Source organism: Uloborus diversus, chromosome 9 (assembly GCF_026930045.1).
Source record: "Uloborus diversus isolate 005 chromosome 9, Udiv.v.3.1, whole genome shotgun sequence".
Taxonomy (NCBI): Eukaryota; Metazoa; Arthropoda; class Arachnida; order Araneae; family Uloboridae; genus Uloborus; species Uloborus diversus.
Genome location: NC_072739.1, coordinates 98,368,331 through 98,440,419, shown reverse-complemented (window position 1 = coordinate 98,440,419; position 72,089 = coordinate 98,368,331). Strand labels below are relative to the sequence as shown.

Here is a 72,089-nt window from a genome sequence, read left to right as displayed (position 1 = left end):
GAATTTTTTATACAACCCGAAATTTTACTTTCGTTGAGTTTAGGAGTTGATTCAATGCAAGCATTCAAACCACATGATTTGGAAAATAAAAATAAAAAAAATGCTTTTAATTGTCGTTTACAAATGAGGCAGTGAGAAGCAAAGGGATGTAAGTGGACATTTTCAAGTTTTGAGTAAAACGCGTTTAAAGGGGCATCCTAGGTAGGCTTTCATTGAATTTTTTTCTAACTCATGCTGTATAGCAGCAACTACCAGGGCTACTAGTACCATCTCTTGCCCCAAGACAGAGGAGAGGTTCACCTACCACGTGTATTGGTTATCTCCAAATTTTTAATTTTGCCACTTACATCCCTTTGCTTCTTACTGCCTGAAATGATTTCACACTTTATGGGGAGTGGGTTTGCTAAATTGTGACAGTTTGTGGCAATAGAGAGGGAGGGGTAACAAAAAGTGCAACATCTTAATTTGGTTGCAAAAAAAAAACAAAAAAAAAACATTTTTACGTGACACATGACGATGGGAAAGGATTGGCAAAATGAAGTGTCACATTTTTCAAAAAAAGGTTAAGTATCTTGGGAGCTTTCCACAAATGACATCACGCTTTGGAAAGGGAGGAGGTTCGTGAAATTGTGACAGCTACTGACAAGGCGGAGGGAGGGGGTAACAAGATATGTGACATCACGCATTTTTTTTTATTAGAATAGGTAAATTAAAAATAGCATAATATGTGACAAAAAGGGGGGAAGGGTATGATGAAGTGTAACACTGAAATGTAATACATTGTGACAAAGGGGGAAGGGGAGACAAAAAAGTTGAAAAAAATGTGTGACATTATTTATGGACACACACACACACACACACACACAAACACACAGCCCCTTGAAAAAAGTGCAAAATCATTTATATACAGCCTCTTAACCAGTGTGTATGTTCGATAAAAAAAAATAAGTACAAGCAACTCCAACATGACATCAACTGAATTTACTGTTAAAGTTGAGGTTAAGAGTTAAAATTAAATGATCCATCCTAAAATGTGAAATAAAAGAGTTTTTTGTTTTCACGAACGTAGCTTCTTTTCCGTAAAATGATAGGAGACTTTCCTAGCATTCAAAGCAGTCGAAATACAGGGTGTCCGAGAAAGATCCGTACAACTTCAAAAATTTATTGAAAAAGAAACAATAGGGTTGCAGCGAAACTAATTAGTACATTAGATAGAATAACTCAAAAAGTTTTTTTCTGCAGTATGTTTCTGACCATATATGGCGCTACATGTCACGCAAAGGAATATTAAAGCATTTTAGCTATTTCAATGGCGGATCGAGTGAAGAAAGCTCAATGTGTTGATGCGTGGTTTATCGAAACAAAATCCTATAAGCAAACACAACGGAACAAAACATCCAAACAGCTGTAGTTACTATTGATGTTAGTAGTTAGTTTAGTGTAGCATGCTGAAGTGTAGCAAGCGTAGTTAGTTAGTGTAGCATGCTGAAACTGTCGTGGATGGAGTTGGATTATCGTCTTGATATTGTTCGTGCTACGAAAGGGTCTCATAACTTAAGTTATAGGGGAAAAAAAACTTTTTGAGTTATTCTATCTAATGTACTAATTAGTTTCGCTGTAACCCTATTGTTTATTTTTCAATAAATATTTGAAGTTGTACGAATCTTTCTCGGACACCCTATACTTTAATTGAGTCTCATAGGTTTTATACCATTTTTAACCACTGCAAATATAGCGTCCTGCTTCCGTATTTTTGAATCTAAATATATGAACTTTTAAAGGAAAAAAGATTAGTTAGAATATCAGGAGATAACTTAGGACAAAAATCAAACACATGCAACAAAATAAGATCTATCAAAGCTGACAGTTACTAAATTCAACAGATAATAAGCTTTATAAACAGTTTTCTACGAAAGAAAAACATTATTATTATCGTTACCGTGCAGTTTAAGTCATTATTGTTAATTTGTGTCCAGGAATTTTCTCGATGATGGAGCAAGTCTTGAACAATTTGAAGTTAAATCTAGGGAACTTATATGATGCAAATGGAAAAAATCTTTGTGAATAATATCAACATGATCTAATTAATGCAACCCTAATCTAGTAATCAAACACATCAAATTTTATGAAATTTTAAAAGAAAGATCTTTGAACAATATTAAAACATTAATTGTAAGAACAGTCTTTATAAAGATTAACCATAACCAAAATCAAAGCTATTTTACGGAAAATAGACAAGATGTATCATAAAAGTTTTTGTTGAAGAGTTTGCCTAGCTAGGAAGATAAAAAGGAACTCTCTTCAGAAAGTACCCCGAAAAGCTGTATTGTGTGTGTCTAGGAAGTATCTCGAGTGATGACTGAGGTGAGAAAAAAATTTACATATCCAGTTAATTAAGGGAATTCCAAAATGCTTGAACAATCAGAAGTTCATTATACAGTCACTTCAATAATTAAAGACTTAATTTACTGATAATAATATTTTTCGTTTTTACAGTTACGAATAGAGGTTAATACTTCGATTTTCGCGAACCTGTCTTAATCGCGCAATTTTAATCTCGAGAGGTATTTTTCGTGGTGGCCTTTTCAACTTTCGGTTCTGTTCATGTAAAGTACGCGAAGTTTTCAGCTCGCGATATCACTGATATCTCTATTTTCGCGAAAATGAGTGCTTTTACAGTACGCAATACTGTAAAAGTACTTATTTTAGCTCGTCATAATTGCGAATATTTAAGCGACATATTTTTTCGCTGTTGATTTTTCAACTTTCAGTTCTGTTATAAAAAATTCGCGACATTTTTGCTAACGAAAATAAATGCTTTACAGTACAGTCTCTCCACGGATGATATGGAATTCGCAACTCCAATTAACTATAGGGGGCTGCGCTATAATATAACTAACTATAGGGGGGTAACGCTGCAGCCACTGTCTAATGGCGGATGAAAAAGTTAAAACAAACAAATGCTGTAACTTATAACTTGCTTCGACGCTTAGTGAATGACAGTAACATTTCATCGTGTTTGTGGGAAGCTTTCTTTTCTATTCTTCTGAAATTACATTATATCATAAACTGTTTGAAGCATGTAATTTACCCCAAAGAAAACACGAGGAATGGAATGTTTTACCTTTTTCGTTAGTATTGTTAATCACCGCAAGGTAGCGTATTCGATCGCTGGAGTTGCAAATTGGTAAACTTCCAGTTAAAACGAGTCTATCTTGCCGAGAGAGAAAAATATAAAAAAATCATACGCATTCTTAGCCAATTTCATGTGGCTCTGCCTAATTTAAAGGCTTGACTCAGTAGCGTAACTAGGGGTTGGCAGGAGTAGCTCTCACCAGGGGCGCAGCAGTCTGAGGGTCGGCATTTCAACTTACTTAAAAAAAAATTTTAAAGAGTTTTTTTTTTTTGTTATAGAATTTCAAAAAATGCTTTAAAAAATTAAAAAAAAAAAAAACTTGCACGAAAAAGAGCTAGAGATACATACATAACCTCTACTGAGAAGGAACATCATTGAAAACAATTCTAAAAAAGAAATAAGAAAAAAAATTACAGTGCTGCCTCATATTTGTCAAATCAACTAATCAAAATGTTCCAAAAAAAAAAAAAATTTCTTTTGACTTCCCATGTGGGCGACCCTGGGGGGGGGGGCGCAATTTCTTTAGTTCGCCAGGTCCGCTAGACCCCATTGTTACGCTACTGGGCTGACACACATCTGCAAAAGCAAGTATCACTGAAAACTAATAGATGCGTCCATTTTCGCCTGTGAATCGGATGTTTGCCTTTCCATCTCATCGGTGGTCAGACTGTAAAGTTACTGCATTTTTGTTACTACACTGTTACATTCCCACTTACCTCGTGGTGATAAGAAGGCTTGACGTAATGGGTCACATGTGGTTTCGAGTAGGATTTGTGCGCATAAACTACGGGTGCGTGGTGCAGAAGGGGTTTTCTATACCCATGTGACACATGAGCGGCAGGATGGTAACCATAAGCAGCTCCTCCAAGATGTGTCTTGTACCCGGAGTGGTAATGAGAAAGAGTTGCCATGGATACTGCAGAGCAGTACAAAGTTACGAGGATTATTGCCTGAAAAAAAAGGTGCAATTTAGAAACAAAATAATGCTGTTAAAATGACAGAAATAGCAATTTGAATTGCTGAGACGTGTTTCGGGGTTACAAGGAGGCTTTTCATCAATGCAATAGAAAAAAGATCAAGATTGAGAAATATGTCTGGTAGGTAGCGGAGAGTAGATGCAAATTTATTGGAAGCCACTATTTTTTGTGGTCGCCTTTTTGTGTGTGTGTGTTCATCGGAAAAGAAACTAAAAAAATTAAGTTAGTTAATCTGTAAATTGCTATAAAAAATAAAAATTATTAGTTGACGCAAAAGCAAATACGATTAATAAACGGCATTAATATTCATTAATTGATTGATGAAAAAGTGCGGTTGAGAAAAATAGCGACCGGGTGGTAAAACTTTTTAGTCGCAACTTAATTTTAGTCACAACAGGACGAATGGCGACTACCAGTCATGATCTTTACAATACTATAAGCCTATGGATGAAAAGACATACGACTAAAGCGAAGAAGCGGAACATTAAATATTTTACACAGTAAAACTAAAAGATTATTCTAAGTACCAATTAAAAATAATAATTTGAACCTTGAACTGATTGTATCAATAGGAGCTCGTATCAGGTTAAGAATAAAAGTTTTCTCACAGGTACGAGGTAAAATAAAAATAAAAGCAAGATAATAAGACGATAAAAACAACGGGAGATTTTCATTTATATATTATTATTTAATTATTGATTCATTTATTTATTTGCATTATATTTTTGACTAATTTATTTATTTATACGTGTTCAAAGAAAAATAGTTTGGTCATTTGTTTATCTCATTAATAGTCAAAAGAAGTTCTGTACTGATGATTAGCGGGGGGAAAATCAACATCCAATCCGAATATCTGACATGCAGACAGCTAGTGGAAGACAGGGGTACATCAAACCTTGAAAAATCATAAATTAACTCCGATCTCAAAGCAAGTTTTTGTAAAATTGTGTACAATCAAGTAATATTATTTCAGCCCTTCAAAACAAATATCAATATTAAGAATTTATGATATTTTCTTTTAATTCAGAAAATATGAGATTAGAATAATTGTCATGGGAAAAAAATAAAAGTTTGCCATTCTTAAACGGAACGACATACAATTTTTTAAGAGTTTTTTTTAATATGGAATCAAAAAAAAAAATTAATCGGCAATGTTTTTAATATAATTCCATGGAGCAGCACAAGACTTTTAAGAGCACGTAAGATCGTAAAACAAATGAAAACGCCCTAAAATATTGCTAAAAAGCTCTCTGTTGTCCTTATAATAGTGTTTTGAAAGAAAAAATTAATGTTTTTAGTCTACGATAAAATGCTCCAAGTTAAAAGATTGAATAAAATTTGACAAATCATAAGTATGCACATGAAAATAAACAACATATTTTTTCAATTATGCCCATACATTTTCCCTTCTAGTCAAAACTTTAGATCTTCTGGTCAATATTATAATATTATACAGTGACCCTCAATCCCTCAAATGAGAATTAACATGATAGAAAGCAGACGATCACTCCGTGACTCAATATTAAATCAAAAGATAATAAATAATACATTGGATAACACAATTTTCAATGCCAAAAAAAGCACAATATTTGATTTTTAAAAAAATGTCCGACCTGAAACAATAATAAGGAAAAGGTACAATGATTTTTAACGGATGGAAGAATTACTTCGTTCATATAAATTCTTTAAATGAAAAATAATCAAAAATTCTTTGTACTAAAATAAGAGTAAAATTCTTTGGTTTTTATTGTCGTGAGTAGAAAAATAACACTTCAACAGTTGTAATCCCATTTATAAGATATGGATGTCCCGTAGGGGACCATCAGTGGCACAGACTGGTCACTGAAATCTTAAGGAATGCTGGTTTTAAATGTTTTTTTTTTTAAATCATATTTCGGTGGTATCGTCCTTAGGGTACAAGGCACCCCTGCATAAGAAATTTATTAACGTTGAAAATGTAAAAATCTCATAATAATTTTTAATTTGTTTCTTATGAAAATATATAACCATATTTTTAATATTTATCTGAATTACTCAGAAACTACTGTATACTGCTACGACATCACTCAGATATTGCGATCACAGAGTATCTAATTTGATTTTAATTATTAACAGTTTGACATTTTTGCATTTTTTCTGCAAATCAAATACACTATTTCATATATTCATACTGATTAAAAATATTTCTTGAATACCATCTCATAATTTAAACACACTTTTCATTTCATTTCATCCTCTTCTATCGAATAAATAATAACTGCATCCATAATATATGAATATAAATAGAGGTGCAAAACATACTAAACAGTTCATTAATAAAAAGATTTTTTAAGTTTGCGAAACGTTTTTATTTTTTAATTTTTTGCATTGTAAAGACAAGATGAGTTTGAACAAAATGCACTTTCAGTACAATTGCATTTGATATTATTGGTAATACAGTCAATGTAAAAGAATTGAAAATAATAACTTTTAGTTGCGAAATATTTTGTTAAGCTAAAAAAATATTTAATTCAAGACGTGAAAAAGAGAGAGAGAGAGAAGGGAGAGGGGAAGGAAGAGATAGAAAGAAAAGAGAAGAAATAGGAAAATGAATAGAATACTTTGTCTCAAAATAGAAGTAAACCGTGCATGAAACTGTTTCTGAAAATTGTTACCTTGACAACAAACCCTAAATCGATTGATACAATCAATGAGCCATTGTTATTGATAAAATTATGTCGTAAATACAGTGAAAAAGCCTAAAAATGCATCATTTGTTATTAAAGGAAAGTTTATTTTGATATACATTAGGATTGAATTGAAAATTATGAACTTCTCTTTACATTGGAATGAGATTTCACAGTTTCAACTCTAAATTAGAGATAAGAATAAACACAAAAAGAAGAAATCGTTTTTTGTTTGTTTTTTTAAATCTCTTTAGCATAGCTACTATTAGGAAAACACGGAAAGCTTATAAACACAATATCAAGCTTGATAATTTTTCCGTTTCAAATAAGCATTCAAGTTAAAGAAAGTTATTACGAAGCATTCGAAATTTTTAAGTTCCAGAAATTATTTCTGCTACATTTCCGACAAAGAAACGAATAAAGATAGTTGAAACGTGATTACAATCACAGCACGTCCAATAAAAACTAAATATTTTTGAAAAAAGCTTAGTTTTTCATTAAGGTCTTACCAAGTACTTGTTCATCTTCGACACTGGACAGAGTTAAAATGACTTGAAAGTGAAATTTCGATCAAATATATGAAAGACTTTATAGTACTGGAAATAGGTCAATGCCAACAAGTTAGCCACCCAACAACACTTGTAGAGGAACGTACAGACGTTGTATAATAATGAACCTCACGGGTTTCCATGAGGCATTTTCCTCACGAAGTATCCAAAAAGATATCTTCAGAACCTGCCCGTTAATAACAGTGATTTGGTTGGTCCATCCGCCGTTTGACCTTCGGAAGAAGTTGCGGTGTCTTGAAGTTCCTCTTGGGTGTAAAAAATGAAGATTGAAGGTCAATACATCAAGTGGTATCTGATGAAGTTTGAAAGGTGTGTCTAGGTAGTGTAATAATGTTGATCCGAGTTTGATTTTGCTTTTGTTTTCTTTCATGAGGTAGAGTAGAGTGCAATCAACATCAACATCATTTGAAGATAAAACTACTGTAAACTCGTACGTGATACGTGCATTTCGTTCCTTTTGAGGCATAAACGTTCCTTATGGAATTTAACCTTTTCGTTTCACAATGATCACACTGGGCAATCAATGTTGATCAAACGATGGCTGATAGCATAGACCTATCTGCCAGGTTAACGGCAGTGTTTGCAGAAATGAGTTTTCGAGATATTTGAAGAAACGAACAATGCTAACAATAGGAAAATGTTGGAATTGAACGCTTTTTTTCGTGTTTTTTTTCTGTGGAAATAAATAAGCAAGCTTGTACAATAAAGCTTGTACAAAAAATGTAGGTGAAAATATTACAAAACCAATGGTATAGGGTCGCCCAAGCAAAAGTGCTCCAATCATGGGGTTGCCGTTGCTCAAAGTTTCAATATTGACAATCTGATTCGCGACCCGAAAATGTAGGCAACTTTTCTTAAAAGCGTTTTATTTCCATCTTTTACTCTTCATTTATGATAACAATTTTCGGAAACTCGATGAGGGTAAATTACTTCCTTTTAGGCACCTTTCTATCCCTGGCAACCCTGATTAATTCACATGAAAGAGGTAGAAATTCTTACTTTCACGTTTTATTTACAAATTTTACTCTTGTATCTATGGTAACAATTTTAGGAAACTTGATGAGGATAGGTCAAGCCTAGTGGGATCTTAGACTATTATTCTAATCGACGGTGTTAGAATTCATGACAGAGCAGAGCGGCAGTGCTTTTTGAGGAAGAAATTTGTTATTAGGAATTAGGGGGAGTTGTTACTAATAAGGAGAACTTAAAAGCTTGTCGTTACGAAGGAATTATCACACTTGTTAATTTGTTATGGTTAAACTAAAAATCTGAACTATTGTAAAATTTTGTGAGCTATATACAAGTCTTTAATGTAGCGATTTAAAAAAGCGTTCTTTAAGTATGAAGAGCAACGAAAGAGAGGGTAGTTTCTTCAACTCAAGATTAACTACTAGATGGTGTCATTTTCTTGCTATAATATGACCAAAAAGAATCTTTTTTTGACAATTCAAAATGGTATTTATACCGATTATATGAATTCAGTCTCAACTGGTTTAAGTATTACATTTATCGATGTATGGAAACTTTTAACTGCAGCGAAAAAAAAATCATTTTTACTTAACATTTAATTTTTTCTGAAGAAGGAATTAGACGAGAAAAAACACTTAACAGGTGATTAGAAAAAGAGTGTATTTTTTAAAACTTGAATTTTTATTTCATTTAAAATTCCGCTTTGGTGATCTCAATTGGGACAAAAATATCTGGTTTCTTTTCTGGCACGTTTTCTCCGTTTAAAGTGTCTTTCAGTCAACCATAAGGAATTTGCAAAATTCCTCGTCTTTCCACCAGTTCCGAGCCTAAGTGAGATTATTTATTCTGTACAAAATTTTTGTATGGTCATCACTGGAGATATCCAGTAATGAACCCTCACACAATTGTTATAATGATATGGAGGATTCACTATATGGTCCGATATCAAAATTATATTCTGCTGAGAGTCACTTACTCTTCTTTTACATAATAGCGAAGAATGGGAAAGAAACATTTGTATTGCGCAAATCGCTGCAGAAATGCAAACAACATTAGATCGCTTATTTTTAATGATTAAAGAACAAATAATAAAATATGATCTTGAACTGATTTTACAATGAAGATAGCACAGAGGAAAAGCTAAATAAAATTTTTTGTTCGAGTTGAGTTCAAGATGGCAACGCTATAGACTAAAATTTGTAGGGAAGGATTTATAGGCGAAAAACACTGAAAACGACATTTCTTCCCTGTGCACTTCAAATTGGAATCTCCCATGTAGTGCATCCATTAGAAGTAAAGAAAAATAAAAAGTAAAAAAATATAAAAAAAACAAAAGAAAGCCGGGTAAATTTGTGGATTAGTGAGAGGAATTATACTGAGTGAATAACAATTCAAGAAGTAGGTCGTAAATATGGATGTCGTCCAAAAAAGTCTAGAAACACACCTTCAAATATTTTTAAAGCAAGATGAAACAATAAATAGATTGATAGCGAATTGCAGAAAAAAAGATTTCACACACGTCGCAAACATAAGTGGCTACTTCAGGCCTGGAAATCTCAGCATGCCCACATCGGCGTATGCGTATAACACATTTAACCATAATTTCTGGACTCCTGTAATTTCAGAGAACTTACAATGAATTTCAGAAATATTTTAAACAGTAAAATATGCTCTGACAATCAAACAATATGTATGTATAACTAGCAAAAGTACCCGGGGTTGCCTGGGTCGGTAATAATTGTGAGAAACAATCGCTACTTTCTTTCGTTTTCTGTTTTAACTGAAAGAATTCAAAACACACCGCTTTGACGTGATTAAAAATCGAGTTTCTTCTTTACCCATAAAAGTAAAATATCAATAAGTATAAAGAACGAACGAATATTCATTTAGAAAAGAAAGCACGAATTTAATCATATAAAAATTTGAAGAATTTCCAAAATATGAACTAACAAAAACAAAGATCACTAAAAAAAAGTGTGCTTTATTTAATTAAATAGTACACACACACACACACACACACAAAGAACAGAAAAAAAGCTCTCTATGTTTCCCTAAGTGTGCAAAAAGTAGAGTTTCCAAATGTTTAAATGACTTTAAATTCATGTTCGCTCCGGAGAAGCCTTGATTCAAACTTTCACTATAATTACTATTAATATTGATGTTGTAAGGCAACGAATTTTTGTAACAATGGGTTTTGTATTTGATCATCTAATGGGGAAATTACACGAAATTTACTGTTCTCCATCATAACTTTTTAAACTAAGTTTTTTAGATATAAATTATAGCGTATTGCTTATGTTACTTCCTGATAATGTAGCTATCTGTGGTGAAAAAATGGTTAAAATCCGTCCTGTAGTTTTGAAGTTTACCCCGTACATACACACATACAGAAGTAGCCATTTATGTATATAGAGGAGGATAAAAATCCTAGTCATGTTTGCTCCAGAGAAGCCTTGATTCAAAATTTTCATTATGATTACTTTTAATATTGCTGTTGTTAGGCAACGAATTTTCGTAACAATGGGTTTTATATTTGATCCTTTAATGGGGAAATTACATCATAATTTTTTTAAACTAAGTTTTTGAGGAATAAATTATAGCCTAAGTTGTTTTATGATAATGTAGTTATCTATGGTGAAAAAATGGTTAAAAGTCGTCCAGTAGTTTTGAAGTTTACCCCGGACATAAATACAGAAGTAGCCATTTATGTATATAGATATACATTTATAACAATTATTGTTGTAGAGAGTTGGATAGATAGATTGATTTAACTAAAAATAAATCATCATTCATAGGATTCTAATTGGAGGATCTTTTTGAGAATACATTCTCGCTGCTTGACTTCCTGAATATTTCTGGGTTTTTGGAAAAGATCTAGTACTGGTAGAGGTGGAGGTAATGCCACCACCACCACTAAAACTTAAGGAAAAATAATATATATATTGATGATTATATATATATATATATATGTATTTTGAAACATTCACGTCCTGTACTAATGATATCGTAACTATTTTCAGGGATTGTAGGCAGTGGTTTATCATGAACGTTTCTAGCTGAAACAACCGCAAGAAAAAATGGTAACAATTAATTAGTCATGTACTACAATCGTGGAAAGTAGTCAGAAAAGGAAACTTTTGGCCTTATAATTGGTACCCAAACACATGGCAGATGATTTTCTAAATATAATAACATTGTAGCATTCATTTCTTCCTTTTCTTTGTTGATTTTCCATCACTGTTCAAAAGAACGATATAAATGAGTTCGGAACGACTTTTCACGTTATGAAAAAAGTAAAAACTCGCAATTAGTTTCTTGCTGCGAAGAATTTCTTGGAAAAGGCAAACAACTAGAAGAAAAACTTAAGAAAAAAAATGAAATTTGTTAGAGGAAATGAGAGTTTAATGCCAGAGGTCAGAAACGATGAAGGATTTTTTTTTCTTTTTTTAAAAAAAGTAATTATCACAAGTAGGCAACAGGAGTTTCTATCTAGATTGGGTTGGGCTGTCATTTACTTCCTGTGTATTGAAATTGAAATCATCGCATTTCAAAACATTCCTTTCAAATGAATGCAGCAGCATAAGTTGTTTATTTGTTGAATTGAATGAGATAAACCTTGAAATAAAGTTTCATTTCTTTATTGAGTTCAAAACCACGCTTTATTTTGAGTAAAATCTGTGTCTCTACAAATAATACTGAGCGTGTGTGTATATATGGTAGAAACTCGATTAACCGACATAATCGGGCACAAACCGCCTTCGGAAAATCAACAATTCTGGACAGAAGAGGGTATACAAACTTAAAAACAGCTGTCAGGAGAACGGTAAAATTTCAACACTGGATTTTAACATGGGAACATTTGCAAACTAAAACAAAAAATGATGTTTTTAATTACGTAACCATTTATAATTATACATAGCAAATTTGTTGAATAAGAGTCACACCAAGTCACAAAATTTACAATACAAGCTTAATGAGGTATAATATAGTAAACTTCAATCAGTATTGTGATATTAAAGCTACAGTTGACTTTGTGATTTTCTTCTTTATTTTAAAACATACATGTAAATACGCTGTAAAAAAAAAAAATTAGATTTGTTTTTTTTTTTTTTTGAATTCAGGGTCCTTTTTAAAAGTAGTATAATTGACTGTGTTCCCAACATTTACTAAATAAAACGCAAGGAAACCGATGTCGGTTAAACAAGATTCCGGTTAAAAGAGTTTCAGATAACTGAGGTTAGTGAGTGTAATGCATGCTTGTTTTGTGTACATGGTACAAGAGATTCAACAAGATGCATTATGTCAGAGTTTATTTTGGGGATTTTTTGCTGGGAAAAGGGCTTTTAAGAAGGCATTTACGTACTGAATAGAAGAAAACCAGGGCAGCTCTTATCAGAACAACTCGATATGCATAACACATTATGTGACCATACGTCCCGTTTTGAACGGATCTATCACATTTTCATGTAACTTGCCCCGTTGTCTGCCCTCATTTAGTTGCGGGACGCTGAAATGTCCCATTTTCGGAAATGACAGAACTGGATGACTGGGAAAGTTTCAACTGAAAGTCTTTGAGTGAAACTGTTTAAGCATTTTTATGCCTCAAATATGAATCATGCGAACTTTCACATAATTATTGAATATAGGTGAATGTGGGGCAAAGTGAAATGGTGAAATAATTACTCTGCTTTTAGCGCCACCTATCTAGTAATATTTTAACTATATAGTAGCACATGTAATCTGTTCCAATCAGTAAAAACATATAGCCGAAGAATAAAGCATATGATAATACAGGCGGTTATCAAAAATTGATACTCATATTACAATATTTTGTTGCAAGTAAAAAATTACTTTTGTTATTATAAAATGATAAAGTTCTAGTTTTTAACATCTTAAGTATTAATTGAGACCTTCTAATACTCTGAAATATTTATTTAGTTAATATTAAGCTTATTTGTATTTTAAATATTTTCTACAATCAATCAAGTACATGCAGGGCAAAGTGGAAAGGGCAAAATTAAATAGTTTATTTTGTTTACAAGCTCATTCATTTACTAAATCACTTAAGTATTCATTTATTAATTCATTCATTTACATTCCTCCGTTTAGTAATTCACTGATTTATTCATTCATTCACTTATTTTCTTATTCATTCACTATTTTACTTGTTCATTTATTTTTCTTCACATATTAATTAATTAACTAATTTAATTTTCAGCTTATTACCTCAGTATCTTTTCATTTACCCATTAAACCTTTTATTTACTAATTCATTTGATCAAAAATATTTTCTATAATTGAGTAGAAAATATTTCATTAGAAAAATATTTCATTTTTCACTTTGCCCTATTTCCACTTTTTTTTGAAGGCGCAAATTTACTGCCAAAAATAAAAAATAGTGTTTCAATGTAAGTTTTAGAAAATAATAGAATGTTTTTTCTTTACTGTAGTTTTCAAAATAAATTTCCAATTCGTTCATTTTCAAAAAGCTCGGTCATTTTAACCATTTCACTTTTTGCCCCACATTCTCCTACATATTTTATGTTTGACCGGCTCTAATGCGCCGCTAGCGAAGATATTCTTACTTATGAATAAGTTGTGAACAAAGACTAAAGTAAAGCGCAGTTGCAAATTGCAGTTCTTAGATCAATGTTTATCGTAAAAGTAAATTACATGAAATCCCTTACGAGAAGAAATTGTCAATCTTGTTTCAAATCATTACCAAATGTAAAGCATTAAAAAGTGTAGCTCTACATCAATTCTTGTTTAAGAGTTTTGTTTTACTCTTTTTTGTACTAAGCACAAACTAAAAAATATGTCTTTTTTTTAATCACATCCAAGTGACTAAACTTGTTGAACATCCTGATTTGAGATGATCACCTTAGTTATAGAGCATGTCAAAACCTGAGCCTATACTAACACAACTCGTAATCCTGCAATATATATCTATCCTCTCTTTATCTCTCTCTATCTATCTATCTATCTATCTCCCTCTCCTTCTGTGTGTGTGGACGTCTGTGTGTGTGGACGTCTATGTGTGTGTGGACGTCTATGTGTGTGTGGACGTCTCTGTGTGTGCGTGTGTGTAGACATCTCTGTGTGTGTCTGTTTCGAGGGTGGACGTGTGTGTGAGGTTCTTTTTTTCTGTTTTAAAGAATGCAACTTATGCATGCTGAAGATTAATAATTTCTCGTTGTCGGTGCACAAAAGCGGTTATTAAAATAGTTTTATTGAAGTCTTTCTTATTCGGGAGAAACTATCTGGATTGCTTCTAGATTAGGGGCGCCCCGATGGGAGATCACTGTGACCTTCCGAAAATTTCCTCATTTGGTAAAATTTGTCTGACGATTCGCCAAGATTTGGAGTTCCATTTTACAAAATTATCATCTTTCGGCACAATTTGGAGTTTCATTCGGTAAATGGGGTTGTTTCCTTCAATCAAAAGTAGTACTTTTTGTCACTGAAATTGATAAAATAAGCCAAAAAAAAAAAAACATGGACTCAGAAAATACTTTCATTTTCCCAACAGTTATTTTTTAATTAATTTTTTGAAAAATGTCCGATTCTTCAAAAAAGGCGTGGTCTTTATGACGTCACAAATGATGAACTATGGCGCATCTTTCTACTACGTTTCCACGTTATGATAATTAAGCGGCGCATTAAAATTTTGCTCTACGCTTGCTATCAACCATATCGTTGCCAATACACGTGAGTAAAGATGCGAATTAAGTATTTTGTTCTGTAAATGGTACTGTTTGACCACGGATTGTAAGGAATTGGCAAACATCCAGTTAAGGCGACTCCATCTGAATGAGGGGGAAAAGTAAAAATTTTATGCGCGTATTCCGCTTATTTGAATGAGACTCTGTTTAATTTAGAGGCTAACATACATCTGCAAAATTTGACATCCCTAAAAACTAATAGATGCTTCCATTTCCGCGTGTAAACCGGATGTTTGTCTTTCCATACAATCCGTGGTTAGACAGTAACATTGAATGGCATTGCATCATTTGTGATGTCACACGACAGAAGTGTAAACAATGAAAGCGCGCCGATTTAAGTAACTTTTTAAAAATATTAAACTTAAACAAATTACTTAAAAAATGGTGATCCTATGTTCTTCAGAAAAAAATACTTTAAAAATTTTAGAAACGACCCCATTGAGAATTTCCGCCCTCCCAAAAATTTAAGTTCGGAGCGCTCCGGTTCTAGATACAAACCAATGCTGATCTTTATCAAACTAGCAATGCAATCACGTATTTTTGTGCTTCAATTAATTCTCTCGAACAGATAAAAAATGCTTACGAATGACCAAAAATTTCATAATCTCATTTTGCTTCTTCAAAGTAGGTCAAGTCTGCTTCGCTTATAAGATGATACAGTTCCTCCCCCCCCCCACCTCCCGTTCCCCACTTAATAAAAACTCTCGGTGGAGAAGAAAAATCAAGATCTTACAAATAAATGTGGTTACGCTGTGCGTACCTTGAAGTCAATTTAAAGTTGAATACAGTGTAACGCTATTCGATTTTTCATCTTTTTTTTTTTTTTTTTTGTCGCATAGAAGGTCAGACAAGAAGAATCAAATAATCGCAGTGGAGGCGTGTCCGTGTATTAAGTGCACCTTTAGGCAGTTGTCCTTTTACTTGTCATGAATCAATGCGGTGAAACTCTTGGTGACCAGAGTGACCTTCCCAGCCGGAATCGAGCAGGTGTGATGGGAATTGTTGTTGCACCTTACTGCAAAACGTTGAGGTTTCAAAAGGAGGAAAAACGAGAGCAGGGAAGGGGGAAGCAAACTTCATGTAACAATATTTTTTTTTAATATAGCCTGTCCAGTGCCGGACTGGGTCCCGCAAGAGGGCGCCAACCTAGACTCCTAGAAACGAAGGCGCATAGCTGGGAAGGCGAAAAGATTAAGCCGAAGTCGCATAGGGGCAAAAAAAAAAAAGCTTAGGAGCTTAAGTTTGAGGGCGCAAAAAATAAATTAATAAAGGCGCACAACTTTAAAACCGCGGGGGAAAAAAAACGAAAACGCACAGGTTTGATGGCGCAAAGTAAAACAAAAAAGCACATGTTAGAGGGCGAAGGAAAAAAAAGGTACACAGGTTCGAGGATGTAAAAAAAAGAAAAAAAAAAGACGCACAGGTTCGAGAGTGTGAAAAAAAAAGGAAGGCGCACAGGTTTGAGGGCGCACCTGACCGCTGGCAGATGGGCCGACAGGCCAGTCCGCCCCTGGGTCTGTCGTTTGTTACTGAACAGGTATTGAATAATAACTACTCACCTACCCATAAAATATTCCACACTGGTTTTCTATGATGTATAAAATCTTTAAACGCTCCTTAATAACTTTTATTTGCTGTTTTTTCTATAATAGAATTAGAAGTGAAGTATGTCTATCGTTATTACATTTTTCCTTGGTCACAAACACCATACGACCTATTTCCACGATGTTTCGTAAAAGCCTGCTTCCAAACAGAATGCCTTCAGATTTTTCATTTTTGTTCCTTTTTACTTCAGTTTTAAGATTTCTTTACGTGTAAGTTCAGTGATATGGATTCGAAAAGCTAACTTAATCTTTGCTGTCCTCATAATCTTTACAAAATCTGCAAAAAATAGACAAGGTGAAATTTGCTTAAATTTTCTACCATAACTAGCAAAAGTTATTAGACTGCCTTTTAACGGATCAAAAAACTGGGCTCACGCAGATCTGATGGCACATATTTTGAATTCTATGATTATGCTGTTAAAGTCGCACAACGAATTAAAAAAAGGAAAATATTTCGAAAGTAAAAATTCATCAAGTAAACGTTGTCTTCACTTATAGTGTTTGGTTATGCTGTAAGAGTTGTAATGAATCAGTGAGAGAGCAGAATTTGTGCTAGAGCTCACTGTCGATTTCGATGAAAATTGCGAAGAGAAAGCGCTTTGCCTCCTCTTTCATAAATTGTAAACAAAACTATAACTTTGAGAGAAGCTATAGGGAAGTTGAAATCTATTAAATGTTCATACTTTGACTATTGCATATTGTTAATTGACCCTCAAAAATAAAAAATTCACCATCGCCGAATTTTAAAACACCGTGATTGATTTTTAATGAATTTTTAAAAATCCACGCACAAAAGTGCGCTTTTCTGAAACGTCACGAGCTTACGTCACAGGGCACTAATGGGCAGCCTTCCGCCGAAGGTCCCTTGTTTTCGCTACGGACATTTTAAGCGCGCTGATATTTTTATTTTTTAGAAATTCAATAACCCTTTTGAACACACTATGGAGACCGTATTCGTTAAAGCGCAATCTAATAATCTTCCTCAAGTAACATCAATGATGGTTCCGAGAGGATGAGAAGTTTAATGTTCCAGAAACGCGAGGAGGTAAGCCTTACGTTTCGTCTTCGACTGCACGTCCTTCGACTTCTCCCGCGGCGGAAGAGCGCATGACGTCACTTCCTGTGCCATTTGACGTCACAATCGCTTGAACTTTAAAAATTAATTTAAAAAAAACTACTAATCGCATCGCAAAAATTTTTTCACCCATGATGTTCATACATATTTACTCTATCATATAAAAATAAAATTGAAAAATCGAAAACTTCCCTATTGTGTCTTGATATCTAAATAGCTTTAAAAGAGCAACACTTCAAAGTCAAAACATTTTTTTCAACAATGAAAAAATATTATAATCTGTATTTTTTTTTTTTTTTTTTTTCAAAGAAAAGAGCTAAATACACTTTTTTCCATTGACTTATATAAAACTGAAAATTTATCTTTTCGATGAAAGCAGCACACAACAAAAATAAAAGCATTGCGCACAAAAACTATAAATTGCATTTTCTAGTTATAAATTAAAATGTTTAATATATTTTGAGCAACGTAACAACATGAATTCCAAGTTACCATTATACTTCATTTTACGCCTTTCATCAATAGGGGAGACTGGGGAATGGGGATCCCCACTTTAGTTTTCAATTTTTTTCCTCTGTTGCAAATTATCAGTTTTCTTAACAAAAAGTACGTGAACAAAGGTAATTTTTTCCTCTATCTGACAGTATTTATTTTAGTCGAAATTAAACAGATAGTTTTGGTAAAATATTTTTTTTTCAATAATTTCATAAAGGGATCATGTATCAAGACATCATCAAGGGATACATGATCCCTCCATGAGGGATACTTGATCCCACTGAGAAAAATACATAGACATAGACTTCTCATTAGATCGGCAATTTATTTATGGATTTTAGTTTTCTAAATAATGTTTCTAAAAAATGACACCATTTCTAATATTCTGTATTATATTATAATAATGTGAACACACAGCTCCAAATTTCTCTAGACATTAGTATAAAAAAAATGTACACAACTTTCATAAACTTATGATGCTTTTGATCAGTTACTTATTATTCAATACAGTTGTGAACAATACTGTAATTTATAAATAAAACTAACATTTTTTTTAAAGTAGCGTAATGAAGTTAAAATTACAGGAAATAAAAAAAAACAGGATGACAAACACGAAAATCATCTTATTTGCTTCGTGGCTTGGGATAAAAAAATTAAGAGTTTCATCAATTGAACTAATTTTTAAAAATAGAGAAGAAAAATGTAAGTATCAGTGTACTTATTTAAAAAAAAGAAAGCCTTGCTTATGTATTTTCAAAACCTGAAAAGTCTAATGCAAACAATTCGTTTGTTGTAGTTCTTAAAATTCCGCTCAACCCAACTGGATGTGTGCAGCTTAACACATTTTGTCACTTTTTCAAGAAAAATAGATTGATTACCTTTTCGCTTCAGAAAACTTATTTCTAAGTCTAGAAATCCAACTTTGCATTCTATTCGCTAATGGGTCTACATATTGGGCAACTCACTTTTTTGTTGTATATCTAACTATAGCAAAATCTTTTTTTTTTCTTTCAAACAAAGATTTGACATCTATTTCAACTTGTTCAAGCTCATTTGGCTGATCAAAACATAATTTATCAGTGGAGTTAGTTTATGTTTAAATGTTTGAGGTATTATGTGATCACAAGAGTGAACTAATATTTTAATTGTTTAGCATATTTACTGTAGTGATTGCTTAAATCTATCACTCAAACTATGATAAATTTTATTATGTTAACATGGTTTTGAATGTTTAAAGTTAATGTCAACTAAGTAAACAACATTTATATTGTTTTTATTGTGCTAATATTGTCATATAGATACTTGATCCCTGGGATCATGTATCCCTCTAAACGAAGGGATCAAGTATCCCTAATATGCGGTTTTTACAAACATACTTGTTCTATTATTAACAATCAGTGGCAATTTACTGAAAATATATCTCAATTATTAAAGACTATCTATACTTTAACATTACACTTCGGAATTTTTTTAAAGTTGTATTTAACGGATAATGTAAACTTTGGAATGCTTTCCTAAAAAAAATTTTCCCTTGACACATTCAGACGATCATTTCTTGAGCTATAGCAAAATGGCTGAAAAAAAAAATGTTGCCAGTTTTTATGTACAAGTATAACTTTAATATAATTGTCAAGTTTCAAATCCCCACTTAATGATTTTGCTAGATTTTTGACTATGGGATCATGTATCCCTAGTGATCAAGTATCCCCAGTATCCCCTAACATGTGTACGGGGGTGTAACGTGTGTACGTTAACGTTTGATTTTCAGAAATAAATAGAGAATCATTTTTTTTAAATATGATTAACTGTTGATAACTATTAAAATTGATTAACAAATTCAAAAGCGTGTGACATCATTCGTACCTTTTCACAAGAATGACCCATACCATTTAGAGAGAATTTTTATAATTTTTACTCTGGTTACAATCCTCATGAACTGCTTATTAACATCACTTGACCAAAGTTGATGTTGCTCTGATTTTTCAGGTCATCATGATGTGACGGCGTGAATAAGTCTAGCTCGTTGTTTTTGGCATTTATTAAGAGAACTAATTTTCGTCCTTATGGTTACAAATCGTTTGTCTTTTCGTTTGATTCATTTTTTAAGCAGATTTTTTATTAAAAAAAATGGGAAAAGGAAAAGGGGAGTTCTTGTGCAAAATCACGTTTTTGCAGGAAGAACAACTATAAAGATGAACTTAAATGGCCAAACTTCACCTAAGTACAATATTTCAAGATTGGTAATTCCTATCATTTAAGATTGATAAGAAATAAAAATGTAATAACGGTGTACGTTTCAAATATAATCTTTATAAGTATACGACTGCAAGTTAGCCATAATAACTATATACCTAAAATACCACATCTTAGTTTACTTTTTGTTGGACCTGCGTCATAGAAAATCACCAGTCAAAACATGACGGATGCGAATTTCTTTTCCATTTCCCTTCCATTCCATTTGTAGAAGCAAGAAACGCAATGAGTAGGGTCCTATCGCAATTAGTGAATGTGAAAAACATTACTTGAACTCAGGACGTCAAAATTCAAATGATTTTTTTTTTAATGAGACCAATAACTACATGTACTAGATTTGCTTACAATCTGTCGAAATAACGGGCTATCCCGATAAAGGGCCGTTTACAAATAATGTCAACCTTTGGAGCGGGGTGACAGCGAGTCACAAGATTTGGGAGGGGGGAAAAAGAAGTGTGATATCATGCATTTTTTATAAGAATATGTTAATGAAAAATAGCATTTGGGCATGCCCATGAAACTAGGGACATCACAGTAAAAAAAAAAAAACTTCATTGTATCAGTATTTTTCTTCTTTCATATGACGTAAAAAAGGTTGTATTTTTATAAAACTATGCGAAAAAAGTTATAAACACACATTTTTTGTAAGTTTTATAGGCACATTTTGACAACACTACTCAGTGCCCATGTGTCGTTGCATTAGCGATTCTAAAAGTTAATCTTTTTTTTTCACTTAGGAAATGAACTGCTATGTCTACAATCTTATTTTTTATTAAAATGTGGTTTAGCTAGGAAGAGATTAGTCCAACAAAGAAACTTTAAACTGTTATAATTGTCTTGTAGCAATTGTTTTTAAACTAGTCCTCATTCTAATGTAACATCAGTCACAAAATTGTATAAAACTTTGCATTTCTTAAACAAAAACAAACCCAAGTTTATAAAAAGTCATATTCTCTTCATTTATGATGATATCTTTAGCATTAATCCCTTAAATATTCAGATATAGTTGAATTTAATTTTTTAAAACTTATTTAAAATATGTAACATCAGTCGCTTTTCTATTTTCAATAATAAACCTTAAACAAATTAGCATTGACTGTTGCACAAAGGCAAAAAAAAAAAAGGCGATATAAATTAAGAAATGAAGGAAAACATGAAAATTACAAAATGTAAAACAAAGTAGAAGCTGAAAAGAGGGTATAATAAAAAAATAAATGAAATAATTTTTAAAACCCTAGCATAATTAATAAAGTTAGTTTAGAATAAAATTAAAAAGAGAAATTAGGTGAAGAAATGGAACAAGTAAAGAAAACGTTTAAAGTATTGAAGTCCCAGGTTTAAATTAGCAGCTACATTGCGCCTCTTTAAAATAATGAAACCTTGGTAATATCTGTTAGTCATTCAAAGCGCTCTTTGTTATATCTTCACAAAAGAAAACTGCTGCTGTAAAAAAATTTCTGGCATGAAATTTGATAAACAGATATTTCTAGTTCTTCATGTATTACATTTGAATTAAAGTGCTACATCATCGATACAGAAATATTTTCAAATGTCACAGCTTCATGCAAATTTCAGAGCTATCACCATCCGACTTACAGTCATGTTAAATGTCAGAGTTATATTTGAGTAATACATTTCTTTTTTTAATTCAGAAGCTGTGTTAGGTGTTTAGAACCAACCCTTTTCTTCCGTAAAGGAGGGAATCACTTCCAGCAAAACATGTTCCAAAATTGTTGACTGCAACTGGAGAACAGGTTCTTGAAGAATATGACAAACAATTGTATCACGAGAAGTCACATGCATTTGAAATTGAAAACTAGGAGTATTTAGTAACTGTCAAGATTCAAGCAGTAAAGCATTTGAAATAACCTGTCAATGTGGATGAAATTTACTATCCACATGAGAAAAGAATAAAATATTTAGCGCACTAGATGTAGTAAAGGCAAGAGGACTTTTTATTTTATGAAATACATTAAAATATAACTTTTAAAACTTTATAAATGAACTTTTCTAGTATTTTAAATTCAATTTTACAATTTTAAATGCTAATTTAATTTTTAAGGAGAAATAATTTATAATTACAGCAATTTATTGTAAATGTAACATCAGTCACAAAATCTTTGTATCATCAGTCACGGGTGTTAAATAATTTTTATACTTTTAGTTTTTGAGTTATTTCAATAAAATAAAGTGTTTTCCTAACGTCTAAATTCTCTATTTTAAGGGGAAGAAATCTGTTTGGATTTTACGTTATTAGTTTGAAGAGAATTTCAAATTATGTATAAGTCACTTTTCTCAATGTCTCTTCTGCGTAACATCAGTCACAATTTTTTTATTCCCTTTAATTTCATGCAAATTTTTTTTTTCCTCAAGTCTGAAAACAAGTGTGGGGGCAGTGATGTACCATATCATGATGTTTTAGATCAATTTCAAAAGAAACAAAATTTAATTTCAAGACAGTGCTGAATTTATAAGTTAAAAATAGAGTCAAATTGTAACGTCAGTCACCGTGGACAGCCCTATTTATATGTGATAAGAGGGTTGGAGGGGTAATGCAGAAGTGGGACACTTTGTAACAAAAGGGGAAGGGGAGAGTCAAAAATGTTGACAAAAAGTGTGATATCATTTGTCGACTGGCTCTAGATCGGCTATTTACAAACTTACCTACTCGACCATCGCGTAATTTGCGATACCCAACAATCAACAACATTCTCCTCAGGCCCGAATCTATAAATTTTGGGCCACACTACAACAAAATCTGTAGGGCCCCTCCCCAGAGGCCGACAGCGTATATTTGCACCGTTAGTCTTAGTACTAGTTTTTTCTTTTTTTCCCCAATTTCTTGGACCATTGGGCCCCTCAAGACCGTGCCCCCCCTGCACTGCGGGGTCTGCGGGCACGTAGATCCGGGCCTGATTCTCCTCAAAAATTTGTGATGAAATCCTTGATAAAATTCAATTAGTCAACTAAAATGGCACTGATGTCAATTTCTTACATGTAATAAGTAAAAAACCCGACCTTTTCAAGGACAGAACGACTATTCCAATAAACAAAACAATGATTTCGAAATCGTTTCAGCTCTTCAACTACACCCAATTGGAAGCACGCCAATTAATTGTCTCAACAAAGGACCTGTATTTTGTATTGAATCCTTTCTTTCCCCCGCACCCAAACAAAATTCCCTACAATTATTCCAAGTCCCTTGACCTGCAAGAACTCGATCACGGCTAGACGAGTCCTTTTTAAGAACTAAGAAGAAAAGTCTGATTCCTTTTTCCCTCCTCTTCCATTAATTCCTCCATTAGAACCTCGAGAGTCTGGGAAAATTATAAGAAAAAGAAGCCCTGGCTCGCTAAAGCCAGCGTCAATCTTCATTTAGGAATCGCGAAAGAGGGCGGAGCGGTGGAAAAGAATCCTTGCAATTGTGTCTGCAGGAGATGATTTTGTTGATGACTTCAGGGCTGTTTTGGTCAGCGCTACCAGGGATCATCTATCACCTCATTTTTTCTCGTCCAGCGAGGCTGTTTGGCTAATTAGCATGTTAAAGTGCTTAAACGGGTTAGGTTTTCTGTTTCAGTCAATGTTGGTACTGTTAATGGAACGATAGTGCTTTTACTTTCCGATGTAAATTGTGGATTAGGAGCGAAGTTGGTGCAAGAACCTCAATTTTCCACTGTGCAGGTAATTATTTTTCTGTACTTCAAACCAGAAAATAATTTTGACGATTATCGAATTTATGATCCAAATCAAGTTAAGCTAGCTGATATTATTATTTATTTATTTACTTTATTGCTGTAACAAAAATTGTAAAATTTTAGGCCCCAGGGAAAATTTTAGGAGCAAGATAAATTATTTCTCAGAGTTTATTAGAAAATTTAGTGCTTCTGAAAGAGTTTTGTTCTGACAGAACTAAAGTAGTAGCCAATGTTTTTTTTTTTTTTTAGTCACCGGGCTACCCGGTGCTGAGATTTGGCAGACTCTCATTATTTCTACGTTAGTGGTGGTGGTTTCTTTTTTTTAATTACTGCACGAATGACGAAGGAGTATAATAGCTAGAATCGGGTTCCTCGGGAATCCATAAAATTTCACATATATTTAAATTTTCATTCATCATTGATAAGGAAACGAAAATAATCACATTGCCTTAACGTGATTTTTAATTAATCCAAGCTGTTGCCACTAAATTTTAGTGCTATAAAATGTGTTTAACAAGTAGAATTGTATTAGCCCTATCTTAAACCTAAAATTCTATAATGCTAATAAGAACATTATCGAACCAAAAATCGGAGTTTTAAATATGCATCTCCAAATTGATTGTTAGTCTACTTTTACTAACTACTTTATTTTTATTTATTTATTTTTTCTCTGAATAAATTGCACTTAACACAAACATCTCGAGTTACAAAAATAGATCGGAAAATACATTCATAAATTTAATAATTTTTTTTTTAAGTGAAGTAGAAATACGAACTATGTAAATGCGTGTCTGCTCGTCCATCTGTCTGGCGGTTATACTCCCTCCTAACCCTCCAACAATTTCAAGGGACTAGTTCAACGAATTCATTCGAACAAAACATATATAGTTCAAAGTTTTTCAGCCAAGAAACGTTATTGCCATGTTGCATTTTTTGGTTTGAGCAATTTTTATTTCGATTTTTAAACAGCTGAAAGATTTAAAATAATAATTTCATATATATATATATATATATATATATATATATATATATATATATATATATATATATATATATATATATATATATATATATATATATATATATATATATATATATATATATTATTTTTGGAAAATCATGAAGATTTTATGAATTAACTTTTAATGAATACTCAATACTCACATTTGTACCTAATTTCCTAATAATTAATTAAATAATTAAGAATAAAATCTTGTAATTTCATTTCCTCATAATTTGAGCTTTCTGTAGGGCAAATATTGTTTGAAAATCTATAACTACTAAACGAATATTACACGTAAATGGACCTTGACGTAGATAAATGATCAAAAGAAATAATTTACAGTGAAAGTTAAGGCATGATCATTTATGAATAACCAAGAAGAAAATCATGTAAATTAATTTCCTCAAAATTATAGTTTTCTGGAATAAATAAATAAAGAAAAGTAAAACCATGTATTCTTAAGTATAGAAAGTATTTCATAGTGTCTACAAAAGAATCACAAGTCTGATGTACATTATGCCGCTTTAAAAACCAAAAGATGAACACATATTTTGTTTGAAGATAAAAAACAAAGTTACAGATGATGTAATAATTTACCTGATGTATCAAATATATAGTACTTATCTTTCAGCTTATTCTTGGCCTATCCTTATAGTGCCTGTGTATATCGTGTCAATTCACTTTATCTTTATTAGTGTGAACTACTAGTGCAGTATCAGCTACAAGTGGTTTACCGCAAGTGGTGGTACGGTCATTGTTGATGTTTTTTACAGGGTTTTAATTTTTATTTTATGTCTTTGACGATCAACTACTAGTGCAGTAGCCTGCAGGTGGTTTTACCTTACGGTCATTTTTGAAAATTTTGTTACTTCTTACTTTTCTTTGTTATTATCTATTTATTTCCTTAGCCGATCTTATAGCGTCAGTGTGTCTTGTACATTTATTTTTTTTTTCTTTTTAAATTTTGACTAAGGTAAAACACCAGTAGTGGCAAGTAGTAGTCTTATATAAATAGGGCAACTAGGCTTTAAGAAAATCAAAATGTTTTTTATAGAAGACAATATTTCTCTTGGTTTAATGCGTTAAGGGATACAATTTCCTTATATTTAAAAAAATTATTTTAGTTAAAAGCCTCAAATAAAAAGAAGTTCTGAAGTCTTTTCCAATCTTAAAGTATTCCTAGTTTTTGCCAGTACAAATCTAAACAATGAAAATTAACACATTTCAATAATTAAGATTTTGTCATAAAAATTAATGTTTATTAATTCTTCTACCATTTATACAGGGAACGTGTAAATTTTGTAATAAAATGAAGTTTTGGTTTAAATATGGTTTTTATGCTATGTTTTGAAATGTAAAAGAGAAGGAAAAATAAATAAATAAAGACAACAAACTACTTGGATTTTTTCTCCATATAATTGTAGGAAAAGTTAGTTAATCTGTCATGTATTTTTATTTACCTACTAGTGGAACCCGCACGGCTTCGCCCGTAGTTGAAAAATTAAAAAGTCATTCGGTTAGCCTGTATATTTACAAATAATGGATGACGAATTTCTCGCCAATTGGCTATGTTCATTCGCTCTCCCATTCCACGTCATGCTAATTTCGTTACTTGTCCATCTTATGATAATTTTGCTCCGAAAAATGTTCTCAAATTTGAAATAGAAAAAGAATAAAATCGAATTTTCGAAAAATCGCTTCGAGGTGCACACCCCCTGCTACAAACTAACTTTGTGCCAAATTTCATAAAAATCGGCCGAACGGTCTAGGCGCTATGCGCGTCACAGACATCCTACAGGCATCCAGACAGAGACTTTCTGCTTTATTATTAGTAAAGAATATGAAAAGTCGCACTGATTAGAAAGTTGCACTGACTCAAAAGAAAAACAAAACTATTTAGCTAACTTAAATTACATTTAAAAATATAAGTGTGCAAATTTATTAATTGGTAATTTATTTCTAAAACTTTGCAGATTACTTTGCATTCATTAGATTTTACATTTTCCAATAATATAATTTATGAAATCATTTGGGAATGGGGGGGGGGGGGTATGATTCAGTTTTTTAGAAAAACCATAAAAAAAATTACTTTTTTTTTAATTATATATATATATATATGAAAACACAACCCTGAAAAAAAAATGTTGACTTTTTCTTCCTTACTTTGAAGCAAAATTTGAACATTTTAATTGGAGAAAAAAGAACAATTCAAAACAGAAGACTTTCCTTAAGTGAATTTTCTTATTCTAAACATGTTCCAATAATGTTGACGTTGAACGCAGTGTTTCAAGATATAAGAATTTGCTTACGTATAATGCACGTAATTATTTTTTTTCCTTCAATAATATCAAAACACATTTAATAGTAAATGCATTTCTGATGTTCTTGAAGATTGTATATAATTATTAATAAATTCTTATTTAACTTTGATAAGAACTTATTGACCTTTTATTTTATTCAAAGTTTAAATTATTGTTTCAATTATTGCTTATTTTACATTTTTTTTAAATTAAACACCACTTTCAAACTGCGATTTATGATTTTTTTTTCATTTATATATTTTTTTTTAATTAATGTAAAATATTTTCTCGAAAATTGAAAATGCATTATTTTTCATTTCAAGTTAAAACCACTAGACAGACTCTAACATTACAATAGTAGTTGAAATTTATAAAAAAAAATAATTTAACAAAAAAAATTTAAAATTTCACAAAAATCACAAAATTATAAATGCGATTTAAATTTGCAGTACGTACCTTTCAGCTTATTCTTGGCCTATCCTTATAGTGCTTGTGTATATCGTGTTAATTCACTTTTTCTTTATTAGTGTGAACTACTAGTGCAGTATCAGCTACAAGTGGTTTACCTTACGGTCATTTTTGATGTTTTTTACAGGGTTTTAATTTTTATTTTATTAAGTCTTTGACGATCAACTACTAGTGCAGTAGCCTACAGGTGGTTTTACCTTACGGTCATTTTTGAAAATTTTGTTACTTTTCAATTTTTTTTGTTATTATTTATTTATTTCCTTAGCCGATTTTATAGTGTCAATGTCTTGTACATTTATTTTTTTCTTTTTAAATATCAATTTAGGTAAAACACCAGTAGTGGCCAGTGCTTCAGTAGTGGCCATTTCAAATATACTTTTGTAGTTTGAAGAAAGAAATTAACTATAAAAGTGTAATTTTTTGTTGGTACTTAATGTAACTATCATATTGAATCAATTTTATTCATCATTTATTTCAACTTATAGTAAGTAATGTAAATACTTCGGATGGGAGAATGTCAGATGGTCACTACTGAAATTTTCAGACTTAAGAGCAGCCACTACTGGATCAAATTTGAGGTTTGGGAAGAAAATTGATAAAAATTGAACAACTTGAAATTCTGCCATTTTAAGAAATTGGGAAGATTTAGAAAGAGTTGGGCTATAAAACGCCCACAGCGTTTCAAGAGGGGCAAATAATATTGTAGACATACAGGTTAACCATGTACTTCACTGCGGCCACTACTAGCGCGCATTAAACCTATTAAAGAAATGGCCGCTACTGGTGTTTTACCTTATTGAGGCAGTACAACTACAAGTGGTTTTACCTTGCGGTCATTTTTTATTGTTTTTATTTTCTTTTGTGATTCTATTTTTATTTATTTATTTATGAATTTATGAATTTTGAGCAATCACTATTGATTATGGTTTTCACTTGACCGTAGTTGATATTCCTTTGATTTTAAATTTATATGCTAATAATTCAAACTGCTCTAGCCCATTCCACGAGCTTTTCCTTCCTCATGGCCGATGGCGTCTATGTCCCCCAGAAACAATTTTATTTATCCTCTCAACTTTGCACAGTCATTTTGCAGCAAAAACAGCATCCAGGCCTTGGAATTCATTTGAATTTGACGTCTAGAACTCAAATTATATTTTTTTTGCAATTTTGATTGCGATAGAAGCATTTCAAGAGACAAGAGACCCAAAGATTGGGTCCTATTGCAATTCGTTATTGCGAAAAACATTATTTGAATTCAAGACTTCAAAATTCAAATGAATACTAGGGGCTGGGTGCTGTTTTTTTTTTTTTTTTTAAATTTATTTGTTTATGAATTTGATTTGTTTATTTATTTTTAATTTGATTTTATTATGCTTTTGTATTTATTTATTTGCATTTTTTGCGAGCTTTTTTTTTTTTGAGCAATCACGATTGCTTATTGCTCTCACTTGGAGGTGTTGATGTCCTACACACACACGCACGCTCATACATACACACGCACGCTTACACACTCACATACATGCACACACACGCCTTCACACACATAAACTCACACACTCACACGCCTACGTGCATACACACAGGTCTATGCACACACACAAACTATTCACACGTAACCACCTAGGAGGAGGGGCAGGCTTAGGGGTACAGGAACCGTTTCTAGAAACAATAACTCCAATGAGCAGGGTTTTGCCACAGCTCGTGATTGTGAAATCATAATTTGAATTCACAATTTCAGAATTCAAATTAATTATTTTTATTTATTTATTTATTTACTTTTATTTATTTATTTATTTATTTTAATTTAATTTAATTTATTTATCTGTTTGTTTTTATTTATTTATTTATTTTATTTATTTATTTATCTATTTTATTTATTTATTTATTTTGAATTTTCATGTAGTCAACATTTCTGTCCAGCAATTGTAATTGAAACTACACATTATAGTCCTTCAAATGAAAAACTAAATATTTTATCACAACAGTAATGTAATTGACGTAGACGAGTATTAAAACACTACGTGTCACATCATTTGGGGTAAAATTCATCAACTGAATAAATATCCCAACTTCCTGATTTTGTAAATGATTCGTTGTCTTAAATTGGCAGGCCGTACAAAATAAACGCTGAATCAACAAACCGCCTACACCATCTTTCGCAGCTGCTGGACTCTTTAATAACTAACTGCGCACATCTAGATCGAAATTCCTCAGACATTTTCTCTCTAAAGAAGAGTAGTCGTGATAGCATCTGTATAAATACAGAGATAAGTTACAAAATGCGGGAATTGGAGCTGAGGTATTTTATGTTTCCTAAGACGCAAAAAAGAACTCAAATCACGTTTGAGAAAATGGTAGCAGCAGCACAAAGGGGTTGCGATATTTGCTCGTTAGAACCAAGTGCTATAGTGAAAAGAGAGTTCGGGAAAAAAAACCCATAAAAATTCCTCATAGTTTCTTTTTTCTTCTCCTTTTTAATCACTGTACAGAACCAAATTAGTTGATTACTTTGCTTTGAACTATTTGAATGTCGCTTTCTTATGTCGTTGTTTTTGTGGAACACACATGTGTACAAATATATAATTTTTAAATGTTTCTTTACTCCATAAATTAAAAATAAAAGCTGTCATCGCTTGTTCTCAGGATTTATGATTAATCACTTACTTTGGTTGACTTTGGAATGTTAAAGAAAATTTACCAAAAACAAAAGATAGGCTGAACCAGACATCAATGGAAATTTTACGAATCGCAAAATATTGCTCGCTTTAAGCGGGGTTTTCTCATTAAAAGCGAGGTATGCTCCCATAGGTGTAACTGCTGTACTGACCAAGTATTTCTGATTTCCTCGTTAAATTCGAGTTCTCGTTGAATCAAGGCTCGTTATAAGGGAAGTCCACTCAGGGGCGTGCACAGAAATTTTAGGGCCCGTCACAATTGACTTTTACTGGACCCCTCCATATTGTTATAACCCCTATATTTCACCCCTCATTTTAAAATATTGAGCCCCCTATAAATTCGGCCCGGGCCAGCAGGTGGTCCCATGCATGTTGGAGTCGAAAAACGTTAATGTTAAGATTTTCTTAGTTTCTCTCTAGTAGTGTAAAACTTAAATTTAACAGAAAGATGATTTCCCAAAAAATAAAGGAGAATACAAATTATTTTTATCTGTCTGATAAAATATTTCTTGAATATTATTAAAAAAAAAAAAGATTTATATGCAGAATGAAATGCATTTCAAAACAAAACCGAAAATAATGAATGATAAAATCAATGTTTATTACAGCACAAAATGCAAAAAATATTGCATAAACGTGTTCCGAGGCTACAAGGAACCTTTTGTTATATACAAGAAGGCTATGGGTATCTGGAAGCTATGTGGAAGTTGTGTGAGCGGAGTAATCATTGTTAATATGGATTAAGTACGTTTTCTCCGTACATCATGCTTTTAATTCAGTAAGTGCTGGGGGAAGATTTTCTAAATTGATTTCAAGAAAAATAAAACGTTAAAAAAAAACCTTAGCTTTGTGCAAAATATTAAAACTTAAAAACAACGTTATAAACAATTTATGAATAAAAATAAACGATTGCAGTAATCTTTTTAATTCAATAAAAAATTTAAAGTAAACATTTGAAAAACTGCTTCTTTTCATTGCTTGGGAAAAAATTTATTATCGTTTTTGCCCTATTAGATGCATTAGATAGGTATATATTTATAACGAATAGATTATGGTTTGTTTGTTTTTTCAAAAATAGAGCTAATATTACGCGAGGAAAACATGAAATTCCTGAAAATAATTTTTGTTTGCAAACAGATGTCATATTCGCTTTAAAAAAAATTCTGAAGGTAAAACCACTAGTATTTGACACTGCAACTAGTAGTTGGCAGACACTGCATTAGTAGTTGACCCTAGAAAAAGTAACCTGAAAGGCAAGCACTGCAAATTAAAGCACCATTCAATAATGCTGATGTAAACAGCACTTAGTTCTTTTTTTTTTCATGTCTTTTTAATCAAAATTATAAACTGATGTTTAAATTTGCAATGCTTACCTTTCAGCTTATCATTTTAGTAATCAACTACCTAGTGCATTGTCAGCTAATATTTGCAGTTGTTTATGTCAACAACTGATGGTTTTACCTAAATCTTTTAAAATACTATAGGATAGAACTCTCCAACCTACGGCCCACGGGCCAAATCCGACCCGCGAGCATATTTTTCGCGGCCCGCTTACAAACTGAAAGCAAATGTTTTTTTTTTTTTAATTTGATAATATATTTCCTTTTAAGCATTTTTTAAAAGAAAACTAAGCCAAGAAAATCTAAAAAAAAACTACTAAACATGATCGTGTCCAGAGGATGGCAAGAAGGAGCAACTGACTCTCCTTAGAGAGTTTACTTTCACTTCCTTGCCTATATTCACCAAAGATAGTTTAAAGTTGCATTTTTGAGACTTCAATTTCAAAAAATTTCTAGAGTATAGTCACTTTCCTGCTCTTTTCTCCTCATTTGACCAAAAATATTCTTAAATGGCGTTTTGGTGATTTTCATTTCAAACGATTTCCGGGGAAAGAGTTCGAGGGGCCCGTTCAAACGTCTCAACATATATAGCTCAGAATTGCGTTTTTTAAACTTCAATATCGAAAAATTTCTGAATGAATCAATTCTGACCATTCTTCTTACACAATCGAAAATTCCTGGAATGTATTTCTAGGTCTTCATTCCCAAAACTTTTTGGGAATGAAATCTGAACCTTCCTAATTTCCTTTACATCACAAATTACCAAAGATTATCTAAAATTGCGCTTTTGAAACTAATTTATAAGGAGGAAAAACGTTGACTTCACCAGAGATAACCTAAAATTGACTCCATTTTGAAAAATTTGGGGGGAGAATTTTTCAAAATGGACCTCTCTTTCCCTTAATTTGATTTGCTTGAAAATGCGAATTTTGATGTGAATTTTGAAAATTTCTTCTGAGATGGACGCTGAAACTTGTCTCCCGACCATCTCTATTATCCACAAAAATTGACTAAGACTGCGTTTTTAAGATTTCAATTTGAAAAACTTTCCGTGTAATATGCCTCAATCTCTTATCGCCTTCGATTGTTATAATCATCTGAACTGAAATATTGTTGGATTGTTGGTCCGCCTTGCCTCGAAAAGTTTACATTTCCGCCCCTGAGCAAATAAGGTTGGAGACCCCTGCTACAAGAAACGCTACCAGTGAAGACAAATACAAGTGAATTTCAATCACACGTATTGCTTCTAGATTACAATATTAGGCTTAAGTTGAGCAAACAGGTGTACTAAAAAACACAGAGACTTTAAATTCCTTCTTTGACAGGAATTCACTGACAGATCTTTTTGTTTTCTGTTTAAAAATACTTACTGATACGAAAATCAACCACCTACTCTTTAAAACAACATTTTTAAAAACCTGTAAATAGGAGAGAAAAAGGAGAGAAATTGAGTGTGAAAGAAAAAGTATTTTAAGATTATGGGGAAAAAAATGTTGTTTCAATTTTCATCCAATCACACTTAATAACACGCGTTTGCTCTCTCTCTCTCTCCCTTTTCATTTCAATAACAGTTGCTACACAAATTGCTTCTGAGCTCTTGTTTCAAACCGTATCAGATTCTTCCAAGGTCTTTAACCTAATGTAGGTAAGTATTTAACAAGGAAAAAATGCTCAATTTCCTATAAAAGATGACGCATTCGATAGTTGAATTAAAAGAATGTTCAAGAGGCTTTATCAATAGCAATCAACGGAATTTTCGCTCGCAATGTGTCTTTTTTTTTTTTTTTTTTTTTTTTTTTAATGCTACTCTGTGGGTTGTAATCAATTTGGTGTGATTAACCTTCGGTCAGAAAGATAGTTTTTGCAAAGCATTCGTAGATTTTCACGCTTTTGTTCTTTTTAATGAACCTAAGAAATTTTCACCTTATTAGTGACGTCAATTACTTACGCACGCAATGAAAGATAAAAACTTGTTTAATCTCCATGAAATTTGCTATGTGTGGTTTGAAGTCAACGTTTCGATCGTAAATGATAATGTTTTAAGAAAAAACAATAAGTCCTGTCTAAAACTAAACGAACCTACATTCCTGTATACCAGTATCGATTTTCTCCCTAGTAAAAATAAAACTGTTAGAAATAATAGGAAATAGTAAAAATTTTGGATTGATATCGAAAATTCGTTTTATCAAATTGTTAGGCATTATTTTCCAGTAAATTTCAACAATTAAATTGATTTCGGTTAAGAATTCAGCAGTTTTGTCTAACATTTATGCATACAATTTTACGTGAGTCAAATATTTCTCTCAACGTATAATTTTGATTAACGAATAAATACCTTTGTGCTGAAAATTAAATGAATCAATTAACCAACGTTTTGAAGCCATGTAATTAGCAATTTTTGTGCTTCAAAAAGTTGGCTAACTGATTCGTATAATTTTGAAACTGAATTGATAAAAAAAATAAATAGATAGACAAATAAAGAGCACTTTTTATTTTAGACAAAGAGAACTAATACGTGTATGTCAGGTTCTCTAGTTAAAAAAAATATTTAATTGCTTGCAAAAAAAAAAAGGTCATCTAAATAAATATTTTTATCCACAACAAAATTGTTTGTAGCTCTCCATTTTCTGTAAAACATAAAGCACTTCGAATTTACTGTTGCGAAAAATAAAATAAATAAACCAAAACTTTAGAATGTAAATATAAAAAATTATCTCAACAATTATGCTACCTTTATATGTGTATTTGAACTGAAGAATGTCGACTTTAAATGATGACATTAAGACCTCGTTCATGTTTTTTCGAGTAAGTACACTGAAAACAAATTAACTGATTTTTATTTTGAGCGGCAAATCTCCAAATTTCAGGCGCTAAACAAAACAGATATTTCAGAAAACGTTACATTGTTTCAACAGTTTTTCACTTGAACACCGAGAACACTAATTTAATGTTAACAAGACTTATTCACTTTTCAGACACATCTAAATTGTGAGTTAAATAATTTTATGCTCTCTCTCTCTCTCTCTCTCTCCCTCAATACACTGCCAATACTTTCAAATAGACTGACAAAAACACCATTTTCTCCTTCTCATTAATATTTTTACTACTACTTATACTGCTACTATTATTATTGTTATTGCTAAAATTAGAGTTTTATTTTTTATTTATGTGTTTATTTTGTTTTTCCTTCCAATTATTTAAAACCCTTTTAGAGATTAATTTACCTCCCTTTCTGATTTAGTTTTATTTTAGATCTCTCTCTCTCTGAATCTTTTGTGCTTCTCGCCGCTCCAGACAACTTCCGATTTGCTCATGCTGTTACAAATCTTCACTTTTCATTTTAAATTAATTATTTGCTAAATTAAAACTAAAAATGTACTCCATTTTTTACTTTCAGCTCACAAGGCATCCGAACATATTGATGAATTTGGATAGTTTACCCCTTTCCAATCTGGGGAAGGTTCTTTCTCTACTTATAATATCTTTCGTTGTAACTGATGGGAAATCAATCGGTTCGTATATAAATTTTTCTTGCGTACAATCTATTTCTAAAAGATCTTTTTGGATATGTGTGTGTGAAAAATCATATTTTTCAGTGAGCTCCAAATCATCAAACAGGAGAGCATCAAAGCGGGAGTTAGACACAAAGCATGCGAACACTCAAAACAAAATTGTTTTGCTGCATAATTTTTACAGATCTAAAGTGGAGCCACCGGCGAGTGACATGTTACAAATGGTAATTAACAAATTAAAAACAATTTTGAAAACATTCATTTGAATTTTGACGTCTTCAAATTATGTTTTTCGCAATCATGAATGGGGTGGTTTCCTTCAGTCAAAAGTACTACTTTTTGTCATTGAAATGGATAGAATAAGCAAAAAAAATTATATGGACCCGCTTACAAAAAATTACATGGAAAAAAATTACGCTTGCTATTAACCATATCGTTGCCAATACACGTGAGTAAAGATGCGAATTAAATACTTTGTTCTGTGAATGGCAACATTGAATGGCATTTCATCATTAGCGATGTCACACGACAGAAGTGTAAACAATGAAAGCGCCCCGATTTAAGTATTTTTTTAAAATTATTAAACTTAAATAAATTATTTAAAAAATGGTCAGATCCTATGTTTTTAAGCATGCTCTTTCAGAAAAAAATGCTTTTAAAATTTTGGAAACGACCCCGTTGCATTAGGACGCTACTCGTTGTGTTTCTTGTTTCTACAAATGAAATGGAATGTAAATGGAGCAAAAATTCGCACCCGTCATATTATGACTAATAGTTTTCTAGATCAGGTAATAAGAGGCATATCCATTAAAAAAGAGATGATACTTAGGATGCGGTAATAAAGATGTCAAGGTTATTCCCAATTTGCACCCGTACACGTTTCATAAAGATTATATTTACAGCGTATGCCGTTATGGTGTACGGAATTAGTAATCTGGAAATGTTGTATATAGATGAAAACTTTGCTATAAAGTTCATCTATATAGGTATTTTCCTGAAAAAAGAGGATTTTGAGCAAAACTCCGTTTTTTAATGCAAAATCCACTTGAGTTATGTCTTGAATGGACGCAGATGATTTGTAACCGTGACAACAAAAAAGAAATCTCTCTAAATAAATGTTAAAAACAACGAGCTCTCGTCGTCATGGTAATCTGAAAAAGCAAACCAACGTCAACTACGGCCGAATGAGGAAAACAAGCAACTTAAATTGCTCAATAAAATAGCAACTGTTTCTTGATGAATTAGGCGGTAGCTGAAAATGAAGAATTGTTCCTCTTTTGGACTCTAAAATATTTTACCTTCTTGATGAGGCAAAAAAAGCAGGCAAGAGGGACTGTAACTGTTTGGCAAGACGCAGAACCCCGATGCCCTGTTAGTACTCTCTGTTGTCCTTCCGAATTCGCCTTGTTCCCATTTCTAGTGCACCTTGTCGCACACTCAGGGGCGGATACAGAAAACCATTATAGTGGGGGTCATGCTGAAGAATGCCCCCCCCTCCCCCCCCCATGAACGAACGTACGGTTTTTGGTAAGAAAAATTTCTGAAACGGCTTGGGGTTCAATAAAAAGCGCCAAATCGGTCTGAAATAAGGCACGAAATAGGCATAAACGTTTCAAATTAATTTCTTAAGCAATGAAACGAAGTTGTAGTTCAAATATTTACTTTTAATAAATTGAAGGGATCCTGTAGTCGTTTACATTTTATGCATAAAACAGTTGACACACTATGTGGACGAATACTGTTGTTGGAGATTTAGGGGGGGGGGGTCATGACCGCCTTGACCCTCCCCTTGTATCTGCCACTGGTTACACTTCAGAGTGCGCTGAGTTACCCTTTCAATTGCACTTTGTTGCTCTTTCAAATCCTTTTTCAAATAATATAGAAACGTTTCTTGTACTCCCAAAGTGAAAGTTCTGAACTTATTTTTACAATTTCTGCAGTAAATGTATTGTTTTATATGATTAAATTTCTCACAATTTAAGCAGTTAAATATCATAAAATTTTTCGTAAGTATCTTTAATCATTATGCAATCATCTAAGTATTTCACACATTTCGAGTAATGAAACATTTCAAGATTTTAGAACAATGAAATATTTTATGATTTCACATATTTAAATCTTTCGAATAAGGGGCTGTCCACAATTGAGGGGTTTGTGAAATTATGACGAGGGAGGTGCGAAGGGGGTTTCAGGAAATGTGATATCACTCATTTTTATGAGAATATGCTTATGAAAAACAGCGTGATGTGGGACAACAGTAGGGGAGGGGGTAAAGATGAAGAGTGACACTTAGTGTCAAGGGGGTGAAGGACCTTAACAATTTTTAAAAAGCATGACATCAGTTATGGACAACCCCTTGAAATATTTCACACATTTCAAATAATGAAGGATTTAAAAGTTTAACACATAATGCTTTTAAGTTATGAAACATTTCAAGATACTGAGAACATTTTCGAATAATGAAACAGTAAAGGATTTACAGAAAGGATGCTAAACATGCGTCGAAGGTAACGAAAATAATATTGGTGTTATTTTTGATTTAGATTGCGTTCCATTTTATGTAGTTCAAGTGACAAGAATAAATTGGTTCAACCTTTTCAATCACTATGTTTTACTTTGTTACTTGTTAGTTTATTTATACACTCTTCTTCTCTTTCTAGAAATGGCTGGAAGAAGCTCAAGATGAAGCTCAAGAATGGGCTGAGAAATGTAAATATCTTAAACACAATAAAGGTGTCAAGAGGAGAGTTGAAAGCAAGTACCACAAAATTTAGTAACTAATAACCTTTTGAATATTCAAGGATTTTTTTTTTAATTGAAACATTTGAAAATAAAAGTTTAAATTAAAAATAAAATAAAAGTTAATTCACAATTATTGTGACATTCTCGTAATTATTTTCAGATTTTGGTTCGTGTGGCCAAAACATATTTGTCTCTAACACGCAGAAAGATTGGATGCATGTTATAAAATCATGGTATTTGGAGCACCGAAATTTTACTTATGGAAGTGATAAAAATAAATTAGAACAGGTTGGCCATTATACACAGGTATTTTTACGTTCAAAATCTTTTTCCAATATTTTTGTAGCATGTTACTGATACTAACATAAGCAAACTTTTCAGTTTTTTTTTATGTACCGTAAAAGGGGGCTACTTGAACCCGAAATTTCATATTTTTTGCGAGTTTTACTCTGATTTTTTGGCCCATAATGTGCACTGATAATCTTGTTTTTACGACTTTTCAAAGGTTCTTCTACCACCTTAAGCCTTTTTGAAACAACAATTTTAACTCTTTATATAGTTATTCTACTTTTTTAAATTGGGTTCAAGTAGCCCCGCGCTGGGCCTACTTGATCCAGCTCAGCAAATCCATTAGAAAAAGCTATAAAACAGATGGTGATATCAAGAAGGACCAATGATTTTGAAAGAAAAAACGTACACTCTAGTGAGCAAACTATTAATATAAATTGCAAATTATTTATATAAATTAATATAAAACCAACGTGTACATAAAAACACATTTGGCAGACATAATTTCTCAAATAGAAATATAATCTAACTACAGCTAAAACCAATTGAAATGCTCATTATTTAAACATTAGAAGGAATGAAAACTTTTCTCTTTGATAGTTTGAGTGGATTAATTTTCTCTGATACCATAATTTAATACCTGCTCTTCCTCGCTACCAAATACTACAGGATGCCCAGGCTTATTTTGTGAACGATCTTTTAATTTACTTTTTAGAGCTGATATACTTAAGTCACAATGTGTTGATGCCACTCTCTAATATATTTCTCCGGAACTAATTGAATCTGGGCACAATTGTAATTTTTCCTCTTAATAAACCGCATTATTTCCTACTTCAAAGGGTTTTCTTTTACTTTCAGACCCTTTTTATACCCAGATCTGCAAATAAACGGTATAAATAGTAAAAATAATTTCTTTACTTAAAAATATTTCAAACCTTGCTTAACATAATTTAATGACGAAATGTGGTCCGGGGCTGCTTGAACGCTATGTTCAAGTAGCTTCATTTTAAGACAACCAGTTCACTTTTACTAACTTATATTAGTTACTGTGTTAATTATATAGCTATAGCCTTGAAACACTGTTATTTTATTAAGAAATTGAATGCACACACAAAACTATCTTTACCTTGATGATATCAGATGTTTCCATGAACTGACATGTGGAAGTTTGCAGACACTAAAAACAACTGTTTAGACAACTTGCAATCATAACCTCAATCAGAAAAAGGCGGGAATAGCAGAAACTTTGTTTCATTCCCCAGCTTCTGCCTAGTACTGCTACTTGTCATGGAGAAGGTTTTTTAAGTCTATAATTTGAGTTTTATAGGACCAGGACGGATTTTAAACATTTTTTTCTCATGGGTTCAAGTAGCCCCTGGAGGCTCAAGTAGCCCCGGTTTACGGTACCAGCGTTACTTTACGGCCTTACCGTGGTAGCCTGCATGTTTTTCTGTGTTGAGATCTTCAGGGCCACCGAAAGATAAGGCGGGTCCCTTGTCAGTTTGCTCGATGAGCTCTCATCTCCCCACAAAACATATAAAACTTGCTCTACCCCGAGTCCAAAAGACGGATCCCTCCAAGGGTCGGGCCCCTAGTTTCCGACTAGGCTGACGTGACCTCTCGCCGGACCTGGAGATCTTAAAGTATGGCCTATGTAGAGACATGGCCGGCAACTTTTTTTATTACTAAGCAAATGCATGCATAATTTAAGAGATGAACACAAATTTTTTTTTACAGATGGTTTGGTACAACAGTCACCGCCTTGGATGCGGATTCCATCATTGCGGGAAAGATAAAGTGAAAACTCCATTTTACAATTACGTGTGCAATTACTGCCCAATGTAAGTATTTAATGCTCATATATTAGGTCATATAATATTTTTCTACGTTAAATAAGCAATCAATAATGCATCTACAAAACAAGAGTTGGCTTGATTGCCTGTTTTTACCCTAAGGCCGTTCTGTGCGCAAAATTTGTGATAACATGTTTCATTCTTCTTCCCCAAGCATCAAAGTAGTATGCAATTGTAGAAATCCCAATTCTGCAATCATGGAAACCCCAATAATGCAATCGCATAAATCCCTGCAAGATTTATGGAAAATTTGCACTGACAGACTTTGTCACTCGAAGATTGAGGATGTAGTTCTTTTTTTTTTCCATTAAAAGTGCTCAAAATATAGTGTTATGTGGTCAATGACTACGAACGTATAATAACAAACTGTTTTTCAAGGAATAAACAGGTATTTAGCAAATATACCGGTAATGCAAAAGTTATCTAGTTGTGCAGGATTGTCTTAAGATTATTACCAGACCCTTATTTTTAAATTTTTCTAAACAAGGGGGAGGAGTAAAAGGTTAAAAGGTATGTATTCACTCCATAGTATGTGAAAAAAAAAAGATCCAAATACAGTGTTCTAAAAAGAACGATCCATTTTCGTGTTAATGCATTGATTTCCTTCACATGTGTTTAAAGAAATTCTCTCCTTAGGAGCCATCGTTTCTTCGTAACTGGGTAGTAAAACATACCTAGTTCGTCAGCTGCATCAGCGAAAGTACGGAAAACAGCAACTAACAAGGGTACTATTTGTGAAAAGGCTATATATCTGGTTATTTGTGAACAAGTTCAGACGAATCTGTATAGTGAGGGATTAAAAACGTCCTGGACTACCATCTATTTGAGACTATCAATTTTTCTGAACTTGTTCACAAGTAGCCTGATATTGTCCTTTGCTGGTGGCTGTTTTTCATATTTTCGCTGGTACTTTCGCTGATCTTCACCTCTCAGTTTTCAGGAAACGATGGCGATTATTTCTTCTGAGGAGGACATTTTTTCAAACACATGTGAAAGAAATCAATACATTAGTGTTGTCAAGGACACAAATCATTATTTTTGGAGCACCCTGTTGTTCGTACATACACTCCATCAGCTGTCCGCACAATATTCTCTAATCGGTAGCCTTATGTTACACCACTATTAACTTTGAATCACTTTGCATAATCGCATTTAGTCTTTATTTTATATTTTAAAAAGACTTCTCATTTTCCCATAAATATAGTTTAACCATATTCTTTCGCTATTCAATTCCACAACATTGAAACATGAACTCAATACTTGCAAACTTATTTTAGAAACATGGTAGTAGCCAATGATTGGCTGCAAAAAGGAACAAATGAGGAAATGTTTTGACATTTTTAATTTAAACCTCGTTACTACAGAAAATTTTTATTGTTCCAACATTTTTTTCGCACTGTAAAAGCACTTGTTTTCCCGAAAACGAAGATATCGATCATTTCACAAATTGGAAATTTCGCGAATTTTATTTGAGCAGAACTGAAAGTTGGGTATGTGTATAAAGTTGAAATATTTCGCGAGGCAAAATTTTCGCGATGACAATAGGCTCACGAAAATTAAAGCCTCTCGAAAATACTTTTTGCAGCAATAAGGTTTAGGATTTAGTCAGATAATGTATCTATCTATATCAAGCATTCTCACTTCTTTCAAATATTTTCTTACTTAACTTTCAAATTGAAATGTTTTAAAATTTCTTTTAGAGGCAACGATCCCAAGCGCTTAAGCAAACCGTATACGACTGGGAAACCCTGTGATAAGTGTCCAAAGTATTGTAAATATAAGAAACTTTGCAGTAAGTATGACATAGTGAACAATTTCATTTTTTCTCCTCTTTTTCAAAACTTTTCATTATTTTCACTCGTCACTGTCTTCAAATTCGAGTAACCTCTTAAATTAAATAGTCTCAATATAAATTGTACAATCTATTGTGCTTTAAATTTCCACTATAAAAACTCCAGTGTTAAAGACTTGAAAACTTTACACAGTCTGACCATCGATGGTGTTATTTTTAATAACCAGGCGTAAGTTCGATCCATATATTTAATGAAAGCAATGATTATATACAATGTAATGAATATATTTGCATATGAAAAAACATTATGAAGTAAAATATATAATACATAATCGCCTACCTTTGGTAGTGCGTAGAACGAAACATGTTGTATAGATAATGGCTGACTGGAGAGTACTGCGCAGTTCGATTCGCTTTACAATTAATATGATATGAGTGCGTTTATTAAAGACGCTTAAGGCGACATCTGGTGATCTGAAAAATAGTTAAAGGAATTAAAGTTCTGCATTAAGTTTCTGTAAGCAAAAATGTTCTATCATATCCCCTGGTTTTGTTATAGAAACTTAAACCAGGTTCATTTTACCCCTACAATACTGGTATTTTACTTTAGGAAGAGGTTTAGTCATTATATCTGCAAGCATCTCATTAGTTGGAAGATAGTCCAAGTCTATAATGTTTCTGTTGAACAAGTCTTTGATGTGATGATACTTTGTATCAATGTGTTTGGTTCGTGAACTGAATTTCTCAGACTGCACCAGCTTTATTGTGGATTGGTTATCTTCAAACACTTTTACTGGCAATGACTGAGAAAGTTCCAAGTCGTTTGTGAGTTTTAGCAACCATAAAAGTTCTTGCATTGCTTCAGACAGAGCTATATATTCAGCTTCAGCTGACGATAATGAAACTGTAGTTTGTTTCCTCGATGCCCATGAAATTAGTGAGTTTCCGAGAAATATCAGGTATCCAGATGTTGATTTCCTGTCATGCTGGTCTTGTGCAAAATCTGCATCCGTGTAAACAGTCAAAGTTGGTGCTGATTTTGCTGTTAATTGTAAACAAATTTCTTTTGTACAGTTTAAATATCTGATGACTTTCTTTATTGCGTTCCAGTCATTTTGGGTAGGATTATTGCATCTTCTGCTTAGTATGTGAACTGCTGAAGTTATATCTGGACGTGTAACAGTCGAAATAAACATAAGGCTTCCAATAGCTTGCCTGTATTGATCATTTGAAGTTAGAAGATTTTCTTCTTTTTGCAAACTGTAATAATTCGTTTCCATTGGTGTGCTGGTTGGTTTAGCATCATCCAATCCAAATTGTTTCACAAGTTGATCGATTTTATTTTTCTGTGAGAGCATAAAACTTCCATCCTTTTTCCTGTTAACTTCCATGCCTAGAAAATATTTGGTTTCTCCCAGTGATGTTATTTTATAACTTTTCTGCAAATCACCTATTATATTCTTGATTAACTTTTCTTCTTTAGCTGTTATCAAGATATCGTCAACATAAACGATTAGATTTATTCTATCTTCATTAGTTCCTTTTGTAAATAAACAGGAGTCAGCTTTGCTTTGTGAGAATCCGAGATTCGTTAATGTCTTTTCCATTTCAATATTCCAACATCTTGCAGCTTGCTTTAAACCATAAATTGATTTTCTTAGCTTGCAAACTTTGTTTTTATGATTTGGATCTTCAAACCCTTCTGGTTGTAGCATATAAATTTCTTCGTCTAGTTTACCATTCAGGAAAGCTGTTTTAACATCTACTTGATACACTTTTGCCTTGTTAATTGCTGCCCAACTAAGAAAAGTGCGAATTGTTGTATGTCTGACGACTGGCGAATATGTTTGATCAAAATCAATTTTGTACTTTTGTGTAAAACCTTTTACAACAATTCTTGCTCTGCATTTCACTTCTTGACCGTTTTCGTCATATTTAGTTTTGAAAATCCACTTGTTTCCAACTGCACGTTTTCCTTCAGGTAGTTCGGTTAGTTCATAGGTATCATTTTCTTTTAAGGACTGTATTTCTTCTTTCATAGCTGTGAACCATTTTTCTTGCTCCAATTTTGGTAATCTTAGTACTTCAACAAAAGATTGTGGATCTCTATTTTCATGTGACACAGGAAGATTTGTTTCAGCCTTGTATATCAACCTTTCTGGTGGAATACCTTTTGTTTTTCTGCTTGATCTTCTTTGAAGATTTTCTTCTTCCTCTACTTCTACTACTCCTTCATTTGTTTGCTCATGTTCTTTTTCTAACACTTCTTCACTGCAGTCTCCATATTGCTGAGGCAGATTAAAGTGAATTAAATCCGATTGATTGATGTAATAATCTTCTGCTCCTTCCTTCGATTCATGTATCTCTTCAGAAAATTTTACTGTTCTGCTTACTACTATTTTTCTTCCACCTGTATAGATTCTATATCCTCTACTTCTCATATCATATCCTACAAAGGTTCCTTCTATTGCTTTTTCATCAAGTTTCCTCCGTTTCTGTTTGTGAACGTACATGTATGCTTTGCATCCAAAAACTTTCAAATGACCCAAATTTGGCTTTTGTCCGTTCCAAAGTTCGTAAGGGGTCTTCGGAGCTGCTTTTGTAGGCAATCGATTTTGAAGATAATTTGCTGTTGAAACTGCTTCTGCCCAAAAACCTTTTGGTAACTTTGAGTTTATAAGCATAGCAATAGTCATTTCAAGTAGAGATCTGTTTTTGCGTTCAGCCGTTCCATTAGAAGACGGTGAGTAAGGAACTGTGGTTTGATGAGAAATTCCTAGCTCTTTGAAGTAATTTTCCATTTCTTTGTTACAGTGTTCTCTTCCATTGTCGGATCTTATTGCTTTAATCTTCATTCTGAATTTATTAGTTGTTGATGATACATATTCTTTGAATTTATCAAAAACTTCATCTTTTGAAGAAAGAAAATACACATATGTATACCGCGAATAATCATCAATAAAAGTTAAAAAATATCTTTTTCCGCCTAAACTTTCAACTTCAAATGGGCCTGCTAAATCAGTGTGGATTAAATTTAAAATCTGTTCTGATCTAGAATTAGCATTCTTAGGATATGGTTTCTCCGTTAACTTAGCTTTTATGCATATTGAACAATCTAAGTTATGCGAACAGTTTTTAATTTGTATTCCTCTTGCTAAGTCATCCTTCATTATTTTCTTGATCGCTTCAAAACTTCTGTGGCCTAATCTTTGATGCCATTTTAAAATACAGTTTGAATCCGAGCAAGTACCATCTTTTTCAGATACGGTAAACGACCTTTCATCGCTTTTAATTATATCCAGTTTGAATAAACCATTAGTTGGTTCTCCTTTCAGTATAATCTTATTATTTTTCGTAACTGTACATTTATCCCTTTCGAATTTAACAACACAACCATTATCAGTACACGCTTTTACAGATAATAAATTGCTATCTAAGTCTGGTACATATAAAACATTTTCCAACTTGATTCTGTTTATTGTGTTGTCAAAAGTTTTCACTTTGAAACGTATATCACCAATACCTTGAGATTTTAGTTTCTCCCCATTCGCAATAGTCACACTTTGCTTTTTACTTTTATCTAGCTGACAGAAAAGATTTAAATTACGCGCCATATGTGAAGTGGCACCTGAATCAATCAGAAATTCAGTATCGTCTGCTAAATAAGAATATTCATTTGTTATTAAAACCGATTCATCTAACTCACTACAGTAAGTATCCCCGTTATTTAGTGCATTGGTTTCATTCCCGTTATTTATGGCTTCAGATTCCCAAGCACACTTGCTTCTTTCTTCATAATTTACTTCCGCGTTGGAATTATTTGGCTTGTACTGACCTTGAGCGCTGCGGAATCTGCATTCGTTAGTGAAATTTTTATTTTTGTAGTTTTGTTTCGGCTTCGAATCTCGAGAGGCGCCGCTTGCTTGTCGATTTAAATAATAGCATTGATCTCGAAAATGGTTATTTCTTTTACAAATATCGCAATACTTTTTCGTGAATCTTTTACTGGTTCCTTTCAAAGCCATAGAATCTACTTTGTTATGAACTTGTTTCATTTCTTCTCTACGCGTATATTCGTCTATTAATTTCCCTTTTACATATTCTAAAGTTAATTCATCTTCCGATTTACTTTCTATCGCAGTTATTAAGTTACTGTATGAATTTGGCAATGAACATAACAGAATGGCTATTAAGTTATTTTCTTTCACTTCTTCGCCAATGCTTCTTAATTTTTCCGTTAATTCTAAGACTTCGGTAATATGATCTTGAATTTTTGAGTTTTCATAGTATTTAATAGAATATAATTTTCTAAGAAGAAATAACTTATTTGTTAAATTTACTCTCTCATGTACGTATTTCAAGTGTTCCCAAGTTTCTTGTGCTGATTTGGAATGCAGGACATGAATTATTTGCGAATCGCTAATATTTAGGCAAATTAAAGCTCTAGCGTTTCTATCGCCTTTATTCCATTTTTCATCTACTTTTTCCGGTTTTGCTTCGAACACGACATCATATAAGCCTTCTTTAATTAAAAGTTGTTCCATTTTAAACTTCCAAATTGAATAATTGCCATCATTAAGTTTGTCAATATACACAGCATCTTTTTGAGCCATTGTGATATATTGAAAGATATATGTGAACACAATTTAAAATACGCAATAACAATACTTATAGAGAAAAAGAAATTCTTATTTAAAGAACTAGTTTTTCTTTTTCAGTTTTTACACTTGCGCCTTTTTTTTTTCTTTTAAGTCAGCCATTTGAAAAGTTATACTTATTTTTCAAAAGGTTAAGTTTCATTTTGAAACCTTTGCTACTTTAGATTTACTTAATTGAAGTTAAATACTAAACATCAAAATCTTCAATCACTTCAGTCTCATAATCAAATGTTATTTTTAATAACCAGGCGTAAGTTCGATCCATATATTTAATGAAAGCAATGATTATATACAATGTAATGAATATATTTGCATATGAAAAAACATTATGAAGTAAAATATATAATACATAATCGCCTACCTTTGGTAGTGCGTAGAACGAAACATGTTGTATAGATAATGGCTGACTGGAGAGTACTGCGCAGTTCGATTCGCTTTACAATTAATATGATATGAGTGCGTTTATTAAAGACGCTTAAGGCGACATCTGGTGATCTGAAAAATAGTTAAAGGAATTAAAGTTCTGCATTAAGTTTCTGTAAGCAAAAATGTTCTATCAGATGGAAAAGCAAACATTCGGTTTACAGGCAGAAATGGACGCATCCATTAGTTTTCAGAGATGTCAGCTTTTGCAGATGTATATGATAGCCTCTGAATTATGCAGAATCACATTCAAATAAGTGGAACACGCGCATCAAATTCCCCCCCCCCCCCCATCCCCTCATTCAGTTAGACTTGTCTTAACTGGACGTCTGTCAATTCCATATACTCCTTGGCCAGACTCACACTTGGCCCGCCGTTTCATTTCCAGTACATGATGAGTCAGTTATGCGATAACCACAAGAAATGAAAGCATAACTTTCGAGCAGACATGAAGTAGAGAACGTACAGGGCTCCTCCTTAGCTGCAACGACGATCACATGACTATGAAGAAAGTAATGAAGAGTATCACATGACATAACCGTGAACCATTGAAGACCACCACATGACAATGAGAATAGGTCATCGCAGAACTATTCTCGTGGTTCCAAAAAGGAGAAATCTCCCTACTGATATTGCCTCGTAGAGCATAGTGTTTGACACAATAAATTTCGAGTATAAGCCAGGATTTCGTGTTCAACCCACACTGAAGGGAGAGGGAGAGATAAGCCCAAAAAACAAGGATAAGGTGAAACAATTACCAAAATTATCAGCCTGTAAACTAGAGGACCTAATTCATGTCAATTGCATTTCACCTTACAGGGCCAATTTTGTGTCACGCGTTTTGGTTAGAGCTATAGATTTTAGGGGGCAAAAATTTTGCAGTCATAATTCAAAATACGGTCAGCATGGCAGATTATTCTTTTCTTCAAAAAATTGCTCCAATTAATATGATTTCTTAAGCCCAATGTTTTTTTTTTTTAATTTAAGGAGTGGATGAAGAGACACATAATAACAACACACAGCACTGCCGAATAACTAAGCTAAAAACAAACGAGCTGATGTGTGCATCACATGACTTCCTGTTACTCCAATTTAATAATAATAGTGGCTTGGAGTAAGCAAAGAAACACTTTAAATATTCTTACCCCAAGTTTGTTGCGAACTGAAGCAAAATACGTTTTATACAGATTAATTTTCCCAATATTGGATATTTTAATGTAATTCAATGGTTAACTCTCTACATATCGCCAACAGTCGCCAAATTGAAAAAAAAACGCCAAATTTCTCGTCGACTTGGCGAAAAAACTTGCCAACCAAAAGCTTGGCGATATATCGCCAAGTGTTTGCCAAACTATAACACCAATTGTTTGCATTGAAATTAGCAATGATTTCCCCTCAAAAAAGTGTAAACTTTGGAACATCTGGATGCAACCAAAAGGGAAGGTGCACAACTAGACCCTACTAGGAGTCTAAGTACCAAATTTTAAATTTCTAAATTTGAGTTAAGCGAGATGCATACGCACATACACACATACGCACATATACATACGTACATACGGACGTCACGCGAGAAATCGTTGTAATTAATTCGGAAATCGTCAAAATGGATATTTCGTTTGTCTATAAGTTCTTAGGCATATATCCACGTGTGGTCGGGTCGAACAAAAAACTCGATATTCATTCGGGGGTTAGTAAAATGGAAATTAAGGCCGATTATCGGGTGAAAATGTTTTCGTAAATACAATACTTCCTTTACTTCGTAAAACGAAGTAAAAATGTTGAAAAACACGTTCTGTCAAATTCGACGTTATACCAAAGACAATACTGCCGTGGGTAGGTAAACGGCAGTATCTGCAGAAATGAGTTTCGATAAATTTGAAGACACGTGTTTCGAATTCAAATACAAATAATGTGGAAAATATTGAAATCATGCGGGTTTTTTCCCCCAGCGGAAAACAAGTAAAAGCAAATTTGTATATTTAAAGCTAACGCACAATAGATGACAAAAATGAAAAAAAAAAAAAAAAAAAGACAATTTTTGCAGTTACTGCCCTCTACCCGCCCACGGCATTATACCACAATCAATCACTGATAAGTGATTGGATATAAATGAGTGCCAGTTACTTATTCAATCACAATTGTTCCAATGTCGGCTTATGATTCACGTCTACAAGAACCGTTAACAAACACAGTGACTAATGCAAGTCTAAAATTTTGGAACAGCATCAAGGGCGCCGACTTGCAAAAATTATTGGGGGAGCTAAACGTCACCAGTGATCCAGGGGGTATGTAATTCCACGGACCGCCCCCCACCCCGCCCTTTTTCAAAAAATAAATAAATAAAAGTTCATATTTTTGAACTTGCCAATTTACATATTTTCTGATTTATACAAACAAACAATATGTGGCATAGCGTTTTCAAAGTCAATCTAAGAATTGGTATGCAAATTTTCTGGTTCAATTAGATCATATCACTTGTCTTCAGTGAGGGACATTTTTACAATTCTTTTTTGGGGGAAGTCGTCGTGCAGTGCCGTAGCTAGGCATTGATATAAAGTAGGGCACTTGACTTGCATGGAAGGGCACTCCCAGTGGCGCCTACCCACAAAAAATTGGTAGGGTGGGGGACATACCGCGAGTCTAACTCTGAGAAATTTTCTAAATTGGAGATGGAAAAAGTAAATATTACAGTTTTTTAAGCATTTTAGAACAATATATTATCAACATTAGAATCCCGAAAACTTTACTCTCGCTAACTCGACACACGTTTTGACTTTGAAAAAGGAAAAAAAAAAAAAAAAAAAAAACACACTTGTACAGTATTTTTGTAAAAAGTTAATCTATTTTATAGTATAATAATTTTGTTTTTAGACTATTACGGAACAGTATATATATATCTATAAAAAGATTGAAATTATATTTAAATAAATCTTAAACTATCATTAAAAAATAAATCATAAAATATTGCTGTCGCACTTTGATTAATAAGTGAAATAGCTAATTTAAACTTGCTTTGAATAAGGCTCAGAGTTCATTAAACAAAAATAATATCCCAAAGTTAATTTGTTTAATATTAGTTAATAAAGTTAATATAGTATTTAAAATAGCCGGTTTTTATTGTCTTATACCCTAAAAATATTTAAGTATTCGAAAAAACTAATGCAGTAATATAGTAATACGGTAATAAAATAATAGTACTAATATTTCGAAATTTTAATCTAACATTGTGTATGTAGTTAATCCTCTATTTTACAGAGATTTTTAAAATTGCTCTGAACACCAATATTAGGGCTCTCGTTAGAAAAGTGCAAATGTCGACCGCCTGACTAGATTACTGAATTTGAAGTCGTTGACGACTTGTCAAATATTTAATTCATCCAAAATATCTCGGTGGTTATAAAGAACAGCCAAGTTGTTTAATCGTTTCTACTTTTCAGCTTACCTGCTTTTTACTGTAATAATTGTTTTAACTCACATTACGGAATGTATTTTACAAGGTAACTATCTCCAAACTAGGAAAATAAAAAAATGCTAAGACAAATTTGAGTTTAGAAAGCATTAAATAGCTAATAATTTTCTTAAATGATTGGGGGGGCTCTGCCCCCTCAAAAACTTTTTTGAGGGGGCTCGGGCCCCCTCAGGCCCCATGGAGTCGGCGCCACTGAACAGCATTCTAATCGGGAAAAAAGTTATAAAAGCCGCGAACATTCTATTACACAGTTCACTACACACTACATTCCATGGTCCCCATACCTACCACTACACCTGGTTTAACCGATTGGAGGGGGCCCTGAAGACAGCTTTGTTTTTTATCCAGATCCACCACGGGTATTGATTGGATTTAGAGTTAGGAGAATTTTTTGGAAACAATAGATTTAACTTGCTCCAGTCACCATTAGCGTACACGGAATATCTTCGACCGTCAGGCATCGAACCCGCTATTTTCTTCTTAAGAGTCGAAAGCAATGGCTTATCGTCCAGGACAGTCCTGTTCAATCCCGTACATATGGTAAACCTACATAATAACCAACTTGCTCACGTTCGAGTCCGTTCGTGACTGAATACTTCACAGTCCAGGGTCCTCCGAATCTACCACTATTTGTGGTTTTGCCTGTTGGATGGGGCCCTGACGACAGCTCTGATTTTTTGATCCAGACCAGAAGCCGAGAAATACCTGGTCCAGCACCCCCACAGATATTGATTAACTTGGAGGACTTTCTGACTACGAAATATTTAATGTGCTCCTATCACCCTTAACGAACATGGAGGATCGACCAGCTGGGATCAGACCCTTCGGTTACGACTCCGACGCCCTACCGATCAGCTCACCACGGCCACATGTCCGTACATGAGTGTAACTAAGTTGCGCTTCCAGTGCTTAAAAAGAAATTAATTTTTAGCACTAAAACTTTGAAAAATCGTCCCCCCCCCCACCCACTTTTTTTTTATGTGTGTGTGTGTGTGTAAAGGGGGTCTTGATTAAAGTGAATAATATTAAAAAAGAGTTAACTACTAAGTTTAACATTTTTCTTTTCAGAAAATAGTTGTCCTTTTACAGACTTTTTCGTCAACTGTGCAGAAATCAATGTTACATGGCACTCCTGGCTCTGTGACGATGACCAACTGGAAAAATTCAGTGGCTGCAAAGCTACTTGTCGATGTCCAAATGCAATTCTGTGATCTACTTAGCCGCATCTTTTTTCACATTTTTAAATGAATATATAATTTCATTCCTATGATATCTCTTCTTTTGTAAATTTATGATTATGCCAAAAAAAACTTATTTATTGTGACTTCGTGTAAAACATTATCGGTGTGTATGTGTGGGTGTTTGTGTGTGTCTTCTGACTAAATGAAGTTTCATTCCAAAAAAAATTAGAATATTTCAGTTACACGACTTCTGTCGAGTTCCGAAAACTCGGCCGAATGTGGTTCGAAAAGTTTGGAGTTAAGGAAAATGCCGGGTTATCGGGAATGCGCTTGCAATTGGTTTCTTGCGCAGAGTTTTTACGTCTTGTAAGAGTATAGCCTAGTTTTCGAAACTCTACTGTGGTAACAAAAATACAGAATGGTTTCCTATGTACTCCTAAAACGAACTCCGTAGTAAATGTGAAAATGGCTGCAGAGCATACTTTTCCTCTTTCATTCCCTATCAGTAAGCGCAGCTTTAAGGGGGGGGGGGGGGGCGTAGCGTCAAAAAAATAACTTTTTAGACGGATTAAAAATAAAAAAAAAAGGTTTGATTAATTTTGTTGAAACCTTTTGTGCGCTATTATGTATGGTTTTAAGAATATTCTATAAATTTGTGATCAAAAAATATCCACAGATAAGCATGTGAGAGAGCTTTTCTCAGACCACCTTTGAAGAAAGATGATTTGCCGTATTCACTGTATCTCGGCTGACATTTATCAGAAATCAAATTCCATTTGAATTTAGACAAAGTATTAATTAATCCTCCCCTCTACGTTCTCAGATCTTTTTTTTTTTGTTTGACTGCAAAATTTTTTGCAGCCATTTGAGGCTTAAAGTGCTATTTTTCACGAAAAATCAAGCAATTTTGTTAGTAAAAAACCCATTAAAAAAAAACTCAAACTCAACATGGGGGGGGGGAGGTTATATGCAGAAAGTGTGTACTAAATTTGTCCCTGAAATCCCATTTATCGGGGGAACTCCCCGACATCTAAAACAGATGAACCGTGTAAATGATAGGTGCGGGGGACTTCAGGGTGTCATGTCATGTGTGTACTAAATTTGAAATGAATCGGTCAATTGGTTTCAAAATGGGAGCGAACACAGACTTTGAAAAAGTGGTTTTGAGAAAAACGCGTTTAAACTTTTAGAAGCTAAAAAGCATCAATTCCAGCTCCATAGAGTACAGTCCCTGTAGCAGCTTCGATTTCCTTAGCCTCTTCTTTTTTCGTTATTTATTATATTTAAGAAACACCAAGTAAGCAGCACTGACATTTTGAGCGCCCGCAGATGTCTGAACATCTACATTCTTCGGCAGCTGTCGGAGCTACAATTTGAAGGAGCGGAGACTGAATACTTGATGACTTTGAGAATTTTGCTCGAAATGACTTGAAATTTTGGGAATGTATTTTTGAAATGTTTAACTACAAGAAGAAACAAAAACAAAATCAATTTTTTGAAATTGAAAATCCCCTTCCCCCCTAAACTCTCTCCCCTTCCAACACCCCCACTGACACTAGGCGTAGAGAAATGGTTCTTGAGATTTTACCAAAATTTGCACTTACCTGAATTAATTCTAATCCATTTGAGGATGGATACCACATCCTAAAAGAATTGACTGATGCACTCACTACAAATGAAGCGAAAAATGCGGCACGATTTAGCTTGATTTGGGTTTAATAACGAATTGATGTAATATAATTACAGATGTATATTAGGGGAAGCTGCTGTACCCACTTACAAAATTTACATTTCAATTTTTGCTGGCCTCTGGGAATGGATAACCGATTGGAGAATGTTTCTGGCCGAATCTACATCTTATCATCTAATTTGGCAATTTTTGTCAGGTGTGTGTCAGTTGTGTCAGGAAAACCTCAAAGTTTTCAACTTCAAAAATTTTTTCTTAAAAACCATCTTTTTTGTCCGTGTGTACAACACCCCGTTCACCCCGCGGACAGGTGCCTTTGTACCCATGGACACAAAATAATAATATATAAATAATCCTGAGAAACTCAATTATATTCAAAACATTTTCATAAGCCATTTTATGTTGAAATACTTCAAACATCCATTGAAAATAACATTAAATAAAATATCCAACAGAAATTTAACTTTGAAAATTAATCGAAAGTTTTTTCCCTTTTTTAATTTTTCTTAATTTTTAACATCAGTGAACTCTATAAAAAAGTTATTACACTTAAGAGAGTTAATGATGTAATTAATCATTAATATGTTTTTAAACAAAAAACAATAACTAGATTCATGATAGTATGGCTCTGTATGTACTTAATAACTTCAATTCATATGCAAATTGAAACCTTTAACCAAAATTAACCCATTACAAAAAAAAAAACTTAGTTTAGATTAAACCGACAAAAATCTAGAAAAGTCTACTTCAAATGAAAACAAATGGGATTGACGGTCTGTAGATCCTAAAACACACAGGTGGGGGTTACTTCAACACTCTATCTTCAAGCCCTACTTCAAATTCATCATCACTGTTGAAAGCAAATTTCGGACGTTGATGACAAAAGGCACCATTTTGAGGTAGTTCACATTGTAAGGAGACTTGGGTGTGACAGAAGGAGACTAAAAATTGCTGTCCGTGGGTACTCATGGTTATGTGTCCTTGGGTACAAAGGTACGCCATTTTGGTTTTGCAAGTCAGTCACATCGATAGGACCACAGATTTACAACATTAAAAATCAGAAACAAAACCTTCAAAATATAGGAAATCATGATACCTACAACAAAAATTAATAATACAATCCACGACGGACGAAAAAAAGAATTTGCTTGTGTTGTTTTTTACTATGGTACAACAAAAACCTAAAAAATGAATATGATAGAATCTTAAATGTTCGTTTGATGGCGTTGAAACTTCCTGGGTAACTTGGAGAGGGTTGTGACACACACGTTGAGCCCCAATTAGGATCTCGCTGGACGATACCCGGAGTGAAACGACCAACGTCCGTAGGTACAACCGTCCGTGGGTACAGCAGCTTCCCCTACCACTGGATCAAGTAGTCTGAGTTTTGAGGAGGACTGACATAAGAATGGGTTAATAGAATTGAGAAGAAATAAAAGGTGGGGAGAGTAAAGCCTTTTATTCTTGAAACAAAGATCCGAAGTCACATGAGAGAATTTAAAGTAAAGTGCTGGATGAAATCACGATTCTTTCATTAGTTTTACACAAAACGTGTCACTCATTTTCCAAAGTTGAATCACGTGACTTTGACTAAATAAAAGCTGATCTTTGCCTCAGCTTTTCTTTAGCCAATGATTGAACTTGCTCTCTCTAGTTACTAATTTCTGCTCTAAGGTTTATAGCCTTTTATTCTGGATTTAGTCTGTTGCTACTCCCTCTATATCGATTTCATACTTGAGATTAATAACAAAAAATTTAATTTTATTTCTTATTTATAAAAACTTGTTAATAAAACATCCATTAAAATTTAAAAAATATTGTTATTAATCATAATTATCGAATCGTAATTATGCTTTAGCAATTTACCAGTTAAACTTTTAACTACTGTAACACACAATTTAATGAAGCTGAGGTATTATTCCTTATAATATGCATATTTTATGACACTCAAAAGTAGGTACGGGAGAGGACACTTGCTATTGTCCCGTAGTACGTGTCATAAAAAAGATATTGTGCTCCCTATCTGTACACTGAAATAACAACATGTAATGTAGTAGATTTTACTTGAAAAAGGACCATATTAAGCTTCATAATTTGGCTTTCCGATAAGCAGGCCCCGATCAAGCCGAATGGATGCCAGGTCCAGTGAAAATTAGATGCCCCTCTCACAAGAAAATCCACTTATTTTCAACACAGTAGTCCTATAAAACGGAAGACGGTGTGAAATTTATTCTATTTTAGTGACCTTAAAGTTATGGTGTCCAAGTCCACGAACCCACAGAACCATGCCTTAATCAGTCCCTACCCATGGGCACCCCTGAATGAGGACACGGTCGTTACATTTAATTTCATTAACTGTTTATTTTCAAGGGTTAATGCAGTTAAGATTACTTTTCTTGTCATTCCTTTATAGTATATTTTAAAGAAAAAAGCCTAGCTTAGTTGGGCTCACTTTCTGCCTGATTTTATTGACTTCAAAGCGTTTCATGACGTCATGGACCGTTGAATAACCGCTGTCAACAATCTCCAGGGCCAGATTAAAGCATGGGCATATGGGGCACGAAAACTTAACATATTTTCAGTAGATTTGAAAAATTTCGACCTATGACTACCAGTTGATTAGTCTCTTTTACGTCAACAGTAGTATTTCTTAAGAGAAAAAAAAAATTATCTGCTTGTAAAACAATAATCAATAATTGTGGAAGTGTCAAAGACATCGAATTCGCAGGAAATGTGGAGAGCAATAAATGCGATAAGCAAATCAAAACTTCCACAATCAAAAGCATAAAGTTATATATTATAGGGAAGCAACAAAAAACGTTGAAATAGTACAGTTAACAGGAATGAAAACTTAGCTTGCTCGTTTTAAGATACTTCGGTATAGTACTTAAACAAAGCAATTCAGACGCCGATTGGGATGATTGTATTTTTAAAAACTGACGTCTTAAAAACGCGTTTGTAGACATGAGGAAGGTACTGTCTCCTATCGGATGTTTTAAAAAAAAGAATGAAATCGATGACCCTAATTTTTCGAGATTGAAGTTCCAAAACGCAGTTACTGAGAATGCTACGGGAAGACGAGCTCTGGAGCTCTCCTTAAAAAACATTTCGAAATAGAAGTCCCTTAAAACGAAGCTTTAAAGCGATATTCAATGATAATAAGGGCAGGGGGTAAGGTTAGCCTTTTAACTTTTTTTTTTTCTTTTTTTCGGAATTGTTGTGTTTTCATTTTCAGATATCATACGGGAGCATCAGCTATCTCTACTTAAAGAGGACTGCGTGCTAAGCGCCTCAACCGAATGCCATTTAAAAAATCAAATCTTTTACGATTTGGATGATATTAGAGGGATTTTGTGCGGAAACATTCCGAAATTGAAATCTTAACAACGCGACTGTAGACCATATTCGATAACGTTAAGGGCTAGACAATTTTTGAAAATTGCAGCTCCAAAAAAGGAATCTTAAGTAATTTTCGATATTTTAGAAGGCAAGGTGTTTGGTAGTTCCCCCATGGAAATTTTATGAAATTAAAGCCCTGGAAGCAAGAGGCTGGGGGAGGGAGCTTCCGATGCGTAGCATTATGAAGACTTACTTTTTTTTTTTGAACCGTCAAGGAAAAAGAAAGGAGGAGAGAGGGAAATGAAAAAAAATAGGAAGTGTGGGACTTCTTTAACGGATCAATAATCTGCAACTATAAAAAAAAAAATATTTTAAAACTCTTTTTTAAAAAAATTAAGATTGTTTCCCAGTCATCTATTTTTTTTTCCTATTCGCAACTCCACTAAACTATAGGGGGCACTGCAGCCACCGTCTGATGGCGGATGAAAAAGGTGAAACAAACGCATGCCGTAGCGTAGAAAATGCTAATAAGCCTAGTAATTTTTGTTTGAATGCGTGATTTTTTGAGCAATCACGATTGCTTATTGTTCTCATTTGACCGTTTTTGGTGTCCGTGCCTTTTTCAACTTGGACCAGAAGCCTTTGCAGCACCAACGCCCACCGTCTGCTGGCGGCACGGTGCGGCAGCTCCGGTTTTGAGCTATCCGCTTCTCCTGGTCGGAGGCGTCCATGTCCTACACACACGCACGACTTCACACACATCCACGCACACACGCCTACGTGCATACACAGAGGTCTACGCACACACACAACTATGCACAAGTAACCGCCCAGGAGGAGAGGCAGACTTGGGGGGAGGGGGAAGGAGCCGTTTCTAGAAACAATAACTCCAATGAGTAGGGTCCTGTCTCAGTTCGTGATTGCGAAAAACATAATTTGAATTCAAAATTTCAGAATTCAAATTAATTTTCTTTCTTTTTTTTTGCTTTATTCTTTTTAAATTAAATTTTAAAGTCTTGTGGATATTCTAGCCCACGTAGAAAGAAGTGAGAATTCAAGAAGCATTTCTAAACGTCAGAAATTAATGCGAATTACTTAGCTCATAGTTCTACACGGACATTTCCATGATGTTGAATTCGATATTTATCAATTCTTGATGGAACTTCGTTTTCATTGTGGCTTTCAGACTGACAAGAATAACATTTAATGCTAGATAATTTAATTACATGACATTACGATTGATTATCAAGACAGGAAGATACTTCTTTGTCTTGTTTGGCTAGCACTAATTGGTTTACATTTGTAGCTAAGTTATTTTTTCTCAAATTGCCGAATAGGTTAATTTTTAATTTTCTGTTTCGTATGTTTCTAATTTCTGAATTAGGATTTAATTTTGTAATGCTAATCATCAATAAAATTCTCACGGATACATGATGGATTTTTTCTTTTTAATTGATATTCCATTATTTCTTTAAACTTATCGAATTTTGTAATCTTTCTACCATTTTTATAGACTCATGATAAAAAACTAAAAATGGTTTAACTGACATGCGAAATCTCACCAAAGGTTCTTTGCTCGCGCAATACTAAAACCCCTAAACAAATTTTCGGCGAAACTCTTCAGCTGATAATGTAAGCAATAAAGTAAAGATGTTGCACTATTTTGGCGATGAAAATTCTCAGCTTTTGTTTTTGCTAGTTCAAATTCTAAACGTTCTTTCTCTGTTAAATATTTTTTCATTTCGTTCTACGATAATATATTCAAGAAAATATTTTGCATATTGTCCGTTCCAACTAAATGCTGCAGTAAAATAAGGTTAGTTAAATTAATTATTTTTAAACTAGGCGGAGATATAAGCCCTAATTCTTCTGCTAATGTTATCAAATCCTTCTTTCGAGCTTATGATAAAAAAATTTAAAAAATCCCATACTCTTACAACTTCACACAAAACAATAAAACATTTTACTTGGTATAACGTTATTCTCTTTCAAAAAAAAAAAAATAAAAAAATTCTTCGAACAGACGAGCATATTCGTTGTTAATTTCATGCAAATGCGAAGTCTGTTAATCCAGAGTTTTCTTGTGTTTACATTTTCTCCACTTACGACAATCAACTCACTTTTTAAAGGAAAATAATGAAAACTAACACTGTTTTGAGAAGCTCGAAAATACCATCAAGGGACGATACAATTTCTGTTTCTGGAAGCACTCTAACACATCGAATGCGTTAATAAATACTCATAACAAACTGCCTATGTTCACCAACACACACACATGGAACGCAATGTTTTACCTTTTTCTGTAATTTTGTAAATAAACCAGTACGTAGCATATTCGAGCGCTCTAGTTGCGAATCAAAATTACTTTGTTTTCCCATTGCGAGTTGGGTTCTTCTCTTTTATAATATGGAATGTATTTGAAAATTTTTATACTTATTCTTCTGGGGGAGCCCCAGGCCCTGTGCGCTCCCCCCCCCCGGTTGCCCCACTGTCATAAGTTTCTCGATAACGTGGAAACTTTTAAGTTTTTTTTTTTTTTTTTGAGTACTCACGATTGCTTATTGTTCTCATTTGACTGCTTTTGACGTTCCTATCATTTTATTTTCCCACCGCCACCCTCTGCAGCACCACCGCCGACCGGGTCCTCACGATGCTGCACCTATAGCGAAAGCCGTCTCCAGGTTGCATCCATGTCCTACACACACGCGCATACATACACAACTACACACACACACACGAACACACACACACAAACACATAAACACAAACACATATACACACACACACAAACACATACACACACACATAAGCACAACAGACACAAACACACATGCCTGCACACACATATACATACCCCCTACACACAAACACACATACCCCCAACACACAAACACACACGCCTACATACACACACTCGTGATTGCGAGAAACATAATTTGAATTCAAGATGTCAAAATTCAAATTAATTTTTTTTCTTTCTTTCTTTCCTTTTTTTCTTAATCTCTGAGTTTATTATCTGATTGGATGTTTTTATGTTTGTTTTAGTCGAGAAGGAAAACATTAAATAACTTTTGTCAGGGCATGAGAACATTTCTAAACGCACGACAGTCACTAACCACTGGCGTCTTCAGCCGTCATGTGATCAGACACCGAAATTAACCGAAAAGCCTATTCGAACACAACCTGCCACAGGAAAACTACAACTCATCTTTTTCTGCCATAAAATTCTTTAGCCGCGTTGCAAAGTAATTTCTTTTCAGTCGTAAACGCAATAAAGAAAAATAGAAATGTAATGTTTTCTTCGTATTTATATACTCATCTGCACTAGAAGATTACTGGAAGAAGCCAAAGTTTTTTGGATCAGTGAAGTTAACGAAGACAAATTGGACTTTTAATGTTTGTATTCAGCTGATGCATCAAAGGTATCTTAATTGAAAATTGCTGGCGATTTTTCTTAATTTATGTAACAAAAGCCCTTTTTTTTATTATATTCAGAAGTGTAGAAGTTTATTTTTTAGAAGATTTAAAATACGCACCTCTATCCAAATCTGGTTGATTATACGTTGCACCCAGAAGTTGGAGCGAGTGTATAGTCTACTTCGTGGTCTACATTTACGATCCTCCCTCCGATGCCCTGTGTATTAATATTGATCACTGAAAAAATCTGAATTCCTGTCCGAGATATGTTCCTGTTGCCAGAATTCCGTTCAAACCCGATCGTCTTTGGGGGATCAAAATCAACGCCACTCCGATGGTTTTGCCGTAAAAATAACGAATCCCGATCAAGGTCATGCTTCTGTTACAAAAGTGTAACACAAGATGTCCCTTTAATCCCACATAATAATGGACTGTTGCTGTTGCTAATATTGCTCAAATTCATGTCTAGTCTCTTTGCATGTGATGTGATCAAGTAAAGGAATAAAGCGGTTTAAAGTTGGGTTTTTCTTAATGCTTCAAATGGCTGATTACCTGGTCAGCACTTTTTGATCCTTAGTTGTCCAAGGATCGGGGGAAAAGGAGTCCAGTTGTTACAAGTCTTCAGCAGTTAGTCCCTTATCGAAGAGTGGAAGTCCTGCTATATTTGCATCAAGTGATGGTAGTCGCCAGCTGGAAGCTTGGATGAAGATAAAGTCTTGATGAAGGAATCTTGAAGAACAAGTGGCGGAAGACCCAGGATGATTGATGGAAAATACGAGAAGATGAAGATGTGTGAATTTCTCTACTAGAAGAAGGTTATGTGCCATTCATTTTTCAAAATTCGTGGGTATTGTCTGGAGTAAAAGGGTTTTGTATCGCTCATTAAATTTATCAATTACTTTGACCTCCAAACCTGTATCTTTTCCACAAAAAAAAATCATCTTTTTTACTATCTGGTCAATATGAATGGCAGAAGAAGTCCAGCAACCTAAATTTTATGGAAAATCAACAAATGAAGAAGGAAAATGCATTGTGTTTTGTCAGGACTTTTAAGGCTGTTTAAGTGCGGTGGAGTTTAATTCGGTAATGCTCCAAAGTGATTTCTTTTGGAATTTCAAGTTGTTTCAAGATTTGTTTCCTGCCGGGATCCTCCCAGTTCTATTGTTGAGTTGACGGTTTCAAAATGTGACTTTTGATTTGTGGGAACATTGTTGCCTCTTCGTGCTGTTTTGAATGGAATTCTGCCTCATGACGTATGAACTTTATTCTTATTTCTACAGCTCTAGATATATTTAATGACCATGCTATTTTTTTAAAAAAAATAAGCATAAAGGTAAAAATTTACACAAATTATTTCATTTACTTTTGCCTCTGAAAAGATTTTAAGTTCATACCAAATGTAAAAAAGAAAAGATTAGTTGAGGGAAATTTATAGCATGAATGATATGCAACTGTATACAAAGTATAAGGCCAAAACGTTTAGGAACTGCTCGCTCCAATGACAGCCAAAGCATGTAGTTGAAAGCGAAATTGTATGAAATACATTCTATCATCTCTGTCTTCAATGATTTTGGTAGTTTGGCTCATGTCTTATTATTCAGTTTGCTTGCAACATTTTTTTTTTTTTTTGAAAAAAGCTCTTTGGTTAAGGTTAAAACATGTCAAGACCAACACTCTAATATCAAATTTTGGTCAATCGTTTCGTTCAAAGCCCTTTAGGCTTTAGCAGTGCTGAAGACTAAGTATGCAATTCAACAATGGCGAGATTGATGGTATATAAATGGTATTGATGTTTTAAAGACAAACGAGAATATTCTTTTAAATGAGTGTTTTGACCTATTTACAAACTAAAGAAAATTTTAAGTATGTCAAAACAATCATCTGGAAGATTGTTGTCCATTGGTGTTGGTAACTAAGGGTAACCGAGTTTAAAAATTCTTTAGCAAAAATTGGGGAAATGTCTCTAGCAAAATGCTAAAATTCAGGCTTGACATCTTTGAAGAAATAAATGCACAATAGGTGATGATAAAAATTTTAAATGAAAAATTCAGAATTGTTTTTGATATGGACGAAGATTTATAAATACGATTAAGTTCAATATTGCTTCCTCTCTCTGATTGTACACCTTTTCCCTTCTTTTTCTTGTTATATTGGAGCGAAAATGCTTTGTTCCATTTTCGCAATTTGGATAGTATTTTCGCATTTTGCGAGAAATGCGACCGTAGCAAAAACCCTGTGGTAACATTGTAAAGGCCACTCACTTAAGAAATCAAAAATTAAGAAAACCGCAGCATATTTTGATAAAGGGTTTAACAAGCATTAAGTTTTTCGGCACAACCATCCAAATCCAGAGAACTTATTCTTAAAAAAGGATTATTGTTTGTCTTTAAATCACCGGTACCATTCGTTGGCCATCGAGTGCGAAGGCAGGCAATGCCTTGGCAGTTCGGTCCCCAACCCATAAAACCTATGAAATGTATGCTACAACTCTGATTCCTAGTTTCCAACTAGACTATCACGGCCTCTCCTTAGGATTCACGGTTTGTACACTCTCACTCATGGAATCATGTACTCCTGCAGCATCTCAAGTCTCTGAAGGTGTGTCGCCTGCCAACACAATTAAATATTATGACGTGAGTCAAACTATTGAAAAATCCATGGGAGAGATAATAGAAAGTGCTTTTGCAGACTTTGCTGTTGTTGACGACCACAGTCCCTAAACTTTCGGGTCCTACTATAGAATATTTAATTTTAGAAACAATTTGACATCTTAAAACCGTTCAATAACAAGTTATTAGATTTTAAAAAAATGAAAAATAAAAAAAAACTTATGTTTTTAAGACTTGTAAAGAAATACCTTTCATTGACTAAGTTAGTAAGAAAATAATAGGGAATGCATTTAAGAATGCAGACATATTTTGATGTGCATTGTAAGTTTAGAAATCATTTGACATCTTAAAACCGTTCAATAACAAGTTATTAGATTAAAAGAATAAAATATGTTTTTAAAACTTGTCAAGAAATACCTTTTGTTCATTAAGTTAAGTAAAGAAGTATAGGGAGTGCATTAAAGAATGCAGACATATTTTAATGTAAGAATTTTCCTTCTAGAGTTGTAGAGAATAAAAGTGATAAACAATAGAAAAGAACAAAAAAAGGCTACCATAATTGATTTAGAAACTTCCTTGTTTTAAGAATATGTCTGCAGTCTTGGTTACAAATTTGTGTCTAAATATACAGTGGTGTAGTAGTATGATCATTCCTCCCCATTCTTTTTATTTTGAAATTTGATAACTATGGTTGGTACAAACCTAACCTGGCAGTGTCATAATGCTGTGATAAGGTTCTACGTAGCTTCACAATGCTGCCTGGTTAGGTTTGCCCCAGTTAATAGTTCTTCTGTTAGCATTAGTAAGCAAAGCAAAATAAGCTTCCTATGCACTTTTTTCACGGGGATAGGCTACTGTAAATTATAAATTTAGAGAACTTGTGGTTATTTTTGATTTAAACCGAAAGTGAAAACATATTTTAAATTAAAATTTGAACTGGAACAAAAGAGCTCAGCTTTAAATTTACATCAATTATAGTATTTTTTTCATAATCACCAACTTGCTAATTCATCCTATGACTTATTAGTCTAGATTCAAAAACTTCCTGCCTTTTTATCATTACTATTTAATTTTGTGAATCATGCATTAATTTGCAATGAAGCCGCCTGCAACAGAGAATAACGATGTAAAAATTTCTAGCAAATGCACATGTTTTGTTAATTATTCTTTAATACATTTATACTTTAATTCAATTATGTATTTGATTTATAAGAATTTCGTATACAACTGCATGTGTATGCACTAATTTATATGTTATTTTGATTTTTAAAATATTCTTTAACTGAAAAAACAACAATAACATATTATTTATTCTAGTTTAGTGCAGCATTTTAAATTTAAAGCTTGTGCTGAGAAAAAATGGACAAAACAATGTTTTGTCCTAAGCGGGTTTTTTCAGGGAGGAAAGAAAAAATGGACAACGCTGCTTTCTCTCAAGACAGTTAGTTGAATCAACTTTTCTAACAGGCCGTTGTCTGAAAGTGTGGCATTGTATAGAATGTGAAGGAATAGCAGGAACCCTTTCTTCACACATAGCCAGCTAACTGGTACGGCAAATCAGGTTAATGGGCTGCAAACATTCCAAGGCATTTTTGCTCTTCACATCTGTTTGCTAGTTCAAAAAGTTGAATCTTGCAGCCTCCTATCAAATAGACAGACCCCTCCTGGATTTTAAAACAATATAATTATGTATTTTGATGTTTTTTTCCCTTAATAAAATGCATTGAATATAGATTGCCTTTGCACCTTGGAAAATTTTGAAATGAGATCTCTGCAAATAGGCCTTATTCTACCTTTAAAAAATGCATAATTTATTTTTAGTAAAGCAGTGTTGTCATGCTACAGGGAAATCTAAAAATACAAGGAATTAAAAATTAAAAAAGAAAGAAAAGGGGGGGGGATATGGGAAATTTTCTTAGAAACCTGGAAAGTGTAGGAAGAGTTTTACTTCTTCAAAGGTCACAGTGACCTTCCATTCGGGGTGTCCCTGGTTATGCTAAATGTAATAGTTAACTATGTATTTTGTAGTATTTATTGTTATTGTTGTGATTTATGATTGAATAAACTAAATTTCCAACATTTTTTCTTAATCACAGGTAATGAAGATATGAATTTAAAAAAAAAGCTGAAAAGTTATGTTTATAATAACTGATTTCTTTTGAGAATTTATTTGCTTTAGAAAATTTTGAAGTATTCAGAAAATGCAAATTAATGTAAGTTGCTTTTTTTTATATATACATTTCAAATGAAAACCTATTCGTTTTGAAAAAGAGTGTTAGAAATAAGTGTTTGTTAGTGATCACATTTTGAGACCAAAAATTTTGATTTGATGCCTAGATTTGAAAACCTAAGAGCCAATTTTGGCGTTTAAAGTTTTGAATTACATCAAAGTTTTTCTTTCCGTACTCATTCTGAGGTAAAAAATAAATTTGTAAATGTAATTCTGAATTTTTAACTGTGTTACCGACAATATGTAGCATTTCAATTTATAGAGTTTTTTACTATTGTGACATGTAAATAATTATTCATTAAAAATGGAATGATAGTTAATTTTGAACCCTGAAAAATATTTTAATGATATATAATTTTATATCCTTATTTCTAACACAGCTGAAATATGCTTTTAAATGTTATTGAGCTTTCTTTTTTCTTACATTTTTATGGTACATGTAAATTATATGAACTGCTGTGTGCAATCAAGTTGCTTGAAGATTTTCTGTTATGAGGACAAAGTGTATAAAATACGAACTTTCATGCTATGTAAATGCAAGAAATGTACCAGCTGGTTTCAAACCCTTGGATTTTTTTCTGGTATGGTTTAATAACGAAAGAAAAATTGTGTTTTGTTTTAAAAAGATGATACTGTCTTTAGTACGGAATTTTGCATTGCATTTTTTGTTAACATTTTATTTGATTGAATTATGCTGAGAAATTTGATATTTTAACTTGAAAATTGTTGTAAGAATGAACAAAAACTTAAGTATTTAGGATTAAAAAATTATTTATTTTTTTAAATAAATTTTTTTTGAAATTAATTGCTAGTGCTTTGGTTCAATCTTTATTTAAAATTATGTAGAAGATAAAAGTTAGTAGTTCTGTAAAGTTGCTACTAATGCACACTCAACAGACAATTGATGCATTTATAATTTGATTAACAATGTTATTGCTGTTCGAATAATATGAACTGAGGGTGCTTGTTTTCTCATTTGTAGCTATCCTTTACATTTACAGTGATGAACAGATGTCCCATGTTTTCCTGGAAAAAAAAATCTGTATGGGTCTTTAAATTGACATGAAGTTTAAAAAATACAATTTTATATACTTCGATCAGACCAACGCTAGAAATTAGTAAGAAATCTTTTTGGTCCTTTTTAGACCAGTCAGTATGAATATATACACTGGTTCGCTTTAAATTTAATACTAAATATGTTTGTACCTAAAATTATTTACACTTTATTTATTAAGGTAATTTAAATATAACTTTCAGTTTTAGCTTGTTGATTAAACATTAGATAAAGCTCTAAATTCAAAATTGTTTGTTTGGCAAAGCTTGGCAATAAACATTTGAATCTTAAACAGCCTAGTGGAAACCATTTTCATTCAACCCTTAAAAGAGGTTACCAGAAATTTGAGAATTTAATTTTACCATTTTTACTTAGTTTCAGGACGTTATCCCCCCTTCCTTTCACAAGAGTGATAAATATTGAGTAAAATGTGGATGTGCAATGCTAATAAAATGTAAACATTAGTTAGGCACATATATTTTGAATTTTTTTTGTCAAGTTGGGGATCAAAAATAGATAGCCATTAGTGGTCCTGCAGGCCACTGACTATTTTTTAAGGTGGTTCAAGGCAGGTTTTGCTGGTATGGGACCAGTGGAAAACAAATTTCGAACCTTGGATCAGACTGACAAAGATGGTTGGTTTGATGGAGTTTGTTAAATTTATTTAGTCAATAAAATTAGCTTAAGCAATAAACTGCACGATAAATACCATTGTAATCTAAAAACACTAAGCTGTATTTATATTTCTATGTACAACATAAGTTCAATGCAAAGAGAATTTTTTAACGAGGGGGAAAAATATACATGTATTTCTCTGCGAATGAATTGGAAACACATTGCCAATCACAAAAATATACCTGAGCCAAGCAGAAAAAAAACACTTACCTGCTAAAAAGTTCCAACTCAACCTTACATTTTATTTACATTTTCCAGCTAAGCATTTGCAATTTACCAACGTGTGATATGCCTTGCATGTACTAATCACCATGTTCATATTGCTATAAAAATTTGAGATACATTTTAATAAAAGTATTGTTCAGCAATGAATTTTCAATTGGAGGCTCATTAGAAGATTTAATTAAACGGCTCCCACGGGTCCTTGAAAGAGCTTTATTACAATGAGCTGCTACAAAGGGCCTTTTAAAATGCTTTTATTTTTAGCAAAAATTTTTAAATTTTGTTGATGAGGTGCTTTATTTTTGATTTTTTTTCTAAGCAAGTCCTTAAATAAGATGAAAATATGATTAATTACTAAAGAAAACTGCCTATCTTTGTTAATGTTTAGATTTTTTCCCTTAAAATTAATTTTAACTAAATATTTTTAAAACCTTTCCCTGCTTCTGTTTCCTTTTTATTTCAAAAACTTATCATATATTTTCAATTGCACAGCAAAACTACCTGCCTTTGATGAGGTTTTAGTTTGATTGAAGTTATTTAATTGCACTCTTATCAGCTTTTATGCCCAAGGATGATGCAACCCCCCCCCCCCCCCTCATAAGCTACAAAGCACCTCCTCCCCCCTCCAAATAAGACAAAAATCCTTGCATATTACCCACCCCTACTCCACAAAAATTTTTCAATGCCACAGCATGTGCTATGAATCATATTCCCTCAAATTTTCTTCAAAGGTCATATTTCTTTAGACAGACAGGCAGGTTACTGTATGCTTAGAACATATAATATTACAGCTAAAAAAATTGGGAAAAAGCACACACACACATGTAGTTTGAGGTGTGAGTGAAGAAGAGTGCTCTGAAAAAGTGTTGAGCTCATTAGAGATTATTGTTCTTTTGGAAATAAACAAAAAACTCAAAACAGCAAGCACACTAGCTCAATAAACGAAACCAATCAATCCTTTGAATTATGATGAGCTGAGGAGAAGTCCCTTACAGAACCAAGGCAAAAAAATGTTAACATCTTCAAGCAATCCCCCATAAGATAAAATCTTCTGAAGTGATGTTTTGTCTGTATTTTTGCTGCCGTATTTATTCTTGTCCCTCTTAATACAGTCGAGTCCCGACTTATGTGAGGAATGTGTTCCAAGACACCTCGCGTAAGTCGGAATTTCGCGTTGTGGAACAATATATGCATACAAATTTTTTATAGCATACGAAATTCTTTTAGACACTTATAAACACCCCTCGAACTGCTCTAAAGCATTCCTCAATATAGAACTGAACTTTTACTGTATTTAAAAAATAAAAAAATATTTTATTCAACGTGAAATACTTTTAAGATGCACAAAATGAATAACAGTGGGAGGGAAAGACACACGGAGGTTAAAATATCACGGTACGCACATCATGCAGTAATAATAAAACTAGCTGCGTGCCCGGCGTTGCTCGGGCTAGTTAAAAAAAGAAAAATATGTCGAAGTGATATTTTTGTATTACTCTGACGTCAGTTTCTAAAGCGCTAAGGAGTAAATAAATACGCGTAATGCAAGGTTAGCAAAACACCAGTAGAGCATATTTTTGGCAAAGATCTCTTTAACGTTAATCATAGTTATCAATGATACAAGTTATGAGTATTTTTAATTAGCACAAAAAAGATGAAAATGTATGCATTATCAACTATAATCTGTGTCTGTGCTCACGTTAAAATGAATTACATCTGATAGACTATATCTGAAATATTTATGTACAACATGGGTGCAAGACCTTCCGTCTTGGACAAATTTCCGAGACGGAGATCGGGACGGAAAGAAATTCGATGACTTTCTTTTAGTTTTTAATGAAAAAAGAAAAATTGAGTGTTTGAAAAATATGCTTTAATATTACTGGACCGTTCTATAACCACGAATTTACATCGAAATTCTCTCGGTTTTCTGCCATGGGCTCGTTTTGTTTGCAACGTGCTTTTGGAGGAGTGGCTTTTCGACTCACACCGTTTGACTTTTTTTTAGGTGTACTGTTTGATATTTTAAACCGCAACCTTCCTCAAATTTGCGCATGCGTCAGGTCGCTTCTTATTTTATCGAAATAGGGGAGACATTGATAAGAGAAATAACGAATGTTAGATTTTTTTTTGTTTTGTTTGTTTTGTTTTCTGTTGGATTTGTTTATTAGAGGTGTTGGTTTGAGTTGAGGCTTTATTTATTTATTTATTCCCTTTCCTTATCGGTAAAGCAGAAATGCACTCGCCCCTTTTAAAAATAGAACCGTTCAACGGTGCTAGTCGCGGCTTTCGAGCACAGACAGTAGCTCTGTTATTTCCAACTCACTGCATTGACCAAGGAGTTGCTCGCTATTCTCCCTGATTTTTCGAAGCAATCGGCTCTAATTGAAAATTTAGCCTTTTCTCATGCTATTTTCGATCATCCATTCGTTTTTTTCATTAACGGGTTTTTTTTTTTTTTTTTTTTTGCAAACTACACGCATAAATGAAAATTATGTACGCTCTTAAACGGTCTTAAGAGTTGAGATCCATCACCGATTGAGAGTGATTGCTGACAAGATGAAATATTTTCGCCACATCAAAGGGCGTCCACATACCAGGTAAAACGGAAACTATCAAGGATTTTGGAGATTTTAATGAAAATGGAAATTTTGGAAATAATCGGGGGGGGGGGATTTCAAGCTGGTTGGAAACACCGATGGGCAACCGTTCCTGCATTTTGACAGACTTGAGGAAACATTAAATTTTGTCATTGAATCTAACGCTCGCCAGAATGGGAATATGGGAGAGGGGGAGAGAAAGGAAAGAAGAAAAATAACGGAGCACAAGTTTGCGAAAAAACACTGCTCTTGCAAAGAGGGTAATCTGTTCGCAAATTAACCTGCAATACTGAGGTTTTAAAACGTTGATATGTAAGACAATCTAAGGCGGGATGGGGGGGGTTACTCACGGATTACAGTATAAAATATCGAAAAAACTGAATTGAAAATATTTTTGAAGCTAGGAGTGGTTCTATATTTCTCCTCTGTAAACCCTTAAAAATTTAAAATTCAAAAAGTTTTAGGCTGTCTTTAGTGATGTTAAAAGTGGGGAGGGGGAGGTTTTAAAAAAAATCGAAGACTGGAGACTTAAAAACACTAATTTATTCAATCTTTGGTGAATTTATGAGAGATGGTTTTGGTGTTCTAACATGAAAATGTTTTGTAGCTGATGTATTAAAAACTATTTGAGGCTGAACGTAAATGACTTAAGTTAAAGGGCATTTGTGACCCTCTTCCAAAAAGCGTTTGTAATTGAAGTCTTAAAACTTTTATGCTGTCTTTGGCAATGTCGAAGGAGGGAGGGGGCTCTCTTTGGGCGAAATCCGAAATTGGAGTCTTAAAAGCACAACTTTAGACCATCTTGGTGTTCGGGGTTCTCCTTTCCCAAAAAATATTCAAAGCTGAAGTACTCAGCCTTAGGTAATCTTTGGAAGACTTAAGAAGAGGGAATTCGAAGACTTTCACTCAATAAGTTTCAGAATTTAAATTCTTAAATCTTCGGTGATGAAAAGGAGAAACCGCAAATTTAAGTCAAATTTAGTGAACTTAGAGGAAGGAGTTGGGGGGGGGGGGGTCTCCCCGAAAATGTCTCCTTGCTGAAGTATTGAAATGCTATTTTGGCTATTTTTGAGTGAGTTAAGGGTTAGGAAATTCAGGGTTCTTTCTCAAAACATTTTCTATATTGTAGTCTTAAAACTTTGGGTTGTCTTTGCCGATGTGTGGAGGGAGTTGCTCTCTCAATCTAAAAATAAATCTTTAACAAAAACTTGCACTTCGTTTAGTAAACGCATTGAGGAGGGGGGGGGGGGTATTCCGCACTCCAGCCCAAAAGATTTTCGTTTCTGAAATTTTAAGAGCTTTGTTTTGGTCTCTCCAATTGATGGATGACTTAAGGGGGAAGGGTGTAGGAAGGTTCTTTCAAAAAGTTTCCAAAATTAAAACATTAAAACCTTTAGGCTGTCATAAGTCATGTTTAGGTAAGAGGGGTAGTATTCCTACAAAACAATTTAGAAACTGAAGCCTTAAAATTGAAATTTAGGACATTTGTGGTGAACTCAGAGGAGGGGTTTCGTGAGTTCTCTTCCGAAAATGTTTTGATGCTGAAAATTTAAAGCGCTACTTTAGGCTATATTTGAGTGCCTTAAGAAGGATGTGATTCAGGAACAATGCCTGGGGTTAGGATTCAGGTCCCCTATTTCTTTTTTTAATTAATGAAAATTGGAAAGGATACCTTGTTTAAAAAATATATCTACTTCACTGGAGCGATTTTTTTTATTGCTAATTTCACCACCTGCTATCTTATAAAAGAATTCTTTTTCAAATGAAGACTGTGGGGGAATGGTGCCAATTCATTATCATTTTTTAGTCGGCCATGCCTTCCCCCACCTTTCTTTCATTTCTGGTTTGTTGGCGCTACCTTATGTAGACATTCCGACCAGAACTGATTTATGTTGCCAAAGTGAAAACCTTATGTCCTGAGCGATTTTATTGCTACAATAAAAATGTTTACGATCGGCAAAAACTAATGGTGCGGCACTGCGAAAGCTTTTACCCTTAACATTATCCAACATCGTCTAAAATTGCGTTTTTGAAACTTCAATTTCAAAATATTGCCGAAGGAGGGTTCCTGAACTCCATCCCTTCCATAGTGCACTCAAAAAACATATAAACGTTATGAAAAAAGGAGTAAAATTTCATTTTTAAAACTTCGATTTCTGGGAGAGCCCAGAGCACCCTCCCCCCCCCCTTTCTCTAATATTTTTGAAGGCTGCCCAATATTGTTATTTTGGGACTATCAGTTTGAAACAATTGATGTAAAAGTCCCTGAGCTCCTCCTTTCCCTGAACTTTACCAAAATGGCCTACCATAGCGTTTTTTTGAACTTCAATTTGAAAAAATTTCTGGGGAGAGTCCCCCAGACCCCACCCCTCCACTTACTACCGAATTTTA

The 72,089-nt window shown here is 33.3% G+C and overlaps 1 protein-coding gene across 1 annotated transcript; it reads left to right on the top strand.

Annotated features, from left to right (window-relative positions):
• Positions 1-23,686: 23,686 nt before the first annotated feature.
• On the top strand, positions 23,687-52,002 carry LOC129229843 (cysteine-rich secretory protein 2-like). Its single transcript, XM_054864219.1, has 8 exons — positions 23,687-24,147; positions 35,345-35,459; positions 35,544-35,683; positions 38,120-38,213; positions 38,362-38,507; positions 40,227-40,330; positions 42,043-42,134; positions 51,753-52,002. Exons 2-8 carry the CDS (start codon positions 35,369-35,371, stop codon positions 51,893-51,895), a joined length of 810 nt encoding a protein of 269 aa, XP_054720194.1. The 5' UTR covers positions 23,687-24,147; positions 35,345-35,368; the 3' UTR covers positions 51,896-52,002.
• The last annotated feature ends 20,087 nt before the right edge of the window (positions 52,003-72,089 follow it).

What these genes read in the sequence shown, in the direction of transcription:
- LOC129229843 (XM_054864219.1), top strand. Translation starts at nt 35,369, where the DNA reads ATGAATTTGGATAGTTTACCCCTTTCCAATCTGGGGAAGGTTCTTTCT. An exon ending in AGGTTGGCCATTATACACAG is followed by an intron (nt 38,508 to 40,226) that starts GTATTTTTACGT and finishes TTTTTTTTACAG; the next exon opens with ATGGTTTGGTACAACAGTCA. An exon ending in GTGTGCAATTACTGCCCAAT is followed by an intron (nt 40,331 to 42,042) that starts GTAAGTATTTAA and finishes AATTTCTTTTAG; the next exon opens with AGGCAACGATCCCAAGCGCT.